The following is a 63,524-nucleotide window of genomic DNA, read 5'->3' as shown; positions in this document are numbered from 1 at the left end:
TCACTGAATTTACGTTTTTTTTTTGTTTTTTGTTTTTTTTTAAACCCCTCTAAAATATGATGTTCTTTTTTTTAAAGTAACTTGTTTTTGTTTTGTACACCCCCTATTTTTAGTTCTGGTACTATATTTACACCATACCAGTGTTGTATTTAACACAACCAGAACTACAACACTTTTGGTCTCAGTGTTTGTTTGTGATCTTTAAACTCTGATATCAGATATAAAAAGTGAAGAAACTGATTACTTTCTCATAAAATAAGTAACTGTTCTGTCTTAAGCTGCCTCACCTTCGGGGTGAGCTGTTATAGTAGGTAGGGTACATTGTAACAGTAAGAGAAAACAGCCAAAGCAACAAAAGAAAAGAGTGATCCTTTGCTTCCTTTACTTTCATTAAATTTAAAGCACGAAACAAACAAGAAAAATACTGGAATCATTCAACTTATTCTAAATATTTAACACATGACACTGTAAGCGTATGTATAAAATAAATAAGAGAAAAGGCAGCTGCGGGTGATGTTAAAGTTCCTTACTTTACCTTTTTTAAAGTGAATTAACAGTAATAATGTGAATATTAGCTTTGCTCTATTGTTCTTTGGTCTCCCTATATTAGGCTGTGTCCAACTTTCTCTGTTGTTTACACTAATATGCACTACACAATCACACCTATCACTGTTCAAATACTGTTTTAAAGTTAATACTTTTGTTTATTACAGATGTTGATCCTTTTTTTGCCCCACTGGGTATTAGCATTGTGGTATTGTAAGCTTCCTTGTATTGAAGACATGTAAAACTGCCAATTAATAATAACAGCAGCAACATAAACAGTAACAATAAACACAATAGTACAAAATAATAACATTTATTTTTTCATTGGGAACCTTTATCAGTCTCACTTAGCAATTTTATCCCATCAACACACAAATGAGCACAAAGAATCCTTTATAGTTATTTTGATTATTACATTTACATTTACAGCATTTAGCAGACGCTCTTATCCAGAGCGACTTACAAAAAGTGCTTTGTCTATCCAGAGGAAGTATCTTTGCTAGTTACCAATAGGTTAGAGAGAAAGTCAGTCCTGAGCTCAGATACTTCTAGAATCAGAAAGTCATTATTGACACCTAGAGAAAAAGGAACAGAGTTAAACACAGAGCAGTGCAATACAATACAATACATAAGTGCAGTAGAATACTTTACAATCAATACTTAATTCAGTGCTCATTTAAGAGCTGTATAAAGAGATGTGTCTTCAGTCTGCGATTGAAGACAGCGAGAGACTCTGCTGTACGGACAGCCAGTGTGAGTTCGTTCCACCAACTGGGTGCCAGCACAGAGAACAGTCTTGATGCTTGCCTTCCGCGCGCCTTGAAGGATGGCGGGTCAAGCCGAGCTGTGCTCGAAGCTCGAAGGGCTCCTGCTACAGTTCGAAATTTCACCATTGCCATCAAGTAGGGAGGGGCTGGTCCATTTCTGGCTTTGTAAGCAAGCATAAGGGTTTTAAATCTGATGCGTGCAGCTACAGGAAGCCAGTGAAGGGAGCGCAGCAGTGGGGTGACGTGGCTGAACTTGGGGAGATTGAAGACGAGCCGTGCTGCTGCATTCTGGATGAGTTGCAGAGGCTTGATGGCCTGCATTGGAAGACCAGCCAAGAGCGAGTTGCAGTAGTCAAGCCTTGAGATGGCAAGAGACTGCACTAGCACCTGGGTGGCCTCTCGAGTGAGAAAGGGTCGGATCCTCCAGATGTTGTACAGGAGAAATCTGCATGACCGAGTTAGGTTCGCGATGTGGGTCGAGAACGATAACTGGCCATCCAGAACCACACCAAGACTTCTTGCCTCTACAGATGGGACAATCAGAGAGTTTTTGAATGAGATGGCAAGATCATGATGAGGACCTGTAGTTGCATTGATGAATAGCAGCTCAGTCTTGCTAGGATTGAGTTTCAGGTGATGAGATGTCATCCATTAAGAGATGTTAGACAGACTTGCCAAGATCCGACTGGGAACCTGTGTGTCAGAGGGTGAGAAAGAAAGCATTAGATGAGTCTCATCGGCATAACAGTGATAAGAGAAGCCATGAGATGATATTACCTTGCCAAGAGAGCTAGTGTAAAGAGAAAAGAGAAGAGGACCTAGCACCAAGCCTTGTGGGACACCAGTGGAGAGCCTGCATGGAGAGGATATGGACCCCTCTCCATGTTACCTGATAAGAGCGATCTTCCAGATAGGACTTGAACCACTTCCACACAGAGGCAGTGATTCCAAGGTTGGTGAGGACATCCAGAAGGACTGTGTGATTGACCGTGTCAAAAGCTGCCGAGAGGTCAAGAAGAATCAGAACAGATGACAGACAGGCTGATCTTGCTGACTGGAGGTTCTCAGTCACTGCTATAAGAGCAGTTTCTGTTGAGTGCACTGGTTTGAAGCCAGACTGGTTGGGGTCCTGGAGCTGGTTTTGTGTGAGAAAGAGAGACAGTTGATTATAGACTGCACGTTCAAGAATTTTTGAAAGGAAAGAAAGGAGTGATACCGGTCTGTAGTTGTTGATATCAGAGCTGTCAAGCGTGGGCTTCTTCAGGATGGGAAGTACTCTTGCAGTCTTCATAGTTGATGGAACTTCACCTGATGACAAGGACTTGTTAATGAGAAAAGTGATAAGGGCAGTAGATCCTTGGAGATTGACTGGAGCAATGCAGATGGAATGGGATCCAGCGGGTTGGGTTACTGGATTTGATCAGTTGAAGGACAGCATCTGTGGAAAGAGAAGAAAAACAGTTTAAGGGATTAAAAACGAGAGGAGAAGGACTAGTGGAAAGAAGTGGGGACAGAGGGAAAAGACTGGTGGATTTTATCAACCTTCTCCTCAAAGAAGGTGACAAAATCCTCAGGAGTGAGAGAAGAGGGTGGAGGGGGAGGAGGAGAGTTGAGGAGAGAGGAGAAAATGCTGAAGAGCTTGCGTCGATCAGATGCTGATGCTTCCAGTTTCCCTCTGTAGAAAGATGACTTTGCAGCAGTAACTTCGAGTGAGAACTTGGAAAGGAGAGATTGGTAGGAGTGAAGATCCGAGTCAAGCTGGGATTTCCTCCACCTTCTCTCAGCCTTCCTTAGTTCTTGCCGGTTGCTGCGCAGGGCACCTGTCATCCAGGGGGCAGGTGGAGAAGATCTTGCTGGCCTGGAGGACACAGAAAGTTAATTGCAGATGAGAGTGAAGAAAGGAAAGCATCTGTAGCTGTGTCCAGTGAGAGAGAAGAAAATGAATCAGGATGGGGAAGAGTGGTCAGGATAGTTGAAGCATATGAGGAGGAAGGAGTGGAGTGCAGGTTGCGTCGAGAGGTGGAGCGTGAAGGGGTGGAATGGACAGGAGCAGCAGGTAGGAAGAGTGAGAAAGATAGGAAGTGGTGATCAGAGTGGTGAAGGGGAGTTACTGTGACATCCAGTGCGGAGGTAGGTCTGGTGAATATCAGGTCCAAAGCGCTGCCTGCTTTGTGCGTCGGAGGAGTCTGGTTGAGGGTGAGGTCGAAGGATGATAGCAGTGGTAACAGGCAGGATGACTGCAGCTTGTCCGATGGCAGGTTGAAGTCACCCAGAAGTATAAGTGGGGTTCCATCAACAGGGAAGAGACTCAGAAGAGTGTCTAACTCATCAATGAAGTAGCCTAGAGGAGTAGGAGGACGATAAAGGACAATGATGTGAAGTTTAGTGGGGAAAGATACAGTGATAGCATGGCACTCAAAGGAGGAAATTGAAAGATGAGAAAAAGCAAATGGAGTGAAACGCCACTTTCTGGACAAAAGCAAACCGGTGCCACCACCCCTGCCAGACTGTCTCGGAGAATGGGAGAAGTGAAAGGCAGAGGACAGGGCTGCTGGAGTTGCCGAATTCATGGGAGTGATCTAGGTCTCCGTCAACGCCAGAAAGTGCAGTGAATGGAAGGATGCAAGGTGCCTTCTGCACAGCGGATTGGCAATTCCAAAGCCCACCTGCCACCCTGGTCTGAGATTCTGACGACCGTGGGGGGTAGGTGAGGTTAATGGAATTACGGGTCCTGCGACGATGGATGGTTCTACGCAATCTGTGGGAAGAGTAAACAGGGATTATAAAGCACATGATGGACACAACACTAGAGTAATCAGGACAATAAGAGGTAGTGAAGAATAACAGTGATACTTAGCCAAAGTTAAGCAGTCACATCTCTGTTGATGATGGATGGGCGCTGCTACAGACCACTACAGACACACCTCCTCAATTTAACAGCCTTGTGACATCAATAGTTATGATATTAAACCAACCTTCTTATCCAGTCTCCTGTTAAATTTACACATACATATATGGTGTAGCATGTTTGAGGAACATGTGTGGGGTTATTTGGGGTTTGTTATGCTGGGGGACTCCAATTGTGAAGAGCGACAGCGGGCATGTTTGGGGCTGTTTGTTTCTACTGGGGTTGAACACTAGAGCGGCATGGATGTGCTGCATGCTCTTTCCCCACACCAGACTGGACCCACCCCCCCACCCCCCTTCGTTAAGTTCTGACCACAATGGCACAAAATGGTGAATTAAGTTTAAATAGAAAAGCAGGACCTTATGTTGGTTGTATTATAGATTGTATCAGCTCTGATTTGAGCCCCTCTGCTTGAGTCTGAATGTGGTCTTATTCACTTCTCTCAGCAGCAGAGGGGGCTGTAGAGTCAGAAGTATCTCAGATAGTTTAATGCTAATAAACTGAAACTTTAATTAGAGATTAGAGAAATTAGAAATTAGGACAACACTATCAGTCTTTACACAGTTTATTGGGTTTATTACACTTACAGCAGTAGGATGTTTTATGCAACACATTAGACTGACTTAAAGACCCAGATAAGAAGCACCTGAAGATAAAGTCTGAATGTACAGCAAACATGTTAATCAGTAAACTGGACAGCAGTGGAGATGCAGACATTTAAAATCTCTACTAAAACTGCTGTATTTGTTTCAGTATTTCCTGAAAAGGGCTTGAAATAGTCCAGAGGAAGTTCAGAGGAAGAGGATGGAGGTCAGCAGAGACCCCAGCATGATGAGGAGACCCAGATTAATACTGATAGCAGTGTTACACAGGTTCCCCTCACAGCACTTAATATCCGCAGTGATGTTGAGTTCTTGTGTAATGGGCACGAGCCCATCACAGATGCTCTTGCTTGCACATCCTTTCAAAGATGCCTTACTAAATAATGGAATACCTGAAGGAACTGAGAGAGAGAGAGAGAGAGAGAGAGAGAGAGAATTCAGACTGACTAGTCAAACCTTCCCCTCTGCTTTCCTGCCTTTCAGTTCCTCCACCTTAAATCCTCTCCACACTAACTTTGTTGAGGTTTCAATTACGTGCAGAGCCCCTTCCTGATTTCTCCTGTAAGGGCTTTAGGGGAGGGTCTGATGGGTACTGTAATTTTAAAGTGAGATCAGTGGTTATGGAAAAAAGCACTTTGGGAACTTTTGGGAAAAAGGACTTTGAGAACAAGATTAACCTAATTAGAAAAAACAAAAAAAACAAAAAAAAACAAAAACAGATTTAGGTTCCTGGGGCCTTTGAAGGCTGAAGGCCCAGCCCTAACAAAGCCCATACTGAGAAATAAAATATTGTAAATGGCATGAGATACATAAACTTATGTCTCCTTTACTTAGAGCTGACAAATATAACTTACAAGCTCATACAGTGGGGCTATAATATCATACGTCTATCAATAACAATCTATACCCTCAATGACGAGTAAATTCTGTGTGTGTTTATAGGTATAAGCAGGTTAGTGAGTCATACTGCACTCTGCACGCTGGGGCTGACTTCTTTGGCATGGACAGTATGACGTGTTATGATCAATACATTTAAAGTATTAACAATTCATAATGCATGGTAAACATGGAATTCCTTTTTATGAATATTACAAGTCATGTTTATAATGTCTTATGAATGCATTAAAACATGTTATGATTGTGTTTAAAGATGCTTATAGACCTGGCGTTCATAGAAGGTGTTACCACTTATTCCATTGACGTTACTGAAGAAGAAAGGCATAATTCTGTCGATTCAATTCACAGTTACAGTAAAAAAGGGTATTTTCCTCACCTGATCCTTTAATGCAGCGATCCTCATCTCCCTCACACTTCACAGTTTCTGAGCAGTCATTATTGGCACAACACTTCTTTCCATTGGGAGCCTGTTTTGGTAAAACTTAAAGCAAATAAACAACTAAATTAAACAAGCCAGCGAGGATAAGTTTGCAAAACGTTTGTGGTAACCTGGGTCTAAAGTACCCAGTACAGACCACTGTAGACTTTTTGCAATCATTTACTATATTATTTTTTAAGCAATGTACAAATTCAGGCAGTACAATAAAGAATAAAATAAACAAAAAAAATGAATCAGTGCTAAAAAAAATTATATAAAAAAAGAAGACCCATTACACACACACACACACACACACACACACAGTCGCTTATCCTTCTGGGCCACGGGAAGAGCTGGAGCCTATCCCAGCAATCAAAGGGTGGAAGGCAGGAAATACACTGGACACATCGCCAGTCCATCGCAGGACAAGACCCATTACAGTAAATTCATAAAGCTTTAACAAATACAGCCTTTCTGGCTTTAATATGTCTACAGTGTTCCTGAGTGTTGTTGTTGTTATGATGTAAGATACGCAATAAACACTGTACGGTTTGATCTTTGATTGCCAAACAGGCTTGAATGAATATGACATTTTGATGATAATAATAGAAGATTGACGATGCACGTTTTATTAGAACTTACGTTATAATGTTTAGATATTCCAAATTAAATATACTAATTTTTTTTGATTAATGACAATTTCGGTAAGTTATGATATTATTTTAGTCATTCCCAAATCCAGAAGAGTATCCACAATCCCAAAGTAAGCGGACAATAAATAATTTTATTATCTGTGTTTGTTTGTTTATTTGTTTGTTATCCTTAGCAAGATTGCATGAGGATAACATCCATACAAAATTCTCAATGAAACTTTCCATATCTTGTTCAAAAACTATCTTAAAAAAAATAAATAAATAAAAAAAAACCCCGGAATGGTTTATTTTTATTGTATCAGAATAAAAAAATCTAGCGAATAAACAAAAACAAAAATTGAAGTCATGTGTTCAGTAAATGCTTCGTTTTTCTGATCTGCTTCGTTTGACCAGATGTTCTCATCCACATCACACATCTCACCTAATGTCCTCTCTGGCTTATACGCAGTTTCTGATTGTGTGCTGGGCCCATAATGGGTGGTCAAACCGTGAACAAAATGACGTCAGAAGTGACCCCCTTTTATGGATTGACAACACCTGGTAGAACTTCAGCTCAGCTGGGAATCAGTTGTGATCAGCCTATTTAAATACATCAATTCAGCAGTTTGAACTTTTACTTTGACTGTTGTTTGATTCGGTGTTTGTTATTTAGTAAATTCATATGAAGTTTATTGTTTTCTTGCTCATTTCTGGATTTCATTGTAACAGGTTTTGAACAGTGTATGTGAGCATTTGCAAAGTGAGCTTTAGAAGTACACAGTTCTGTTGAAGGCCGAGACGGAGTGAGAAGAGAATTACAGAACTTTGGAAAATGTCACTGAGCGCATTCTGTATTTAAACAAAGAAAAAACTGTTGATAGTTTGGCCCAAAAAGGCTGTTACTGTATAAAATGAGAAGAGCTTTGTAAATGCTTGTTAGCAGTTGTAAAAATATGACGCAGCAGAAGATGATCCTTTATGTGGCCGCTGCACAAAAAAGTCACAGGACTGTAACAGAAGAATAGTGTGGTGGGTAACACCTCAGCCCTTCACACTGCAGACTCAGTACCCTGGCCTAGCGAGCACTTTATGCTACACCAGTCATGAGAAAAACTCCTAACACTACCTTCACCTTCCTCTGTGAAATGGTCAAACTGTAAGTCGCTCTGGATAAAGGAGCTTCTGATTGTACCTGGCAGTGCTTTGTCATTGCAGAGATCAGTCTTGCAGCATTTGGAGTTGATGGTCGCTCTCAGAAACCCTGTGTTTATTCCCCCTGTGACACAGAAGACTGACGGCAGGCAAGTCCTCACACTGTGTTCCACCTGTACGCCACCTGCAGAGGAACACATGACTTAGTGGACATCAGTTTTGCATCTGTTAGGAGTTTTAATCTGAGTTAAAAGTCACTCTTACCCAGGCTAAAGGTGGCAGCGACGTTGCTACAGTCATGTGGACATACCTCACTTTCAGTACAAGTCTGAGGAAACCCATGTGTGCATTGGTAACATTGCAGTGCTAGTCCTAGAGGACAACGAGAATTCAGTGTGAAAAATAAAGACCTGACCACCCAGAGAAACGGTCAGAATGATTTACATTTAAATTAAAGTCCTCACCAAAACAACAGTAAAGAGGAATTTCAAAGAATTCTAAAAATATCTGTATAAATATCTGTGGTTAATGTTTAATGGCATTCAGAGTGGTTTGATGTCAAATAAGCTGTTCCAGAGAAAACAACTCAGAATTGTTCATAATATTGGTGAAAGGAACCAGACGTCTGAACTTTAATGCTTTAAAGCTCCATCACTGAATGTTATCGCGCACATATATGTTGCCTGATGTCTGAAACATTGCTTTACGATAGTCGTGAGATACAGTTTTGGTTTGAAATGTATTTTTGAATCACATTAATGGCAGAGAGGAATATGCAGGACATTGTAAGGCAAATTCGTCCCCAAATGACCCTTTTTTCAGGTGTACCACTGTTTTATCATCATCAAAATTACATGTAAAAACTAAAGACGTGTAGGTTCACTGGTGGGTTTAGATAGTAAATAAAATGGCTATGTTTGTGTTGTAGACATGGTGACCCCTGGTTCTCATCACCACCACTGCAAAGACAATTGAGTAACTTTTTCTACAATTAATTATTTCTCATCAGACCACTCTGAATGAAATCATCTAACAGGTTGACTGAAATGACAGTACTGAGTGTAATATGAGGGTATAAATTTGGTTCTCTGTACCTTTAGTGAAGAACACACTGACGAGCACCAGAACCACTTTCATTTCTACGACTGGATGATCTGAGACGTTGGTGTAAAAACAAGGAAGAACACAGTCTCATATAAGACTGGAAAAGGGGCTGGGCTTCCTGGAAACTGGAAACCCACCCCCACCACCTGATGAACATTTAGTACAGTGGTCTAATGGCAGGAGAACAATAATAAAACTATAACTACTTTCAGCTACATCAAACCATTCTATACAGTGTATAGTTTACAAGCTCGAAACACAAAAGGTGATATTAGTTGGTATTCAGTTCTGTACAAATGTCAGAGACAACCCCCTCAATTATTTAATTTCAAGTTAAAACCATGATGCACACATTATTTACTTTTCAGAGAAATCTAACAGAGAAATTCTAAGAAATCTGCAGGGATGTTTCAATTTTTCAGTCTCAGAAGTTGGTTTGGATTTTCTGCTTCTCAGGAGTCCTTAACCTCTAACTCTTAAACCAACCACTTTTATGGTTTCCTGTTCAGTTCAGATGCAGTGCACTCTTACGTCAATAAAGTGTCCAAATAGAGTTTGTGCAAGTAGACGCAACTGGTTCAGACCGGTTGTGTGGTTAGGTGGTGTGGAGACCTTCTTTCAGTGTTTTCTGAAGGCTTACTTGACCTACTGAAAGAATTAATGTAGACAAATGTACCATCTTCTGCTATTTAACCAGCAGTAATATAAAATCACTACAGTCATTATGCAGTGGTGTCTGTATTGCTTGCCACAGTGCAGACTATGTGCTTGTGTTTGTTATTGTTGTCTATAATATTTGTCAGCAGGTCACTGAGTATATATGAATATAATTGAGTGGAATTATTGCAGATTAGAGAAGAATCACAAGCTGCTCTGGCCTCACACAGCATCTCAACCAAAGAAGAACGGTTTCCTTTCTAGACAATGGGCCTAAATGAAGTTCTCCCTTTTCTTTGTCTTCTCCATCTTCTTCTTCTTCCTTTTATTATTAAGTAATTAACAATCAATTATTGTTCTGGTAGGAAAGTCTGTCACACTCTCAGAAAAAAGGAGTCACACTTTATATGAAGGCCTCTAATAACTGTGTAATTACACATTAACAATACATGCAACAACAATGTAACTGCTGGTGATGTATTTAAGCAGTATACAAATACAGACCGTACAGTAATAAATAATAAAATACACAAAAAATTAATGAGTACTATCTGGCTCCAATATTTTTACAGTATTACTGAGTGTCCATATAAGGTGTTAGATTTGCCATAAATACAGTAACATCTGAGATTTGATTGCCAAACATTCTTGAATGAGTATGAAATTTTGATTCTATCAAGAGAAATTTGACAATATATGTTTTAGTTGAACTTTATGATTTTTAGAAATTCCAAATATGCTTTTACTTAATAACACTATCAGTATTTTGGTTTATGAAATTGTTTAATGATGATGGTAAAGGTAATCGCTATAATATATCTGTGCCATGTCTTGGTGAGGAGAGGGGCAACACTACAAGTTTGATGCCAACCAATCATCGTTCGTTGTTGCGTAAGTTCATAGGTCTTTGAGGAGGATGGTCAATGAAGTGTCAATCAGAAGTCCTCTGTATGATGCTGGTGGTTTTGTGTTTTGAAAAGAAAATAAAAAGAAAGAAAAAATGATTGTAGACCTGTTTCTGTGTGTCATGAACAGAACAGTATGGGCTGTCTTGAACCTGAGGTAATGAATGTATTAACATATCAAGAACATTACATAAATGTAGGTAGCTAGCTCAGCAACATTTATCTGTTTGGAGTCTGACGTGGTTCTCTTTGAGGAAGCATTAAAAAGCCAGGGGTATTGTTGCCATATCTCAACTAATGGTTCCTCTATTTCCTCACAGCAGCATCCCTTTTTCTCTTCACCCTGTTTATGTATGTGCGCTGGTAACCTATTGGTTAATGTCAAGGTATGTGTCATAGAAGATGCTACTTGCTAGACCTTTCATGTCAAATTTGGTCAAAATCAGGCTGAATTCATGTAAGCTGATCCTGGAATAACTCAAACTCCACAACAGTATCATCCGGGAGTGTCCAAGTGGACATTAGATTCTTTAAAGGTATTACAAAACAAGCAAACAATGTTTATTTATTTATTTTTTTTTATTATTATTATTTAGCAAGATTCTTAACAGTGTATGTTAGTAAAAAGATCCAGAAAAATACTGCGACTGGTTTAGAAACAGACCTTCTATGCGTAATGTTCTTATGCAGACAAAAGTCTTTATGGACAAAATTATTGGGACACACCTCTTAATCACTGAATTTCAAGTCTTTCATTCAGTTCTATTGTCACAGGTGTAGAAAATCAAGCACCTAGCCATGCAGCCTGCCTTTACACACATTTGTGAAAGAAAAAGTTGCTCTAAAGAGCTCACTGAATCTAAACCTCTCACCATAATAGGATGCCACTGTTGCAACAAGTCAGTTTGCAAAATCTTTTCCTGCCTAGATATTTCACACTTCTGAGTAGTATTACTGAAAAGAGGAAGGGTTTAGGAACCACACCAACTCAGCCATGAAATATCAGACCATGTAAAGTTGCAGAGCGGGCCGCCTAATGCTGAGGAGCATAGTGCATAAAAGCCACCAATGCTCTGCTGACTCAGTAACTGCAGAGTTCTGAACCTCCACTGAATTAACATCAGCACAAAAACTGTGCCGGGAGTTTTGTGGCATGAGTTTCCATGGCTGAGCAGCCGCATGAGTCCCTGAGTCGGCTGCTATGTGGCTATTGATTTAAAACTAGACCAAGACAATTTACCACCAGCCTACAACCTCCCATCATGACTGGCCTATGTATTCAAAAGTACAATAATGGATTTCTTCAAAATGTTTTAATCACTGTAACTAAGTCAGGCATTTCCCTTTATTTTCAACATAAAATCATAATCAAAATTCATAAATGATATGACATTTATTTTTATTAAATCAAGTTTCCTTAAAAAGTGGATGAAAGTCAAACATTTTTGCAGAAAAATTAAATGGAAAAAAAAATTAAACATATCAAACCAACAAGACTGCAAAGAAGACATTAATGGCAATCCAGCATATGCAGTGTAAAGTTCTTTTACCACCTTGACCATCCTTATTGGTCATACTTGTGGTGTACACTTATAGATTACCTTTATTTTCCCATTAGCTCCAACCCTGGTCCAACACACCTGGTCCAAGCAATGAAGTCTAAATATTAGAGCCAGACGTGTTGAAACCAAACTCTCCAGTAGATCACAAAGACCAAGTGGTAGGTCTCTAACCTTTCTTCAGTGGTCAGTTTGTGACCACAGAGATGCTCTTGGCTGGTTATTTTTGGGCAGTGGTCCACGCTCAACCTAGCAGTGACACTGACGTGTGTAAAAAAAATCCCCATCAGCATGATTGTGTCTGATATACTCGCTTCAACATTACTCACACCATCATCTCAGTGTCACTGCTGAGAATAATCAAAAAGAAAATAGACGCAATACATTTCTTGTTTAAACGGCCCATGTACTGACCTCAGAACTAACTCCAGTGGCAATGCTGCATCTCTTAAGAAATACATGCAAATAGTTCAGTTCCTAGGTAATTAGGTTCACCTTCTTTGTACACTCACTGTCCATTTCATCACGTAAACCCACCATAGGCATACTCTGTTACAAGATATAGCTGTACAATGTAGCAGTCACCCCCCGCCCCATCCATCAGTGGAAAAGACCACCATACGTTTATATTGTTGTGGTCAGGACAAAACCTTCTCCAAAACAGTAACTTCACAGGAAAGGAAAAAAAAAAATCTTAAATTTAAGTAGAAATTAATGGAAGAAGATATTTTTTCCCCAATAAGTTTGGAACATTTCTACTGCTCCATTAACCGTAATAGTCTGCCTCAATGTAAAGGCATCAAATTCTACGTAATAATTTTAAAAAATGAAACAAAAAAAATTGAATTAAAATGGAAATACAAGGCTGTGTCCTGGCAGTAACGATACATTTGATGGACCTACTAAAATAGAAAAAAACTGTGTAAATATAAACTAAATACAAACACTTTAACGCTGTGATTGGCACGCAGACCGTTGGTCACTTTAACAACACAGACAACAGTCTCGGACAGCTAACAAGAAGACAAGATAAAGAGAAAGATTTAAGACGAACATTGATAATTTGGAGATGAATGGACTTTTTTGCATTAATTACTCCATCTGGTTTCCTGATACGTTTAATCTGCAATGAGAAAGTGTCAAACTCCAAAACGTCATGAAGCTGAAGTTCCAATTTTCCCGTTCCACCTTAAATAGTGCTGGAGTTACATTCTGGTGCATCAGGCACCGTTTCAGCTGGAACAGAAAAAATTCTGGCAAACAAGAAGCTGACGTCATCAAATACTGGGAGACATTTTACAAGATACTATTCTACTTTTGCAGAAATGTATCTGCCAGAGATGTGAGAAAAACATCTATATCTCAGCTAAAGCTTAAACAGAGCATCGTAACTCTGCATTTTCACCCATATAATATTATTGTACCCTGTTCTGGGACGTCAGCACATACTGAGACATATTTACAGCCAAGATGGTAAAATGGTACTTCAATAAAATGGACAGGTCATATGTTACTTTAAATACAAAACAAGGTTTGGGTGCATAAAGCTTGTCGTTATTTGCCAAAGCGTCAGCAGAGTGATACAGTTTTGTTGTAAAAAGCCAGGCTGTTATCACAAATATTAACACGGTTAGACGCTTCTCAACCAATCAGACTGTAAGGTTGGGACTAACTGTTGTATAAGACATAATAAAGAAAACACATCAAAATAGTTATAAAACATACTACTTTCTTTTGATGGGTAGCACTTCTGTGTTGTCATCAAAGTCTTGGCCAATGCTGGACAGCTGCTGTTTTTTATTGTAAATTTTATTGGAAATTCATATTAATATTGATCGTGTTCATAAGGGTTTGTTAAAGCAATAGTATTTTCATTTTAGTTTTCCAAGCATTTTGCATCATAGAAAAGCAATATTTAAGACTTTAGTATACAGCAAAGTTAGCTAGTCAGATCCAGTAAGACTGCAAATGTTTTGTGAGAAAACACAAAACACCTCAGCTTAATAACTACACCACTGAAACACAGACCCTATCCCTGAGCTAATGCGCTAACCACGAGCTAATGCACTAATCCCAAAGTACGGCGCTAAGCCCGTACTAACGTGCTAACAAACAAACTGCGAACTTACACGCTAGATTAGTGCTAAAAAACTAACAAGAAACTATTCCGCTAGCTAAAGTGCTAACATGCAAAACGCGAACCTATCTGCTAGCTAAAGTGCTAACATGCCACCCGCGAACCAACCGGCTAGCTAAAGTACTAACACGCTAACTGCGAACCTACCCGCTAGCTAACATGCTAACACGCTAACTGCGAACCAACCAGCTAGCTAAAGTGCTAACACGCTAACTGCGAACTAACCCACTAGCTAACGTGCTAACACACTAGCAGCTAACTAATCTTACAACACGAACACTGTACTGTAAGGTGTAACTTAATAAACGAACACTGTACTGTAAGATGTAATTTAATAACGAACACTGTACTGTAAGATGTAACTTAATAAACAAACACTGTACTGTAAGATGTAATTTAATAACGAACACTGTACTGTAAGGTGTAACTTAATAAACAAACACTGTACTGTAAGATGTAACTTAATAAACAAACACTGTACTGTAAGATGTAACTTAATAAACGAACACTGTACTGTAAGATGTAACTTATTAAACAAACACTGTACTCTGAGATGTAATTTAATAACGAACACTGTACTGTAAGATGTAACTTATTAAACACTGTACTCTGAGATGTAATTTAATAACGAACACTGTACTGTAAGATGTAACTTAATAAACGAACACTGTACTGTAAGATGTAATTTAATAACGAACACTGTACTGTAAGATGTAACTTAATAAACGAACACTGTACTGTAAGATGTAATTTAATAACGAACACTGTACTGTAAGATGTAACTTAATAAACGAACACTGTACTGTAAGATGTAACTTAATAAACGAACACTGTACTGTAAGATGTAATTTAATAAACGAACACTGTACTCTGAGATGTAATTTAATAACGAACACTGTACTGTAAGATGTAACTTAATAAACACTGGACTTTAAGATGTAACTTAATAAACAAACACTGTACTGTAAGATGTAATTTAATAAACGAACACTGTACTGTAAGATGTAACTTAATAAACACTGGACTTTAAGATGTAACTTAATAAACAAACACTGTACTCTGAGATGTAATTTAATAACGAACACTGTACTGTAAGATGTAATTTAATAAACGAACACTGTACTGTAAGATGTAATTTAATAAACGAACACTGTACTCTGAGATGTAATTTAATAAACGAACACTGTACTCTGAGATGTAATTTAATAACGAACACTGTACTGTAAGATGTAACTTAATAAACAAACACTGTACTGTAAGAAGTAATTTAATAACGAACACTGTACTGTAAGAAGTAATTTAATAACGAACACTGTACTGTAAGATGTAATTTGCTGCAGAGACAGTTACCTGTTCAGCTCCTGACAGCAGGGAGGGGAAGAAAGGTCCACCAACTCTATGCCTCTGGCGTAGTGATGTACGGTCAGAGCTGGTTTATGAGGAGCCTGGCCACTTCCTATTCCCCCCGTTATATCAAAAACAGGACAGCTAAACAGCAGAGGGCGCCCGCGAGGAGTAAATGGCGCTCAACGGCTAAAAACGAAAAGTTAAAATTGTTTCTAATCACTTCAGAACTTTCCTTTAGACAGTAGAATGATGTATTTCACTAAAAAAGCAACAAAATCTTACCGATATGTTTCCTTTTTTCTACAGCAAATGGGTTTTGGGCAGCAGAAAGCAGGCATTACTGCTACTGAGTGCTGATTGATTGGCGAGCGGAGCAGCTCATTGGCTGTTCGCGCTCACTGACATCACGGATGTAGATGAAGCGCCTTTTTAAACTCCTATAACCCGAGTTTAAAATGTTTTATGATATTCAGTGTTCAGCACACTAGCAGACAGAAATATGTAATGATAAAGAATGTACAGGATACTGTTAAGCAGAACCATATGTTTATATATATATATGTATATATATATATATATATATATATATATATATTTCTTACAGGTTACACACATACAGTATATGTACATAGTAACTCCTTTGGAATTTATCCTCTCTGAGTATGCCAAATTATTGTACTTTTAAGAGAATTTAAATCAAAATGCAAATAAGTTTAATTCCTATAGCAGTTAGAGGATACAGGCCTGGCAAAGCTCAACAGTTTTTAACAAGACAATATTAGTCAGGCCTGTTGTTGCTGTTCTTGTTGTTGCAGTTCTTCCTTTTTTTTTCTTCTTCTATTTGTTACTATGCTAAATTGTTAGCCTATGAGAAAGGAGTCATTTAAAGCCTTATTTGAGTTGGATTAGTCGGTAACACTTTACATGGTAACACTTTACATTAAGGGTCGCTAATCAATGATTAAATATATAATAATTAACTATTAGTTTCTCATTATTTAGTTATTAGTTAACTCTTCATTAAGCATTAGCTATTAATTAGTAATTGATTAAGCACTTATCAGTTAGTAATTAAGTACACTGTTAGTTGATAAGTTAGTTTGTCGTTAGTTTGTGGCTTACTTACTCATTATCTGTGTGCTAATTGCTGCTTATTACATTGTTAATTAACTAATAAGTATTTTTCTTCATATAAAGAAGTAACGCGATAACTTACTAGCATCTATGTGTTAATCCCGCTAATTATCTGTTAATTAACTTTCCATCACCTCCATATATTCAGTTGCTTCACTTTTCTCACTTTGGTTCTTGTTCATTAAAGATGCTTATGGTCACATCTGACCGTAAGATGAGTGCACACAAGTTCATGGACGGTTTTTTATTCATCACGTTCATCTTGGCATATCTGTACTCATGTCTGGTAGGAGTGCATGTAAATTTGGGCATAAATGCTGGATTTGTGGCTAATTAACCAAAACTATTATCAACATAATCTGTAATTGCAAAAATAAGAACAATAGAAAATTTCAATAATACTAATTTGTGTGCATGACAGTCCAGTACAGAAGTGGATGTACTTACTTTACATGCGCATTGATATAAACAAGTGCTGCAACTATTTCATGTTCCATTTAAAGACACATTACACTGTGCTTTTGTTTCATACTACTGACTCACAAACACAGCTTCGGTCATACACTGCAATAATACAGCGTTTATTTTAGGGAATTAACTACACTAAACAATCACTCTACTATGTTAACAACACTGAGAGTATTTAGTTTTATTTCACATTTTATTTTTTCCAGTTGTTTTCATTTTAATACTATTAAGTTTGGTCAGCAGGGGAGGAGTGCACTCACTGCTGGACATCAAACTCCACCCACGAGCACAGCCATTAGCTGTCATGCCAAACACTGCCGTTTTATTGGCTGGCTACTGAAACATCTGCATGAATTAGTGAGTTCTTCATGTAAATGATATGTAAATGAGGTGCTGGTCGGCTGGTTTCATGCACTGAAGCTGATTTATCATTTATGCTCAAATCTCCACTTGTTTCCACATCGTACAAAATTGTTATGAATCAGACGCAGAGCAGTTCATACCTTATAAAAGGCAAGAAAAAGGTGTTCTTTTTTACGCGACTTTGATGATTAATGGCCATTAGATCTTTACATTTTGACCATTAATTACTTCTTAAATTCCACTTAATCAACCATTCATTGCTTCTTAAATTCCTCTTACTTAACCATTAATTACTGCTTTTGTGTCCCTCCAAGTAAAGTGACAACACAAAATCAGTAATTAATGGTTAAGTAAGAGGAATTTAAGAAGTAATTAATGGTGAAAATGTAAAGATCTAATGGCCATGGGCCCTTTTCACACAGAGTCGCGATTACGTCCGGATTAAGCATTAGCAGTGAACTATAATGCTCAAATACTGAGCTACAACAGACATATGTTAGTTTTCGTGCACTATCATGACAAAAGGAAGTGAATGGAAGCACTGATTTAACTGTAAACACAGCTAAAATGCTGTGTGTGGTGCAGCCCTGCTTACTGCTGCTGCAGCTGCTCACAGCAAGCAGTGTCTCTGCAGTTGTACACATGCCAGCGATTTCTGTAATATTTCTGTTTTCAAAAGAAATTAAAGTTCTTCTGTGTAGTATGAATTTCGGTAGACGTTGTTTAGCTGTAGCTAGGTTAGCTAGCAACGCTAGAAGCCATTTCTACCTGTAGCTGTGTTCACAAAATAAGGAAGCTAGCTAGCTTTCATCAGCTGCTGCCACCAGCCGGCTAACGTGGAGCAGGTTCTGTGACACATTTAGCTACAGGATGCAGAGACTTCTGACATAAACACAAACAAAAACTTTTATATGTAAAGTCTATTTGACAGACCTCGTTTAAACTGTATTAGCTTATGCTAGGCTAGCAGGCTACAGTCGCTAATTAGCTAGCCTACCATTAGCAGTTTGAGCTCCAGCCTCGAATGAGTATCAAACTTTAAAGCTAAGTTAGCTCTAACGCTAGCTATGTTAGCGATCTGCCAAACAGCATTATTCTTATAGTTTCATGGCGATTTTTGAAGCAGCACTTCAGAAAACATCCACCTTTCACTGCTCAGTCAAAAACGAGACTTACAAATTAAAAAGCTGCTTCATGTTTGCCGGGCTAGTTTGGTTAGCAGTAGCTTCTAGCCAGTATAGCCAGCTTAACATAAACAGAGTCTATAACATTAATGCTACATATAAAAGCTCTTCTTTCTTTTGAAAACAGAGGATTACAGAATCGCTGGCGTGTTGTACAAAGACACAGAACTGCAGTAAAAACAACATGACTTACAGCATCTCAGCTCTCTTTACAGTTAAATCAGCGCCTCCGTCCACTTCTTACTCTCACTGTCACAACCGTGCAGGAACACTACAGTACAGCTGCTGGAGCTCCGTGTTTGAGCGTTACAGTTCACTACTAAACATTTTGACGTCGCGTCTGCAGTAGCCATATGGAGAGGAAGTGACTTACTGCTGCTGCAGCTGCTCACAGCAAGCAGTGTCTCTGTAGTTGTACAACATGCCAGCGATTTCTGTAATATTTCTGTTTTCAAAAGAAATTAAAGAGGAAGTGAGTTTTACCCTGCTAATGCTTAAACCGGAAGTAATCACGAATCGTGTTAAAAGGGCCCATTAATCATCAAAGTTACGTAAAAGAACACGTTTTTTTTTACCTTTTATAAGGTATGAACTGCTCTGCATCTGATTCATAACAATTTTGTACGATGTGGAAACAAGTGGAGATTTGAGCATAAATGATAAATCAGCTTCAGTGCATGAAACCAGCCGACCAGCACCTCATTTACATATCATTTACATGAAGAACTCACTAATTCATGCAGATGTTTCAGTAGCCAGCCAATAAAACGGCAGTGTTTGGCATGACAGCTAATGGCTGTGCTCGTGGGTGGAGTTTGATGTCCAGCAGTGAGTGCACTCCTCCCCTGCTGACCAAACTTAATAGTATTAAAATGAAAACAACTGGAAAAAATAAAATGTGAAATAAAACTGAATACTCTGAGTGTTGTTAACATAGTAGAGTGATTGTTTAGTGTAGTTAATTCCCTAAAATAACGCTGTATTATTGCAGTGTATGACCGAAGCTGTGTTTGTGAGTCAGTAGTATGAAACAAAAGCACAGTGTAATGTGTCTTTAAATGGAACATGAAATAGTTGCCGCACTTGTTTATATCAATGTGCATGTAAAGTAAGTACATCCACTTTTGTACTGGACTGTCCTGCACACAAATTAGTATTATTGAAATTTTCTATTGTTGTTCTTATTTTTGCAACTACAGATTATGTTGATAATAGTTTTGGTTAATTAGCCACAAATCCAGCATTTATGCCCAAATTTACATGCACTCCTACCAGACATGAGTACAGATATGCCAAGATGAACGTGATGAATAACAAAACCGTCCATGAATTTGTGTGCACTCATCTTACGGTCAGATGTGACCATAAGCATCTTTAATGAACCAAAGTGAGAAAAGTGAAGCAACTGAATATATGGAGGTGATGGAAAGTTAATTAACAGATAATTAGCGGGATTAACACATAAGTGCTAGTACATTATCACGTTACTTCTTTATATGAAGAAAAATACTTATTAGTTAATTAACAATGTAATAAGCAGCAATTAGCACACAGATAATGAGTAAGTAAGCCACAAACTAATGACAAACTAACTTATCAACTAACAGTGTACTTAATTACTAATTAATAAGTGCTTAATCAATTACTAAGTAATAATGCTTAATGAAGAGTTAACTAATAACTAAATAATGGGAAACTAATAGTTGATTATTATATATTTAATGATTGATTAGCGACCCTTAATGTAAAGTGTTACCTATTAGTTTTACCAGAGGTGGTATTGTAATGTGTTCAGTAATGTAATTAGCTTTGCAAAAAGCTTTGCCAACACAACCTCTGAATGTGCTACAAAAAACATGTATTAACACAAAAATTGAACAGGAAGTGTGAGCCGTGATGGGACTGAAGACCACTGCATTAGTGCCACAGGTGAAAACTGCATACTCGATATTCTAGAACAAGTATATTTATGCATGTATTTTAGCACAGTTACTTTACACCTTTGGGAGTTTTTGTTGCAGGTTTTATTAGTTTTTGTAAGATTTGATACATTGTTTCTGAATTTGAGTGATATGCTATTGTTCATTTACCATACTGAGAATCCAAAGCAGGACTATTTAACTCCAACCATAGTCTCTTGGAGAAAAGGCCAGTGTGTGAACAGGACCTACATAAACTCACTCTTACCTTTAAGCCCTTAAAATCACAGGCTTATTACACACTAATGCTTATTATTCAGTAACTACAGGGACCTCAATGCAAACTGGTTGAGCTTTTAAGGGGTTAACTGTATTTCCTCTGCCACCTTCTGGTTCCTCTTTAGCATCACTCATCTAACTTTGCTATGCGGCTGCGGTAAAGAACAGGAACAACAACACAAACAGAAATGTGTTTGGTTGGGGTGTGAATCTTTCAACTCATTATATTTCATTGTTGATGATTGTCTGTTAAATATTACTATGTTCTGCTTTTTGTCTGATGCTGAAAAATGAATAACTTGCACTTAAAGGCTGTTTTGACTGGAAATAAATGAAGGGTGGTCTCTGACTTTTGGGTGGTAATACATGTCTGTGCCTCATTGTAGAGTAAGGACTACTGAGATGAGGGAGTAGTGACTGAGGTAGCATGAGCTTTGATCTAAGCTGGTATTTCCATATTTTACTCTGTAACACGCCTGAATCATATCATTATCAATTCATCAACCTCTTTGTGAGATGAATCATGCTGCAATTTTATATTGGCACTGTTGTACGTGACCCAAGATAGTGTGCAGCAGTGTAAATGTTTCCCATAATGTGGGATCTGTGTTATTTAGTGTTCTGTCGTATGAAGCGCTTGAACACATGGCAATGAATCATCGGCATCTAATAGTGATTCGTTCCTTTGCTGCGACCTGACTTCAAAAGTTAGGAAATGTAACCTCTTGATGGAACCGTCTACTGTGTGCTAATGTGTGAGGTCAGCAGTGCCATTGTTTTCTGTCGCTGCTCCTTTACAAAACATGGAACATCTTCCTTCTGGAGATGGAACTTATAATTTGACTGGGATACAATGAAACATAAGGGCTAAGCACGTCTTCAGTGAGTCAGAACATGAAAGGCCAGGTCTACTTTCAATAATGCACCAATTTAACAATTCATGTGGGGACATTTGTACCATTTTCAGGTTTTCATCAATTGAAAGCAGAAAAACTGGGTTTGCATTATCTCTGGTATCCAGCAGAACAACCTCATTTTGAATGAGGCCTGAAAGAAGAAAAAAAAAATCTGAATGTTAATGTAGAGACACTCATGAAAAAAGAGAGGAGAGAAAATGAGTCAGTACATTGGCAGATTTATAAGGACAGGTAAGTGGGTAAGTGAAAGTGACAGTGGAAAGAGAAGTATATGAAGCATATGGAGAAATATAAAGAGTTATTACTGTAGTGAGGGCTCCCCCTGCTGTAGCCCCCTGACTTATTTAGTCCAAGTGCTCCATTTCAGTTCCCATTTGCTCAAATTCCAATTAGACTATTGCCTGTTAAGCCATTTAGCTTAATAAGGCTTGATTTCTTGCAACTTTGTCTCTTCATCTATCAAAGTATACCAAAATATATGTACAGTAGATCATTGTCTAGAGTAGTATTTGAATTCCTAACTGTGCCCTTAAAGCTGCAGAGCTGAGATGCTGCAAAAATCAGTAGCAATATCACAATTAAGTTTTGTTGTATTTATGCATCTAAACTGGAAAAATGATGGCTTTGGTATAGGAGAGAAACAGCACAGCTGTTGGAGTTTCAGTAAGATATAATAACATTCAATGTGGTTATTAATAATAATACACTAAAATTGAACTTCTTGACCAAAAACACAAACCAAAACAAAAAAGAAGGTGTTTTGTATATATAATTTTCCATCTTATTTCTGCTCTTAAATTTACATAATAATGCTGATGATTCTTCAAAGGCTCTAATCACCATGTGGGGAAAGAGAACTGACAGAGAACTAGCAGCCTAATTTAATTTCATGTGGCCTATCAAATAATATTAAATATTACACTTAAAAATATGTAGAATCATGAAAATGTAATACATCATGGATTCCCAAAGTCATGTAAATCTGAATTCCAGAGGTCCTTGGCTGAATTGATGGAAAACATCTAATTTCTCAAATCAACTGGACATGCCTTAGAAATCTTGCTTTGCAGTCTGCAGTTTCTCCAGCAAGGGGCGCTATTAAGGAGTAAGTTGCCTTAGAGAAGAAACAGCCATGAACCTCAGCAGGATCTAACTGCTCTAGGATGCCTGTGTTTGCAGTAACACCTTTCAAAACCAGATATAAAAAAGAAGTTTATAAACAAAAGACATTGAGTTGCTGAGTATTGTTTATTTCATTTCCATTAAACTTAAATTTCCACCTTTGGCACAAAGTTCATGAAATTTCTGCCCTCTAGACGTCTCTCAAAAAAGCTGTAAACATTTTTGAAAAGGCAGTAAAAAAAAACAAAACAAAAAAAAACAATGATAATTTCCTGTCAATTTTTTTGTAAACAGATCATTAAAGTATATAATTTATCATGTAAAATTGGAATTTAGAATAGGAAACCCAGTGATACATTTTGTTATCTACTTTTTAATACTGAAACCTACACTGTATAAGTTGTTATTGTATATAAAAGTTGCATAGTCAGCTTATAAAACACACAATTAAAAATATCACCATGTTTTTAAGGTACTGTTTAAGGCAATTTCAATGTGTGGTCCAAGGCATTATTGCATCCAGGAGAGTTATTTCTATGGACTGTTCTAACCTGAAAGCATAAGTCCTCTTTATTTACATATACATGTCTACTAGAGTACATAGTGCTTTTGTTATGCAGTTTGTTTCCTGTGGTTTCAGTCTTATTCTGGTTTTAGGTAAATGTGTTCAGGCACCTTTTCATTGCAGTGCCATCACGCAACACTGCAGCCCCCTTAGATGGAAACAACTGGACTCTGTTTCCTCCTGCATCTGTTAAATATTTGAAAGTGGTGCAGAAACTACATGTATACACTGTTTTCCATGGGTTTATTTTTGCATGGTATTGTATGGTAGTGGCAATCAGTGGAAACTTAGACTTAAGTGTAATAGCTTATATATAAAGTCCCAGTCTGATCACCTGCTCAAACAAAAATGTCTGAAACATCATCAGTAACAGTAATATAATATGGAAAAAATGCATAACATATACAGTTAGCAAACTTGCACTAGTGTGCAGGTATGTGGGTGTTTCACTGCACGGATGGGTTAAATGTGGAGGTCTAATTCCTCTGTGTGCAAACACAGTAGGCTAATGGTTCTGAATTCTGTTCTATCAACATTTGTTCATTCAAAATTCACCCATTTCTAAGTTATTGGCATTTTATGATAGTATAATTAGTGTGAATTCTGGCCCCTCATTCACATACGCCCATTCTGAGCCAAAACAAGAGACAGTTTTCCATCACTCATGTATTTTCAGAAGAAAACAGTCTTGAATCATCTAAAGTACTTCTATAGTAACTTAATAAGAAGAGTCAGTATTTTTTCCGTTCAGCATTGATGGCTTCAAACAGTCAAAGGTCAAACATAAAAGTCATGTCAATTACAAAAAAGGTCATACAACATAAAAGTAATGGTCACATCTGCCAGTAGAAGCTAGCAGCTATTTTGTGTATTTGTGTAACTGTATATTTTATATATTTCTTCTATATTTTGTTACTGTTACTACCTGTAAATATGAAGCTCTCCCTTTTCTTTGTCTTCAACTCCTTCTTCTTCTTCTTCTTCTTCTTCTTCTTCTTCTTATTATTATTATTATTATTATTATTGTTATGCTGGTCGAAAAGTCTCTTATACTGTCAGAAAACACTGTCATGTCATATTAAATGCCTCAAATGTGTGTAATTACATATTTGTAATACATGCAACAATAATGAAACAGCTTGTGATGTGTTCTTTGATGCTTGTATCACATTTTAAATGTTAGTTTTACATATTTCTATTTACTATTTTTTTGTTGTTGTGTGATGTAAAGACCTATTGCTTATATCAAGATATATCACTGAGGAAATTGTAATGCATAGTCACATTGTTCTTGTTTTATGTACAGCCATGTGCAAAATTTTGAACACTTTTGAATCTTGGTCAAATAATATATTTTGTTTGGCTTAGTTTCTAAATGAAAATCAGCAAAATGAAAATTAACTCCTCCTCTGCATGAAACACACCTAAATATGGCATTCCCTGCTAACTTTAGCTCACAGTATTCTTTATTTGCTTAACAGCATAAAGAAAACACAACATATTAAAAATGCCATGACGTTTGCACAGGGCATATGTTATGTTTTATGGGTGTGTAATCTGAACAGCGGCACCCAAACTTTATAGTATATATCGCTGTTGTCGGAAGAAAACCTCGTATCTCCAAAATGGTAACTTTACAGGAGAAGGAAAAAACCTTCTTTGCTTTAATGGAAGTCAATGGAACCAGACTTTTTCCAAGTCATTTTGGGCTGTTTCTTTTAGTCCCTTCATCATGAAATTTACATGCAATATAAAGGGCAGCAGGCATTTCCAAATTATGTGAAAGACTGAAAAATGACAAAAATGGAGATACGAGGTTTTGTTCCGACAGCAGCGATACGTTTATGTTTTAAACAATCCCATAAACCATTAAACTAACTCAATTTGCAGTCTTTAAGGCCTTAGGGTTTGGAGTACAGTGGCACAATAGCTCTGTTGGGAATGTCTCTGATTGAGCCCCTCTACTTGAGTCTGAATGTGGTCTTATTCACTTCTCTCAACAGCAGAGGGGGCTGTAGAGTCTGAAGTATCTCACACAGTTTAATGCTAATAAACTGGGATTTAGATTAGAAATGAGAGAAATTAGAAATTAGGATTACAACAGTCTTTATGCAGTTTATTGGGTTTATTACACTTACAGGTGTAGGTTCTTTTATGCAACACATTAAACTGATCACTTCAAGGCCCAGATAAGAATTTCTGAAGAAGAACCTGAAGTTAAAGTCTGAAGTTACAGCAAACATGTTAATCAGTAAACTGGACAGCAGTGGAGATGATGGCAATTTAAATTTTCTATTAAAAGCTGATGTTTTAGTTTCAGTATTTCCTGAAAAGGGCTTGAAATAGTTCAGAGGAAGAGGATGGAGGCCAGTAGAGACCCCAGCATGAAGAGGAGACTCAGATTAATGCTGATAGCAGTGTTACACAGGTTCCCCTTACAGCACTTAACATCCGCAGTCACATTAAAGTGCCGTGTGATGGACACGAGCCCATCACAGATGCTCTTGCTGGCACATCCTTTCAGAGACACCTTAACATATGGAATAACTGAGAGAGAGAGAGAGAGAGAGAGAGAGAGAGAGAGAGAGAGAGGCATATTTAAAATTGTTTAAAATAGTGATTCCTCAGATGTCACATGTCCGAATCCCCTGTTAACTGACATTATATATCATGATGTAGAAATGCTAGATTTAATCTGTAGCGTCTTTCTGCAGACCAAACTAGTGGTTTGAATTGAATTGGCGTATTTTTATATTCAATAAGTCAAATGAAATATGTTTTTTTTTCCCTTGCACTGCCATCAGATTAACTTGGACACTGTTGGCTCTCTGTATGTGAAATATTGCAACTTTGGGTTGAGCTGCTAGAGAGCAATGAGGGATAAAACAAGAGGGATGAGAACCTTCTTCAGTTCCACCATGAAAAAAAAGAATTACCTAAAAAAATAATGAATGATTCAAACTTTACATATTTATAAGAATTATGTAACAATCTATTTAAATCCAAAGCATCAATAGAGATGGTAATAAGCTAAATATATAGAAAATCATCATTTATATGATACTTTTTCATCGGGAGTTGTCTGTCCCAAACCCTAATCCCTAACTTAACTCCTTAACTTATGAAACTAACGTTTATATTTGTTTTATACTTTTTTTTTTCAATATAGTTTTGAAATTGTTTTTTTAGTCCATAGAGGGAACCTTATTTTAGCCAGGAAGTGAGAAGTAAATGTATCCCAAATTCTTAAAACCAGAGTGTAACATTAAGAACTGTCACTACCAGAACTTACATTTTCTGCAATTAAGTAATGTTTTAGTGTTTCAGTGGAAACTATTATGATTTTTTGTGTGTGCAACTGTTAAAGCTGATTCATGTTAGAACCAGTGAGGGAGCAAATAGTGATGATGGCTCTCACTCTCCACAGTCACTTCATGCTGAGTGTGATGTCAGAGGGGGCTTCAGGGGAGGGACTGATGGGTACTTGGGTTGCTGTGATGTAATTTTTAAACTGAGAGCAGTGGTTATGGAAAAAAAGCACATTCTATTAACAAATCTGTGCTGGACAAGTTATTCTGGGCTGGCATCAAAATCTTCAGGGCTTAAATTTCCAAGAAACACATTAAAATATTGAGTAAAATATTCAAAATGTTTGTATGATACTAAACTTCACGGTTATATTAAACATCCAGCAAAGCTTGAATGACAAAAAGATACAATATAAATCTGATAAAACACGGCTTAAAACCCACTGATTAGACCTGTCTGAGAACTGTGTGGGCGTGGTTAATGAGCAGCTTGATTGACAGCTCTCTGTCCAACACTCCTAGCTTGCTCTGCTACTCATACAGAACTAAAATCATTATCCAGCTTTTAAATGACAGTAACTGGATTCGTCACAGACGAATAGACGTGCAGATGGACGGATGGATGAACGAACAAACGGTGAAGCAACACGCGAAGGAATGGATGAACAGATGTGCAGATGGACAGATGGATGAACAAACAGACAGATAAAGCAATTAAAGAATGGAAGAAGGAACAATGGTGGTTATAGATAAATGAATGAAAGGGTGACATGCAGGTGGTCTAGCTTGCTAGCTTTTGGTTATGTGGGGTTAGCCTTAGCTATATAGGTTTCTCTGACTCTGAAACTGTTTTGTGTAGGCGGGGCAAAGGACTTCAACATTATGATTGGTCAGGGGAATGCTTACGGAATCGTTCCCCAAAATTAGGCCCAGTTTGCGTAGAGAGGAAATATGGTGAGATATATCAGTCATTTATTGGTCATTAGAACATTATTCAGAAGGTTTACCTAGTACATGTTTACTGTTATGTTTACAACCTGCAAGAACAAGATTAACGTAAAGAAAACACAGATTTAGGTTCCCTGAGGCCTTTAAAGGCTGAAGGTCCAGGCCTAAGACTGCCTATGCAACAAATACAACTTATATAAGAAGCTCATACAAAGGGGTTATGATATCATACACTATATTTCCAAAAGTATTCGCTCGTCTGCCTTCACACGAATATGAACTTGAGTGACATCCCATTCTTAATCCATAGGGCTTAATATGATGTCGGCTCACGCTTTGCAGCTATAACAGCTTCAACTTATCTGGGAAGGCTTTCCACAAAGGGGTAGGAGTGTGTTTATGGGAATTTTTGACCATTCTTCCAGAAGCCCATTTGTGAGATCAGGCCCATTGGTGTTGGACGAGAAGGCCTGGCTTGCAGTCTCCGCTCTAATTCATCCCAAAGGTGCTCTATCGGGCTGAGGTCAAGACTCTGTGCAGGCCAGTCAAGTTCTTCCACACCGACCTTGCTTTGTGCACTGGTGCGCAGTCATGTTGGAACAGGAAGGGGCCGTCCCCAAACTGTTCCCACAAAGTTGGGAGCATGAAATTGTTCAAAATCTCTTGGTCTGCTGAATCATTAAGAGTTCCTTTCACTGGAACTAAGGGGCCGAGCCCAACTCCTGAAGAACAACCCCACACCATAATCCCCCTCCACCAAACTTTACACTTGACACAATGCAGTCAGACAAGAACCGTTCTCCTGGCAACCGCCAAACCCAGACTTGTCCATTGGATTGCCAGAAGGAGAAGTGTGATTGGTCACTCCAGAGAACACGTCTCCACTGCTCTAGAGTCCAGTGGCGGCGCTTTACACCACTGCATTTGATGCTTTGCATTGCGCTTGGTGATGTAAGGCTTGGATGCAGCTGCTCGGCCATGGAACCCATTCCATGAAGATCTCTACGCTGTTCTTGAGCTGATCTGAAGGCCATATGAAGTTTGGAGGTCTGTAGCGATTGATTCTGAAAGTTGTCGACCTCTGCACACTATGCGCCTCAGCATCCGCTGACCCTGCTCTGTCATTTTACGTGGCCGACCACTTCGTGGCTGAGTTGCTGTCGTTCCCAATCACTTCCACTTTGTTATTATACCACTGACAGTTGACTGTGGAATATTTAGTAGTGAGGAAATTTCATGACTGGACTTGTTGCACAGGTGGCATCCTATCACGGCACCATGCTTGAATTCACTGAGCTCCTGAGAGCGACCCATTCTTTCACAAATGTGTGTAGAAGCAGTCTGCATGGCTAGGTGCTTGGTTTTATACAGCTGTGGCCATGGAGGTGAGCACCTGAATTCAATGATTTGGATGGGTGAGTGAATACTTTTGGAAATATAGTGTATGTCTGTCAGTAACAATCTATACCCATAATGGCGAGTAAATTCTGTGTGTGTTTATAATTAGAAGCAGGTTAGTTGGTCATACTGCACTCTGCAAGCTGGGACTGACTTCATTGGCACTCTATACTTACACTACTTATAATGCATTATGTTAACAGTTCATAATGCATAATAAACATGCTAATAAAATGTAATTTTTATATTATATTAATAGCCATGTTTATAATGCCTTATGGATACATTACACCGTGTTAGAAAAGCTCATAAGCATGGTATTCATAGAAAGTGTTACCATTTATTCCATCAGTGTTATTGAAGAAGAAAGGCATAATTCAGTCGAGCGGATAAAGCAGTTCACGGTTACAGTGAAAAAGGGTATTTTCTTTACCTGATCCGTTAATGCAGCGATCCTCATCTCCCTCGCAGTTCACAGTTTTTGAGCAGTCATGATTGGCACAACACTTCTTCCCATTGGGAAACTGTTTCGGTAAAGCTTAAAGCAAATAAATAAATTAAACAAGCCAGTGACGCTTAGTTTACAAAAACGTTTATGTGATAAGTTTGTTCTAAAGTTATTAGAACCTACTGTAGACCTTTTGCAATCATTTACTATACGAATTTTAATCAATGTACACATTCAGGCAGTACAGTACAATAAACAATAAAATACACACCAAAAACGAATCAGTGCTAAAAAATTTAATAAAAATGTAAGACGCATTACAGCAAATAAATGAAGCTTTAACAAATACAGTCTTTCTGGATTTAATGTCTACAGTGTTCCTGAGTGTTCGAATATATATGAACACAGTACACCTATAAGCTCTAAACACAGTAAAGTTTGATCATTTATTACCAGACAGGCTTGAATGAATATGAACTTTTGATAATATTAAGAGAAGGATAACAATGTGAGTTTTACTAGAACTTGATCATTGTTAGATATCCCAAAGCAAATGTGCTCAGTGCTTTTTACTTTATAACAATGTCAATATTTCTGTTTATGAAATTCTTTAACTCAATCCAAAATTCAAAACAGTATCTACATCACTAAAGTAAGTGGACAATAGACACTTTACAGGTTTAGCAAAATGAGCAAGCAATGTGTATTTATTTATTTATTTATTTAGCATGATTTGAGTTGGCTGGATAGCATCTATGCAAAATTCTGATAGAAACTTCCTGTATCTTGTATGCAATGAGGAACAGTGTATATTATTAAAGAGACTGCTCCAGGAAAATACTGCAGCTGCTTCAGAAACAAAGGTTAAATGAACAAGGTTCCTAATGGATTGATGAGTGGCTTTTTTTTTTTTTATTTAGCAATGGACAGTGTTACCAGTGTAAAGGGCTTCCCCTTTGGAGCCACATACAATAATATTATAGCAGCAGTTTGAGTAGCATCAAAGACAACAGAGTTTTTTTTGTTTTTTTTTTTGTTTTTTTAGGAAAAAACAAAAAACGTTGGGACGTTGTTCATAATATGCATAAAAGCAAAAGGCAATGACTTCCAAATAATTCACACCTTATATGTAAGGGTCCAGCCTACGCCGCCAGCTGCCAGCAGAGGGCGACGGCAGCAAGGTGCCCAGGCTGCAACCGCTGGCTGTCAGTAGAGCGCGATGGCGACGAAGTGCCATAACTTCAGGGAACTCCAATTCCCAGAAGCCCTCGGGCTGATTAGACCCAACCTAGCACACCTGCAGACTCCTCTACTTGAGGCTGTGGCAAACAGCAGCCCTTTGTTACACCTTTGTAGAGGAGTGACCGGTACGGTACGCAGCCCAGGTGGGTATTTAAACAAAAAGAAAAGAAAAGAGGGCTGGAAAAAACAAAAGAGAGCAATCGCCCCAAAACTACTCAAAAGACAAAAGACGGCTTGAGCTACAAACGGCTCCAAGCCATACAAAAGGTGTTTGATCCACTAAGAGCAAACGAGTGAAACATAAAGTCTGCCTTCCCCTCTTAATTACAGTCTAAGTGTTTTTTGTTTTCTCATTATCTTTTATTTCAATTTTCTAGTTCAGCCTTTTGTTTAAGCTGCTTTCAGCGTTTCCTTTTTCCTGCCTTTTTACTTCCCGTTCCTTGAGGTGTTTTACCAATTGTCGTCTGTGCTTCCCAGCGGCGCAGTGGTAATGATGTGACCATCATTCAGGAAAAGGAATGTCTGTATTACTTTCTCACAGCCGCTCAGCAAAACACCAAAAATAACCACTCTCTGGCTTAATTCCTGCTCTGTGTTTACTGTGAATATATGGTGTTTGGTGAAGCTACTTCACAGTGAACCTGATGGCCATGACGGCTGTGTTATTTCAGCAGAGAATAATGTATTTGTGAATATACTGTGTCGGGGGGGAATTATTATTTTTATTTATTTATTTTTGCCAAACTTTTCCCTGGAAACAAATGAATATCATACCATAAAAATAGGATGCAAATTTTAATATTAATGATCTCTCTTATTTTAGAAGCTACTGATTATACCTGGTACTACTTGGTCATTGCAGAGGTCAGTCTGGCAGCATTTGGAGTTGACGGTCGCTTTCAGAAACCCTGCATTGATTCTCCCCGTGACACACAAGACTGATGGTTGGCAAGACCACATACTCTGGGCCAGCTGTACGCCACCTGCAGAAGAAAATAAGACTTGGTGGATATCAGTTTTGCATCTGTTAGGAGTTTTAATCTGTGGTAAAAGTCACTCTTACCCAGGGTTAAGGTGGCAGTGTTGCTGGTACACTCATTTGGACATTCCTGACTTCTTTCGCAAGTCTGAGGCGAGTCCTCGACACATTCATAACACTGCAGTGCTAGTGCTAGAAGACATTGACAATCCAGTGTGAGAAATGAAGATCTGACCACACAGAGAAATCCAACTGGTGTGCACTGAATAAGATTCAGTAGAAATGCAAGTCCTCACCAGCAGAACATTAAGAGGTCATTCTTAGGATTTTTCAAATCTTATGCATGATTCAGTGATTAATAGTTAATAGCTTAATGTAAAGTCAGCTAAATTCAGATTTATATATATATATTAAAGGACAGATTCCAATCAAATTATTACAGATGTGTCTCAGTCTGGATGCTCTGGCCACTCAAACCAGATTTCAAGTGTCTTTTATGTCACTCTGAACATGACAACAGCGCCCAATCCAGAATGACGGAAGCGCAGATATTTAAGAAGCGCCAAAGATTCCTGCTTATGCCAGAGAATTTTGCAAAGTTCGGAGGGCAAGATGATGCACCTCCATCTCTCCTGCATCCACGTCTGAAATCCGTGTCACCAGCACAGCTACATAGTTGCTGACCACTGTTGTGGTTAATTCATGTGACTTTATTGATAAGGATGTGCACATGTGGGTCGTTTCAGGACGCAGGTTCGTTCACATTAATGACAGATTTAAGTCACTTTCATATGCGAATGTGAACCATCATTTTAAAGAGATCAGATCTGGGCAAAAAATCAGATTTGAGCAATAAGGCTTGTAATGTGAATGTAGCCTTAATGTTGGGCTATTGCTTAAGTTAGGCTGGCTGTGTTGATGTTTTAACAGCGGTTTGATTCTACAACAGTGACAAACAATCCAGAGACTTAGGGCAAACACTGTCCTTACCTGGCTGTCACCAATGAACGCAGGTCAAAGAAACATGGATGATGCTCTGCAATGCGTGCGTTAACTGTGGTGCTGTGACAAAGCAAGTCAGAGAGGGGGGGCGGGGCTTGTGCAGTCTCGCAGAATTCAAACTCAGAATTCAAACTCAAAGTTGTCGGGCATTACAGCATGCTTGTGATTGAGAAATGATGCCATGGACCAACTTTAAAAACTAAAATATAAATTTAGAAAAAAGGTAAAATGTCTTGAGAAAAGGGCGCTTTTATTTAGTCAGAGGCCAAAAGGGTACCTGGGGTCTATCTGTGCACATGCCTGATATGTTGCCTGAAATCATCTGAAACATTGTTTACAGCAGACAAGAAATCAAATATATGCCATTGTCACTCAGTACTTGGTTAACAATAACATATTATAGTCAACCCACCTCCTAATATAAAAAAAAAGATTAAATATATTTTTTTTTTTTTTCAGATTTATCATTATTTTACCATCAACATTACATGTAAAAAGTCAGAAGACATGTGTAGGTTCGCTGGTGGTTTGGAATAGTAAATAAAATGGCTATATTTGTCTTGTAGTCATGGTGACCCTGGTTCCTATCACCACCACTGTAAAGACAATTGAGTTTTAAGTTTTTCTACAATTAATCATTGCTTATCAGACCTCTCTGAAAGACTTCCCAACCACTGAATTATGAATGACATTGTGAACCACTGAATTATGCAGAAATTCTGAAAAATCATTGCGCTTTAATCTAACAAGTTGACTGAAATGACAGTACTGAGTGTAATGTGAGGGTATAAATTTGGTTCTCTGTACCTTTAGTGAAGAACACACTGACGAGCACCAGAACCACTTTCATTTCTACCACTGGATGGATCTGAGATGTTGGTGTTAAAACAAGGAAGAACACAGTCTCATATAAGACTCTAAAAGGGGCTGGACTTCCAGGAAGCTCTTCCTTCTTCAAGTCTCAACATTTTGAAACAGTCGTCACTTTTTATTGGCAGGAAAACAACATATTACAATGTGTTAACAATAATGATAACTAATTTCATATGAATTTAGTCTCTCACCTAAAAGCTTTTTATTATTTCATGTAAAGTTTAACATTTTTTATGAGCTAGAACCATTTAGAACCATATCCCAAATATGTTCTTCTCCTGCTCGATCACTTCCATGGTCTTCACTGTTCTGAATACTGATAAAAAGCACATCTCACAGCTTTCATTCCATTCATAGTTCAAGTCCCTCTTCAAATCAGAAACTGATCTGAAGTGATTTAGAGGTTTGAATTATTTGAAATACTGTTTAAACACATTCATTTTGCTTTGCATTGTTTAATTCAAAGTATACATTTTACAAATTAAATTGCTAGGCTAAACTTACAAACCGTTCTTTACAGTGTATAGTTTACAAGCTAGAAAGAAACACAAGTAGTGGTAAAAGGTAAAGTGGTTCAAGGTAAAAAAACCCATTAAGTACATGTATTTCATTATCAGAGAAATTCAAAGAAAATATTTCACACCACCAAAGTTTCAGTCTCAGATGTTGGTTGCATATTTGCTTCTCCTGATCCAACATTTGTAAAAGTCAGTTCAGCCTGAAAACTTGTGGTAACAAGCAATTGAACTAGATTTTTTCCAACTCAAAAACTTACATCGAAAAAACGGCTCATTCAAAGTAGTTATTTAGATTGAATAAAAGTAGTTCAATTGTTTTGTAACCACATTAAGCATTTTTTTAGTTTGAACTGGCAGTGCATTTATAGTAGTACAGTGAAATAATCCTGATTGCACTTTGAAGCACATCAGTCCATAACATCTGACTCTCAAACAGCCGTTTTCTTGATTTCCTGTTCTGATGAGCTGTAGTAACACTCTTACCGTTATAAAGTGTCCAAACAGAGTTTGTGCAAGTAAATAAAACTGCCCTTCCATTGCAGTAAGAGGGGTTGTGTTGCTCTGCATTGTGAAAGTGTCAAGGGTACCATGAAATGCCACATTTATTGGACCAATCTGCTGATTTACTTCAAACTGCATTTAAAAAAACAACAACACAACAAATAGTGTTGGCCACACTATTTGACCAAAAGCATGTAGACACCTATATAACACACCCATATGAGCAAATGACAGTCCGGTTCATCCCAAAGGTGTTCAGTGGGGTTGTGGTCAGGGTTCTGTGCAGGCCACTGGAGCTCCTCCACACCAAACTCATCAAACCATGTCTTTATGGAGCTCACTTTGTGCACAGTGGTACATTCAGGCTGGAACAGGAAAGGCTCTTCCCCAAATTGTAGCCACAAAGATGGAAGCATATGATTGTCTACTATGTCTTTGTGTGCTGTAGCATTAACATCACCCTTCACTGGAACTAAGGGGTCTGAAAAATAGTCCCCAGACCATCATCCCTCCTCCACCAACTGTTGACTTTATGCATTCTAATAGGTAGCATTCTTCTGGCATCTGCCAAATCCAGATCCATCAGACTGCCAGATAGTGAAGCATGATTTAAGACTCCAGAGAACATGTTTCACTGCTCTAGAGTCCAGTGGTGCCATGCTTTATGCCACTCCAGCCAATACTTGTGTACAGCTGCTCGGCCGTGGAAACTGATCCCCTGACATGCAGTTCTTTTGCTGATGTTGCTTCCAGAGGCAGTTTGGAACTCTTTAGTGAGTGATTTCAACAGAGGATATGGCCCCGCTCTGTGAGTTTGTGTGGTTTACTGCTGTGTGGTTGAGCTGTTGTTGCTCCTAGATACATCCATATCACAGTAATTGCACTTACAGTTGACTGGGGCAGATCTGGCAGGACAGAAATTTCACAAACTGACTAGTGGCAAAGGTGACATCCTGTGCCATGTTTAATGCCCTGAGCTCTTCAGTATGACCCATTCTACTGCCAGTGTTTGTCTATAGAGACTGCAAGGCTATTTGCTTAATTTTATACACTTATCAGCCATGAATGTGGCTGAAACACCTGAACTCAATAGTTAGGAGAGTTGTCCTCATTCTTTTGGCTATGTAGTGTATTTACAAGAATTAACTCATGATCCATTTGAACTCAAGGCATTAATTGAGACATTAATAAGCTAAATATTTAGAAAATCACTTTTAGCCACACCCTTTCATTTTAGAGCAGGAAGTGAGACTGCACCCCTGTCCCTCACGGCCATATGATAACTAGTTAGATGCAACTGTTTTGAAATACATGTGTGCAAAATCAGTGTGGAACGTTAATAATTGTCATTACAGATACACTTATTATTATTATTATTATTATTATTATTATTATTATTGCAATTAAGTAAACATTTTTGTGTTTTCAGAATGAGCCACAAGTGTGTGTGAGTGTGAGTAGACAGAGCAGGGCAGGCCTGGAGCTGAACTGGGCCGGTACCGGGTGTGAAAGTCAATGTGGTGTCTTCATCTCTGAATGTTTGCCCTACACTGAAAAAAATGGCGCTTTGAATTTACATGACTAAAATGTGTCAAGTAGTTGCATATAAATGAAATCTGCTTCCTCAGCACAACTCTTGCCAAAAAAGCAAACTTAATGGCAGCAATCACACTGAGGTGACGTGTTGAATACTTTGAATACTTGTAACTACAGCCCATTTTCCCCTGAGCATAATCTAATAAGAAAACTCCTGATTGGATGCTCCTGCAATTTACACAACCATGATGTTTCCTTTTTTGCTTTAGGGTAATGCTGATAGGGTGATAGCTTGGTACAGTGTCAGATTGCAATGGATGCGGAAAACATTTTCTTCATCCACAGGAAAGTTTTGGGAACATGCCGTCATCATTTTGCTTGGAGCACATGCCAGCTTTGATAGCAATGATAGAAATCTGTAAAATATATAGAAGAATGCTCTGGTTCTGAAATACAATGCTGTGTTATGGAAAACTACATAACAGGAGAAGCAGCACATTAAGCCTATTGAAGCCGATGTCTCAAGAATGGCAAGAAATTCTGATGGCCCCTTAAACTCATTTAAATCTGCCACCAGAGGACTTAGTGTGCGCATGTGCACTTTGGCCAGAGCAAAATTTATTGTTGGAAACAATGTGAAGTTTTCAGGTGAGTGCACAGGCTCACTCGGAGTGCAACTGAGATTGGTAAGCACTTAGAATCGGCACGCCCTCAATTTCCTTTCCTACCATGAAAGGCTATATAAAGCAGAAGTTCTGCAAGCTCTTCCCAGACTTAGTCACATCTCCATCTGCGCTGACTTCAGAGGCGACACCATGAGCAAGATTATTGTTTACGAGCATGCCAACTTTGAGGGCATGAGCAGAGAGTTCACCTCTTCTGTTTCTGATTTAGTAAATGAGAACCTTAATGACTGCATCTCCTCTCTGAAGGTGATCGGGGATCCATGGGTGGCGTACTCAGACAGCAATTTCAGCGGGTCTCAGTTTGTCTATGAGGAGGGCGATTATGCCACCGTGGAGTGCAATGACGGCTTTTCTTCACTAGAGGTGGTGACGGAGGACCTGATGAACCCTCAGATCACACTTTATGAAGATGATAACTACAGAGGAAGGTCCATCGTTCTCACCACTGAGACCAACCTGGCGTTTGGCTCTTTCCACGACATGGCATCTTCTCACAAGGTGCAGAGAGGAGCGTGGGTCCTTTATGAAGACAGTGACAGAGGTGGAGCTCAGATGGTGGCCAGGGCTTCTCGTGATGTTCCTGTATATGACTGGTTCAATGACAAAGTGTCTCATGTGCGCCCTCTGAAGCCTGGCAGATCCATCATAAAATCAGAGGTCCTCTGGGACAAGAAAGAAGAACGTGTCAAATCAGTTATGATCGACTCCATATGCGGTCTGAACTATGGAGAACACGAGCAAAGCTTCTCCACTGAGCTGTACAGAGAGTACACAGGCTCCATCACTGACACCTTCAGCTTTAGCAGTTCTACACAGATCACCTGGGGAACATCCTTTAGTGTAGATGTAGGATTCATAAAGGCACAGCAGAATTTCTCCTTCAGTAATACCCTCAATGTGCAGAGAGGCAGCAGCAACACCAGAACCGAGAGGAAGAGTATCCGAATCTCCCTGCCCACCAAAATAGCTCCCCACACCAAGCTCACTGTGAATGTGTTGAGGAAAGAAGTGGATGTAAAGGTTCCGGTCAAGCTGACCATCAGGACAGGTTCTCACCTCAGCGTGGAGTTTGGAGAGTACAGGTGCGAATCTGGCCACTCCATCACCGCCGAGTACAAGGAGGAAAAAATCTAGTACACAGGTTGGTAAGATACAGTGATTCCTTCAAACATACAAACAAAAAGGGGTGCAAATTTGATCTGACAAGTGAAGGGGGGGGCTATATTTAGCAGTGCAAATGTTGCCTCCCCTAATTTTGCACCACTGCAATTAGCATATGTGACATTTGTCTGGTCAGTGCTCTGAACCTGGTTACATTCTATCCAGGTTACTTGTTATGAATCATTGTTTAATGACCAGTGAGTAATTTTTTTTTTTTTTCATCCAAATGTGGAGCTCAAAACTAACGGCTTACTTTTTCTTATTCCCAGTGAAATATTATTGGTGCTGGACCCTTTACACTGTCGCAGTGGATCTCAAGAGTATCAAGACATCCAGCTGAGGACCAGTGTGGTTCCCCATCTCTTCTCAAAGTATCCTCCAGACTTTAATGTCCCTAAATGGTCTCAGCAGAGCAATCATATTTCTCATGTGAATTGTGTTTTACAGCAAAAATCAAATTAAATAAAAAATGAAATATTAGTTTAATCGTCTCCTGTCTTTTTTGAGTTATGCACTCTACAAGATCTCAGTCTAACAGTAAATGGAAAAGGTCTTGAGATGCTTTTAAGAAAGTCCAATATGATACTGTATGATTGCATTTGAACAAGAAACAACTTGTATGGTGTTGCTCAGGGCCCACAGTTGTATTTCACAGAATACAATTATACAAAATGTACTGACATCTATATGCACAACATTTATCATAGCCACACAATTAACCATAGGGGTACAGCAAATATGTAGAGACCCCTGGTGTTCTCATTAAAACAATTATGAGTCCATTGGAAGCATGATTTTACTATGCATTTGTGGTGTTAAAAGCAAGGTGTGAATACAGGGGGTCCTGTATTTAACCTCTTGGATCCCCTGAATGTCTCAATCAGTTCTCAGGAGTCCCTGAAAATCAACTTATGACATTTTGCTGTCTGTTAGGTAAAAATAGACACTTAAATACAAATATAGGGAAACTCATTATTTAGCTGTTTCAATCATGAACAAGGAACTTGTCTTTAATATTCTTAACTGACTGGAGGTGCAGCACTGCTTTGCCTCAGGGTCGTGCTGTGGCAAACTGGATCACTGTTAGTCTTTCATAGTCTAGCAACTGTAACTATGCCTGGGATGCCTCTGAAAAACTCTACAAAATGTTACTAGGTATTTATAAATCTGAAATCTTGTCCAATTTCCCAGGAGATTGGTGGACATAGTGAACCATTACTTATTTCTCAAACTGAAGACACTTATATACACTGAACAAAGTGTCCAATCATGTCTCTCAATATCATTGATAAAGGACTGAAACACAGGAGTGTTGGCCAGGTCAAAAGGCATTACTGTGTACTCATAGTGCCCCCAGCAGTGACGAAGGCAGTCATCTACTAGTCCCCTCTTTAACTCTGACCAAGTTATAGGGACTTCAGAGATCTAATTTTGTGAGAATGTTGGCCCCATGTAATTGTTATAGAGCTACGGGTATGAGTGGGAAAGGGTAAGGGCACTTCTTCGTGATATCATTAAGACCCCTGTAGTAAATGGAAGGTCATAACTCTCTATTCTCTCTTTCTTATTAAAGAAAAGGCCAGAAGTAGCAGGAGAAGCTGAAGGCCGAATAAAGCCCTGTTCTAAAGCCTCAGTAATATAGCTCTCCATGGCCTTTTCTTCCTCCTGAGAGAGTGGCTATACTCGGGATTTAGGAAGGGTTGTGCCCTCTACCAGATCAATGGTGCAATCATATTCACGATGAGGGTGTAACTGGGTAGCCTTAGCCTTACTGAAAACCTCTAATAGATTAGAATACACTTCAGGAACATTAAGCTCAGCATGAACTTCAGGACTCTCAACAGAAGTAGAACTGATATTACTAGATGGGAACTTCAGACACAGGTGAGAGTAGCAATAATCTGACCATGAGAGAATGGTTTTTTATCGGACCATTTTCGATAACTTCCCCACATGCTCTACCCTCGTGGGTGATAAACAGTTCTAAAGTCTTTAATAAACTGTGCATAATTCAGCTGCCGTGGGCTATTCCAGTGGGCAGTGGCCCATTCTAAAGCTTTATTAGTCAATCTAGAAACAATAAAGGTGATCTTGGCTTGATCAGAGCTGGGGAGTGGATTACTAAAGGAAACAGAGCACTGGAGTAAAAATCCACTTCATTTGTTGGGTTTACTGACCAGAAAATGAGCAGAAGGGGCTACAGTCACAGGAGCAGTGGCAGTAAGTTGTGGCTTGGGTTGGTGCAGGCCGAGCGATTGCAGCCGGGTGGACAAATCCCTCACGACAGTTTAAAGTTGTGAAAGCTGGTCTTGCCGCTCAGTTGAACCAAATCATCTGCTGATTGGTTAAAACCAGCTAACAGCTGCTGATGTTGTCTTAGGAACTGACCTTTATTGACGAGCACCTTTTGAACAGAGTAGGCTGTTGTGTAAAAGGTTTAATGAGGGAACAAACCAGAGGCGGAATGTAACCAGCATTTAAGCAGTATTTTAACAAACACTTGAACTTTATAAAGCTGTATTCCTCATCTAGCCAATATGAAGGTACACATTAGTGAATGTGACTCTTAATCATGAATGAATTCAATATCCCTACACTGAACACTGAGTTACAGCAAATGCTGTACACTCACAGAAAAAAAGGTACTAGACAGTTACTGAGGTGGTACTCTTAAAGGTACATCTTCATAACTGTACCCGATTCAATTGCAGTTATATGTTTTAAGTTGCATTGACTCCATGCACCCCGGCTCATGTCCAGCCTTTTCATTGTATTGTTTCTATTTTAAAACTTTAGATTATGAAAAGGTACAATTATATAACTTTTCCATGGGAAAAACTCACTTAAGGTACACAGTTAGACCTTAAAAGCACTGTTTTGCTTTTGTGGGTACATTTACATTGTTTGTACCTTAATGAATTAAAAATGTACTTTTCATAGCTGTTTCACTCTCTTCAAATCCTCTATGATTTATGTTATCAACACATATAGAATAGTGCCACAGTTACCTGAAAGGAGCATTCTGGTCTCATTTAATATGTTGTTATGTAATGTAGGATTCTGTAGCAAATCACTGCATCCCTCAGCCTCATCCTTTTAAAAGAAGTCACAATTCTGTAAATTGTGCATTTTTTTTTGTCCTCTCACTACAATACCCAGCATGCATTGTATCATACGACTGTTGTGACAGTCAAAAAGTGAAAACAATAAAATGAACAAAAGAATGTAGTGAAATTGCACCAATTTTAAACATTTGAAACATGTAACACTGTATGCTTATGCAGCTGCAGGTGATGTTAAAGTCCCTGTTTACCTTAGATAAGCGCTTTCACAGTAATAATATGAATAACTCTACTGTTCTTTGGTCAGTCTCCCTATATTATGTTGTGGCCAGCTTTCTGTGTGTGCACATACATACTACACAGGCACACCTATCACTGTCCAAACACTAGGCATTCCAGCTGTTATTTTCTTTGGGGATTAGCATGATGCCACACTTCTCAGATAGCATGTAGATGTTGGCCACTTCTGGCAAAGATATGGTACTGACCCCCCTCATGCCCTGTGGGCACTGGCAAAAGTGGTCCAAATGAAAAATGCTCATCTGGCCAACATGTCCTAACACAGATCTGGACCACCTGTGGCAAGGCTGCCAGTGCCTTCCTGAGCTCAGTCACGAAACACAGAAGTGAAACCGTAGTAGCAGGAAATCCAGGGTTGTGCAACCTGTTGAACATTGCCCTGTAATCAGGTGACTGTCAGTTCAAATCCCCTCAATGCCAAGGGTCCCCAGCTACAGGTGGCCAAAAGGAGGAAACACATGCCCTCCCAGTAGCCTGACCCTGGTGGCACTGTGCAGGCCATGGTCTTTTGGGAAGCTGAGCCAAAAGAACACCCTGTATTGTTTAAGACTGCATTTATGTAAGATAAAGATATGAAATATGAATATGAAATATGACTTAATTTTTCAGTGTAATGCCTCTGTTTTTGTACCTGTAGTTGGGTGGAGATGTGGTCTCCTAATGACAGTTATAAATAGGCTGGGTTCTGGCAACCACTTTTGGCAATTCCATGATGAGTTTAATCACGTTACTCGATCATAAACATGGCATTGCGGAACATAAACAAAACAAATTTATATACACCTGAACTGTATGAGGAACTACAGGTGTAGGGGAGTTTTTCACAACAGTTCTTTTGTTACAAGTTAAACTGAACCAAGCAAAAGTTCAGCATTAATTTGAAATAAAGTTAAGTTGTATGTAAATCATGAATTCTCAGCTTTTTCATTTTCCATTCTTAACAAAATATGGGAAAATACGATGGACAAAATACGAACTGGGCCTTTTTAAAACTCGTTTCATCAACACACGCAAAGGTCACCAGCATTGGGAAAGATGAGGACCAAAACAGAGAGAACTTCAGATGAATCATTACAGCTGTAACAGGAGATAAACATTTTTATGTTTAATGATGATATGACTCTAAGTACGCAATATGGCTGCCGCTTTACATTTTTTCATTTGTTTTGCTTTGTATTGTTTTGTACTGTACTGTGTAGGCTTTGATGCTTCCCTGCTGACTGAGGAGTTTGCCATCATTCCACCCAGATAGCAGCCGACAGTGATTTTCTACCCGTGGCTCAGAGTCTTCTTAGCTGGCTGTTTGGGTGACACCACAGTACAGCTATGATGCGGCTATTAAAGGTTGTTTCTATTACGAATGAAAAATGGGAAATAGAAAATAAAAAAGCTGAGAATTCATGATTTAAATACGTTTTACAAGAAACAATCCATTTTTGTTCTGAGAGATTAAAATGGAAAAAAAAATAGTGTTTTTTTTTCTGTTCTTTATCTGACTTTGATTTCAAAACAGAAGTGGACAGACACACAGACACAGATTCTTTTTATTTATTTGTTTATTTTGGAAGACAGGAAGCCTCTCACACAGTTTAATGCAGTTAAACTGAACTTTATAGACCAGGATTACAGCACCAGTGTTTACACGGTTTACTGGTTTTATTACTGTACAACACTTTAGACTGACTGCTTAACAAGATTGAAATGAATTTAGAGAAAAAAAACTGACAGCAGTGATGTTGGCTTTTAAAAAAATCTCTATTAAAGCTGATCTTCCAGTTTCAGTGTTTCCTGAAAGGAGCACAAACTAAGAGGAAGAGGATGGAGGACAGTAGAGATCCCAGCATGATGAGACTCAGATTAACGCTCAAAGCAGCCGGTTACACAGGCTCCCCTTACAGCACTTAATATGTGCCTCCATGTTAAAGTGTTGTAGAATAGACTTGAAATCCTGACAGATGCTCTTGCTTGCACATCCTTTCAGAGATGCCCTAAAGATAAATGGAACAGCTGAGAGAGAGAGAGAGAGAGAGAGAGAGAGAGAGAGAGAGAGAATGTTTAAATTCAGTAACATTTCAATAAACAATATTAAAGTATATACCAGGGGTCCTCAGATGTCACATGTTGAAATATTATATATCATAATGCTGAGCTGGTTCTTGATTTGTTTCACTTGGCTAAAAACCATAATACTTATTGTTTCATTAGTCTGTCCTTATTTCTTTATTTGTTTATTTACTAGGACGTGTCACATGTAACAGGAACAAAAACATTTCGATAAATTTGATAAGAAATACTAGTATTTGTCTGTAGCCTCTTTTCTGCTGACCCACTAGTTGCTTAGATTGTCCTGGACATTTTTAATCAATTTAATCAAATTCAATATTATTTTCCTCTTACTTCACCAGATTAACTCGGACTGTCACACCTCTCTGTGGCTTTGAAGCCTCCAAAGACTCCCCAGGATATTCCGTGTTTTTGACTTTGCCTTATGCCTGATCCCCTTTGGACATGTTTGCCTAGTGTTATGTTTGTTTTTCTGTGCCTCCTGTCTGTTTTGGATTTGACCTGTGCCTGTTTTTTGATGACGACTCACGATTTAACTAGTAAATCTTCTTGGCGTCATTCTGACTCTTTACATGGACACTGTTAGCTCTCTGTGAGTGAAACATTTTGACTCCTTTTTTGAACTGCACTAGGTAGTCAGAAGCTAAATATAAACAAAATTGTCATTTAGAGGGGACTTTATTTTGGGAGGTAATTGTCTTAAATCTTAACTCCTAAACTGAATTTAAAAGATTTTCTGTTAAATATTTAAAGTTGAAATATTAATATTAATTTTGAACAAGTCTGAATACAGAAGAAAGGCATAATCCACCCAAGCCCCCCACACAGGCGGAACAGCAACTCAAGGCTAATGTGAAGAAAGGGTTGGACCTGCTGTCTGTATTTCTTCACCTGTTCCTTTAATGCAGTGATCTTCATCTCCCTCACAGTTCACGGTTTCTGAGCAGTTGTCATTGGCACAACACTTCTTCCCATTGGGAGGCTGTTTCGGTAAAGCTTAAAGCAAATAAACAAGTCAATAAAACGAGGCTGGTCCCATGATGGATTGTCCATTGTGAACAGAATAACTTCATAAGTGACCTTTTTATGGATAGTCAACACCTGGGAAGTGGCCTATTCACATACATTCAATCAGCTCTGCGTCTCTATCTCTTTTTGGCTATGGCAGTTGTTTGATATAAGTCACATGACTGGTACAGACCAATAGTGTAGTGGGTAACATCTTTGCTCTCCACGCTGCACATAACATAGCAGCCTATATTATACCAACAAGAGTCCTACCTTTTAGTGTAGGATGTTAACATTAATGATCTCTCATATTGTAGAAGCTACTGATTGTACCTGGCACTGCTTTGTCATTGCAGAGGTCAGTCTTGCAGCATTTGGAGTTGAAGGTCGCTTTCAGAAACCCCGTGTTTATTCTCCCTTTGGCACAAAAGACTGCCGGCAGGCAAGACCTCACACTGTGTTCCACCTGTACGCCACCTGCAGATGAACACATGACTTAGCGGACATCAGTTTTGCATCTGTTAAGAGTTTTAATCTGAGTTAAGTCTTTCTTACCCAGGCTAAAGGTGGCAGCGACGCTGTTACAGACATCGGCTGGACATTCCCAAGTTCTATTACAAGTCTCAGGAAAATGCGCTATGCATTCGTAACACTGCAGTGCTAGTGCTAGAGGACAAGGAGAATCCAGTGTGAAAAACAAAGACCTGACCACACGGAGAAACGGTCAAAATGGTTTACATTAAAAATGCCAGTTCTCACCAAAACAACAGTAAAGGGGAATTTCAGTAAAGTGCATAATTCAGTGGTTGATGAAAATCAAAAGTCATTCAGAGTGAATTGGTATGAAATGCTCTGTTCTAGAAAAACTGAGTCAGAATCAGAGTTACTTATATGTTACCTGATGTCTGAAACATTGTTTACAATATGATATGATAAACATGTAGAACATTATAAGGCAAAACAGTCCCCAAATGACACTTTCTGTGATCATCAGCATCATCACATGTAAAAGCTAAAAATACATATATAGGTTCACTGGTGGTTTTAGACAGTACATAAAATGGCTATATTTGTGTTATAGACATGGTGACCTCTGGTTTCTATCACCACCACTGTGTCTCTACAATTCATAATTTCTCATGAGACCATTCTGAACAACTTTGTTTACATCTCAACCACTGAATTATGCAGAAATTCTGCTAAATCATTTCCATTTAATTTACCAAGTTGACTGAAATGACAGTACTGAGTGTAATGTGAGGGTATAAATTTGGTTCTCTGTACCTTTAGTGAAGAACACACTGACGAGCACCAGAACCACTTTCATTTCTACCACTGGATGATCTGAGACGTTGGTGTAAAAACAAGGAAGAACGTGGCCTCATATAGGACTCTAAAAGGGGGTGGGCTTCCAGGAAGCTCTTCCTTCTTCAAGTCTCAGCCACTGTTAAACCCACTCAGACCCCCTGATGAAAACTAAATCTAACATTTTGAAACAGTCATCACTTTTTATTGGCAGAAGAATAATAATAAACTATAACTAACTACTTTCATCTGCATTTAGTCTTTCACTGATATACTTAAAATCCTTTATCATTCTTTGATGTGAAGTTCTGCAGTTTAATTTTCTTTTTTAAGCTAGAAACAATTACATGAACAGTCTTCACCACAGAAATTCTCAGTACTGATAAAAACATCCCACAGCTTTCATTTTGTAGACTTCCATAGTTCAAGCCCCATCTTGTTCAAAGAAATTGACCTGAAGTGATTTAGAGGTTTGAATTTTATAAAATACTGTTTGAACACATTCATTTTACTTTGAATTTTTGATTGAAAGCGTACATTTGACAAACTAAATTGCCAGGCTGAACTGACCAAGCAAACCAAAACAAATTTCAGGCTGAAACAGCTGTTAAGTACACTTCATTCATTTTTCTGAGAAATCTATCAGAGAAATCCAAAGAAATCTGCAGGGCTGTTTATTTTTTTCACAGCTCTAAAGTTTCAGTCTCAGAAGTTGGTTGCATTTTCTCCTTCTCATAATCCAACACTGGAGAAATGGTTTGGCCGTTCAACCTAAAAACACTTCTTGTATTAAACAAGCAATTAAACTAGTTTTCAACAAAAAATGACTTGGATCTAAAGAATCACTCATTCAAAGCATTTAACATTCTAATAATTTAGATTTTAGTAAATAAAACTGGTTCAATTGCTTGTTACCACATGATTTTTATTTATTTATTTTATGCAAAGCATTTTTAACAGTAAAATTATCCCAATTACAAATACAAAAACAGCCGTTTTCTTGATTTCCTGTTCTGTTGAGATGTAGTAACACTCTTACTGTTATAAAGTGTCCAAACAGAGTTTGTGCAAGTAAATAAAACTGCCCTTCTATTGCAGTAAGACAGGCTGTGTAGTCATGTGTTATGGGGGGCAGGTGGCAAGATTAGAGCAATTGAGCAATTAAGCCCTGTGGGGGAAAAATATATTTATGAATATTTAAACTTTAGTTCAGTGTTTTCAGAAGGCTTACTTGACTTACTGTAATAATAAACAAATACTAAAGACAAATGTAATGTTTTCTACAATTCATGCAACCACAATGAAAAATAGTACAATTACAATACAACAGTAAATATAATACAGTTTCCAGCAGCAGAAAAAAAGTGTATACTCTCCTTTGACAAACTGGCAAATTAGTATAAATTTGAAAAGATTAACGAGCGAGTTATTAATAACATCATATTTTGCTGAAATGTATTCTAACATTGGAAGCATGAATTTACTACACGTTTGTAGTGTTAAAAGTACTGTCAGATATAACACACATGGGACCATCCTACCAAACTGCATTCTCATAGTGAAATAAGAAAGAGGGCTTTACATTATTTTGCCCTGTTGTTTGATTTTCATTCTGGGTTTCTGAATGTTTATTAGAAAAGAAATGTGCTTGTTGTTTACAGATCTTGCAGTTGTGCAGTTCTGGCTTCATTATTCAGTTTCTATTCCAGACAAGCTGATACTGGATTTGGGTGACTGCTTACATTGGAACAACTTTCCACATTCACATTCAGTCTGCAGAGGGATCTGCAGGAAATACTGACTGTGCTGTTATAGACCACTGTAGTCGTGCCTCATTCTGTAGTCTGCGTTATGCCCATATTAGGAGCTCCGGGTCTAAGCTCAATTTCTCTATCACACCCTGTGCTAAATGAAAATATTCAGAGCCCGATACGTTTTGTTCTGTGTACATTTTCTCCCAAATATCACTGCATTCTCTGAATTATGAGGTCGTTAAAGAGTCTTAATAATATTATTGCGACATGCAAGCTAAAGCTACTGCGCATCACTTTGATGTTACCTAGCTACAAAAAAGCAAGGTGGGCTGTGGTGGTGTTCTTGCGAGTTGTGTGCACTTTTATAGGTGTGCCCATAAATAAAACCTCTAGGTAGGACATTTCAAAACTACCAGTGTTAAAAGTGCGACACTGAATTTAGCCTCTTTTTTGTCTTGTCCACCAGCTGCTTGTTCGAATTTTCCTGTTCCACCTTAAATGGCACAGCAATGCTGGGTCCTGACCATTGAAGAACAGGGTAACAAAGTATGCAGAGAAACAGATGGACTACAGTCTGTAATGGTGTCTACACTCTCTGTCCAGTTTATCAGGTTCATTTACCATATAGGAGCACTTTGTACATCTACTTCTAATTGAAGGGTTTCATTTCCAAAATGCATTATAGACCATTTCAAACATGTTTCTCATATGTGTTGTTGTGAGCTTTTCAAATAGCAGCTCCCTCTGCTTTTGGGTTTATCAAGCCCAAAGTGAGCAATGCGAAGAGTGTCTATGAATTCCTCTTCTATTAGATATGCTTTCTTTGACACAGATTTTTCCAGAAATCCACTTGGCTTCATCCGGGATCTCGTCCTTTTTTTGCCCTTTTGGTCGAATTAACTGCAACTGTACTGTTGCTGAAATACATGCAGTATGCTCAGATATATTGATTTGAGCCAACCAGATTCCCTGCAGTAAATTCCACAATATAGTACATTCTGTAGAAAAGAGAATGTCAACCAGTTACTTAACACACATACAATTATTATAAGGCTTGCACAGTTATCACAAAATTAACATCAGGGTTAAGAATCATCACTACCGAAGCACATACTTTCTGTATTTAAGTAAATGTATTTGTGTTTTAATAAAAATATTATGATTTTGTGGGTGTACAGTTCGCTGAAATTGTCACTACAATAACAGTCACTACTGAAACATTTAGCCAAGGTTCAGTAGTGTTATGATTGTTTTGCTAGTGACAGAATGCACCCTAACCCATGTCCCTAACTTCATGATTAACTGGACTATGGGGTTCATTTATTCATGAACATGCACCAGCCATTCATTTTCATCGCAGTGTTTAACATAAAAAGGTAAGTTCATAAGTAGCCTTAATTTTATCTGATATTATAATGCTAATAGCTGTTATTTTAGCGCCAAGCTAATCATGTGTTCACTGGATTTCACATTGCTTTTTGCATTTGACCTCCAAAGCATTTATGATCGGTTTCAAATTCAATCATATCATAAAATAAGGGAATTGGGGGAGCCAGAGGTGAATAAAGCAGAAAGCAACAGGTAACTTTCCCAACAGTCTCTCTCTCCCAATGGCGTAGGGTTGGTCTCAACATTGGTAAAGACACAACAACCCACCTCCTAGCTCCCATCCCCTCAAGGGATATATATACATTGCAACACATCTAATGCAAATCCATTAGATGCAATTCCTGTTCCAACATGACTGCGCACCAGTGCACAAAGCAAGGTCCAAAAAGACATGGATGAGAGAGTTTGGTGTGGAAGAACTTGACTGGCCTGCACAGAGTCCTGACCTCAACCCGATAGAACACCTTTGGGATGAATTAGAGCGGAGACTGCAAGCCAGGTCTTCTTGCCCAACATCAGTGTCTGACCTCACAAATGGGCTTCTGGAAGAATGGTCAAAAATTCCCATAAACACACTCCTAAACCTTGCAGAAAGCCTTCCCAGAAGCGTTGAAGCTGTTATAGCTGCAAAGGGTGAGCCGACATCATATTAAACCCTATGGATTAAGAAAGGGATGTCACTCAAGTTCATATGCATGTGAAGGCAGACGAGCAAATACTTTTTTGCAATATAGTGTATATGAGGAACTACAGGTGTAGGGGAGTTTTTGACAACAGTTCTTTCGTTGAAAGTTAAACTGAACCAAGCAACAGGTCAGCATTAGGTTGAAATAAAGTTAATTTGTATGTAAATCATGAATTCTCAGCTTTTTCATTTTCCATTCTTAACAAAATATGAGAAAATATGATGGACAAAATACAAACTGGGTCTTTTTTAAAACTCATTTCATCAACACACGCAAAGGTCACCAGCATTGGGAAAGATGAGGACCAAAACAGAGAGAACTTCAGATGAATCATTACAGCTGTAACAGGAGATAAAAATGTTAAAACGTTTAATGATAATATGACAAAAGACATATGTAAGCTGTAAGTACGCAATATGGCTGCCGCTTTTACATTGGTTTTTCATTTGTTTTGCTTTGTATTGTTTTGTACTGTACTGTGTAGGCTTTGATGTTTCCCTGCTGGCTGAGGAGTTTGCCATCATTCCACCCAGATAGCAGACGAGAGTGATTTTCCACCCGTGGCTCAGAGTCTTCTTAGCTGGCTGTTTGGGTGACACTACAGTACAGCTATGATGCGCCCTGGACCGGCTGCTTGATGCTGTGTTGGGGCTATGAGGCTGCATGGACCGGGAATCAACACTACATCACAGATACGTGGCTGCTGAACTGGAGGTGTTTGGCTACAGGGAAATGCTCCCCCTTCATAGCTAAGCACATTTTCGGTGTTTGAGGCTTCCTAGGCTGGCTGCCTGCATGACTATTCATAGTTCCCCCACAGCTCTTTTCGGGCTAGTGACTCTATACTGTGGTAACCCACTAGTTGTTGCAACTGTGTTTTTGCAAAGCATCCTTGGGTTTGAGAAAGGCGCTATATAAATTCAACTTATTATTACCATATAATAATAAATGAATACGTCATATATCAGACTATTAAAATCATGGCAACCTGAATTCATCCATCATCTAAACCGCTTATCCTTCTGGGTCGCGGTGGGGTGCTGGAGCCTATCCCAGTTGTCATTGGGCGGAAGGCAGGATACACCCTGTACAGGTCACCAGTCCATCGCAGGGCAGACAGACAGGCATACACAGTCACACACACACACACCTAGGACCGTGGGAGGAAACCCACACAGACACGGGGAGAACAGGCAAACTCCACACACCCTGGTCACCCGGCCGGGAATCAAACCCAGGCCATTCTTGCTGTGAGGCGACAGCGCTACCCACTGTGCCACCGTGCCGCCCGGCAACCTGAATTATTATTATTATTATTATTATTATTATAGGTTGTTTCTATGATGATTTCAATATGTGTTACAAGAAACAATCCATTTTTGTTTTGAGAGATTAAAATGAAAAAAAAACTGTTTTTTGTCACAAATACGTTATTTTTTTTCTGTTCTTTATCTGACTTTGATTTCAAAACAGAAGTGGACAGACACACAGATTCTTTGTAGTTATTTATTTTGGAAGGCAGGAAGCCTCTCACACAGTTTAATGCAGTTAAACTGAACTTTAGAGACCAGGATTACAGCACCAGTCTTTACACGGTTTACTGGTTTTATTACTGTATAAGCAGCATTTTATACAACACTTTAGACTGACTGCTTAACAAGATTGAAATGAATTTAGAGAAAAAAAAACTGACAGCAGTGATGTTGGCTTTTAAAAAAATCTCTATCAAAGCTGATCTTCCAGTTTCAGTGTTCTGAGGAAGTTCAGAGGGAGAGGATGGAGGACAGTAGAGATCCCAGCATGATGAGCAGACTCAGATTAACGCTTAAAGCAGCCGGTTACACAGGCTCCCCCTACAGCACTTAATATGTGCCTTCATGTTAAAGTTTTGTACAATAGACACGAGATCCTGACAGAGGCTCTTGCTTGCACATCCTTTCAGAGACGCCCTAAAAGAAAATGGAACAACTGAGAGAGAGAGAGAGAGAGAGAGAGAGAGAGAGAATGTTTAACATTTACAGTAACATTTCAATAAACAATATTTAAGTACAGATCGGGGTCCTCAGATGTCACATGTTGAAATATTATATATCATAATGCTGAGCTGGTTCTTGATTTGTTTCACTTGGCTAAAAACCATAATACTTATTGTTTCATTAGTCTGTCCTAATTTTTTGTTTGTTTATTTATTTATTTATTTATTTAACATTTTGTAGACGACTAGTCAAATGTAAATACAAAAACCAAAACATTTTGATTAATATGATAAGAAATACTAGTATTAGTCTGCAGCCTCTTTCCTTTGACCTATTAGTGGCTTAGACTGTCTTGGATATTTTTAATCAATTAAATTAAATATTATTTTCCTCTTACTTATCAGATTAACTAGGACACTCTTGGCTTGGTGAAACGTTTTGACTTTTTTTTTGAGCTGCTAGCAAACAATAAGGGGTGAAATGGAAGGAGTTATAATATATTTAGTAATATATGTATCTCCTATATTGAATTTAAAAGATTTTCTGTTAAATATTTACAGTTGAAATATTAACATTTACCATGAGTTTAATTTTCCAATATAAAAATCTTCAAAAAATGCTGTCGTATGTTTTCATGTCATTACTGAAACATGTTTAACATGAAATTCTGATTTTGAACAAATCTGAATACAGAAGAAAGAAAGGCATAATCCACCCAAGCTCCTCCCCCCAAAACAGGTGGAACAGCAGCTCAAGGCTACTGTGAAGAAAGGGTTGGACCTGCTGTCTGTATTTCTTCACCTGTTCCTTTAATGCAGTGATCTTCATCTCCCTCACAGTTCACGGTTTCTGAGCAGTTGTCATTGGCACAACACTTCTTCCCATTGGGAGGCTGTTTCGGTAAAGCTTAAAGCAAATAAACAAGTCAATAAAACGAGGCTAAGATTCCACAAAACATTTGCCCATTATGGTTATGTGGTAACTTGGTAATGATGGCAGGAGAAACTACTGTAGACTTTTTTTACTAACTAATTAAACAAATAGTTCAGTGAAAAATGTACACTTTAGAATCAGACTGGGTTTAAAATGAGTTTATTAATGTTATCAATTAGTTAATATGAGAAAAAGCTGACAAGTTAAACACTGACTGAAAAAGACAAAGTAACATCAGAAACCAGCAACATCTGAGCTTTTCACAGCATAGATGAATGTGTGTTTACTGTTAGGCAAACAACAAGTCAGTGCTTCCCTTTGTATTTATGTGTTGTAACTGCTTCTTAATGATTTTTTAAGGTGTGTATAAATTGATTAATAACTATTAATTAACTAATTTAAACCATTAAACTGTTTATAAGGGTAGTCGTATTATAAAGGGGTACCTTTTTTCATATATACAGATAATGTAATATATCAGAAAAAGATCAAATGAATATGCTAAAAAAGTTAAAATAGATGACCCATTACAGTAAATTCATTTAACTTTAACATGTTCAATCTTTCTTGCTTTAAAGGAAAAAAAAAATGTTTATTCTGTGCTGGTCCTATGATGGATTGTCCGTTGTGAACAAAATAACTTCATAACTTTTTTTTATGGATGGTCAACACCTGCGAGGTGAGAATCAGTTGTGATTGGCCTATTTACATACATTCAATCAGCTGTGTCTCTTTTTGGCTATGGCTTTTGTTTATAAGTCACATGACTGGTATAGACCAATAGTGGGTAACATCTTTGCTCTCCACGCTGCACATAACATAGCAGCCTATATTATACCAACAAGAGTCCTACCTTTGTCAGAGTGTAGGATGTTAACATTAATGATCTCTCATATTGTAGAAGCTACTGATTGTACCTGGCAGTGCTTTGTCATTGCAGAGGTCAGTCTTGCAGCATTTGGAGTTGAAGGACGCTTTCAGAAACCCCGTGTTTATTCTCCCTTTAGCACAAAAGGCTGAAGGCAGGCAAGCCCTCACCCTGTGTTCGAACTGTATGCCACCTGCAGATGAACACATGACTTAGCGGACATCAGTTTTGCATCTTTTAAGAGTTTTAATCTGAGTTAAGTCATTCTTACCCAGGCTAAAGGTGGCAGCGACGCTGTTACAGACATCGGCTGGACATTCCAAAGTTCTATTACAAGTCTCAGGAAAATGCGCCATGCAGTCGTAACACTGCAGTGCTAGTGCTAGAGGACAAGGAGAATCCAGTGTGAAAAATAAAGACCTGACCACACAGAGAAACGGTCAAAATGGTTTACATTAAAAATGCCAGTTCTCACCAAAACAACAGTAAAGGGGAATTTCAGTAAAGTGCATAATTCAGTGGTTGATGAAAATCAAAAGTCATTCAGAGTGAATTGGTATGAAATGCTCTGCTCTAGAAAAACTGAGTCAGAATCAGAGTTACTTATATGTTACCTGATGTCTGAAACATTGTTTACAATATGATATGATAAACATGTAGAACATTATAAGGCAAAACAGTCCCCAAATGAAACTTTCTGTGATCATCAACATAATTACATGTTGTATAGGTTCAGTGGTGGTTTTAGACAGTACATAAAATGGCTATATTTGTGTTATAGACATGGTGACCTCTGGTTCCTATCACCACCACTGTGTCTCTACAATTCATAATTTCTCATGAGACCATTCTGAACAACTTTGTTTACATCTCAACCACTGAATTATGCAGAAATTCTGCTAAATCATTTCATTTAATCTACCAAGTTGACTGAAATGACAGTACTGAGTGTAATGTGAGGGTATAAATTTGGTTCTCTGTACCTTTAGTGAAGAACACACTGACGAGCACCAGAACCACTTTCATTTCTACCACTGGATGATCTGAGACGTTGGTGTAAAAACAAGGAAGAACGTGGCCTCATATAGGACTCTAAAAGGGGGTGGGCTTCCAGGAAGCTCTTCCTTCTTCAAGTCTCAGCCACTGTTAAACCCACCCAGACCCCCTGATGAAAACTAAATCTAACATTTTGAAACAGTTGTCACTTTTTATTGGCAGAAGAATAATAATAAACTATAACTACTTTCATCTGCATTTAGTCTTTCACTGTTATGCTTAAAATAATTTAACATTCTAATTTTCTTTTTTAAGCTAGAACCAATTAGTTTTCCTCTCCTGTTTGATCATTTTCCTGGTAAAATGAACAGTCTTCACTGCAGAAGTTCTCAGTACATCAGTAAAAACATCTGTAAAACATCTTACAGCTTTCATCCCATAGACTTCCATTCATAGTTCAAGCCCATCTTGTTCAAAGAAATTGACCTTAAGTGATTTACAGGTTTGAATTTTATAAAATACTGTTTGAACACATTCATTTTGCTTTGAATTTTTGATTGAAAGCATACATTTGACAAACTAAATTGCCAGGCTGAACTGACCAAGCAAACCAAAACAAATTTCAGGCTGAAACAGCCGTTAAGTACACTTCATTCATTTTTCTGAGAAATCTATCAGAGAAATCCAAAGAAATCTGCAGGGATGTTTATTTTTTTCACAGCTCTAAAGTTTCAGTCTCAGAAGTTGGTTGCATTTTCTCCTTCTCATAATCCAACACTGGAGAAATGGTTTGGCTGTTCAACCTAAAAAACACTTCTTGTACTAAACAAGCTATTGAACTGGTTTTATTCAATACAAAGAATCACTCATTCAAAGCATTTAACAATCTAATCATTTAGATTTTAGTAAATAAAACTAGTTCAGTTGTTTGTTACCACATGAAGTATTTTTTTTTTATGTTAAACTGGGAAAGCATTTTACACAATTAAATAATCCCATTTACACATTAAAGCACCAGCCCATAAAATCTGGCTCCTAAAACAGCCGTTTTCTTGATTTCCTGTTCTGTTGAGATGTAGTAACACTCTTACTGTTATAAAGTGTCCAAACAGAGTTTGTGCAAGTAAATAAAACGGCCCTTCTATTGCAGAAAGACAGGTTGTGTAGTCATGTGTTATGAGGGGGCAGGTGGCAAGATTAGAGTGAGCAATGTAGCTCTGTGGGGGGAAAATATATTTGTTATATTAATATTTTAACAGTGTTTTCAGAAGACTTACTTGACTTACTGTAAGGAGTAATAAAGACAAATGTAATGTTTTCTACAATTTATGCAACAACAATATAAAATAGTACAATTATTATACAATTATAATACAACATATAAAAAAAAAAATCCAGCAGCAGAAAAAGTGTATACTCTTAACTACTATGCTATACCTTTTTAGGAGATGTTTGGCAAATTACTATAAAAATAATGTATTTGTTAGTTGTTTAGAAATTATTCATGAGCAAGTTATTAATAACATAATATAATATATTGCTGAAATGTATTGCACAATTGGAAGCATGAATTCTCTACACATTTGTCGTGTTAAAAGTACCATGAAATATAACAAATATGAGCCCATTCTACCAAACTGCAGTCTCAGGCACTGTTAAGAAGTCTCTGTGCAGGTACATTATTCGTTCTTCAAGGTGCAAACAATGTAAATGTGCCCTCAAAGGTACAACAGCGTTTTCCAGGTGAAAAGTACATATTTGTATCTTTTCATAACCTACTGTTCTAAAACAGAACAGTAAAATAAAAGCCTGAAGACAAGACGGGGTGTGTGGAGTCAGTACAATTTAGGAAATATAATTTCAATGGAATATGGTACAAATATGTTCCCTGAATAAAGGTACTGAGATACGTCCTTGAGGGTACCACCCCAGTGAGAAGAGGGGTCCTGCCCCAGCGACAGTTTACTACCCTTTATTAATGAGAGTGTGAATATGTCTGATTAGGGCACACCTGCTTCACTTTAAATGAGTTTACATTCACTTCTCTCAACAGTAGAGGGCACTGTGGAGTCAGAGGGCTTAAAAGGCATTTTATTTATGTATTTACGGGACATAGAAAGCATCTCACACAGTTTACTATATTGAACTAAAACTTAATGACCAGGATAACAAAACTACCAGTCTTTACAAAATGTACATGTTTTATTATAATAGCATTTTAGATTGATTGCTTAACAAGATTGAAGGTCTAAATTTAGAAATAAAGAACAAAACAAAGCAAAACAAAAAAAGTGAAACATACTGGACAGCGGTGGTGATGTTGACTTCTCTACTAAAAGCTGATGTCTTAGTTTTGGTATTTCCTAAAAGGAGCTTAAACTAGTTCCGATGAAGTTCAGAGGAAGAGGATGGAGAAGAGTAGAGACCCCAACATGATGAGGAGACCCAGATTCATGCTGATAGCAGTGTTGCACAGGTTCCCCTCACAGCACTTAATATCCGCAGTCAAATTAGAGTGTCGTAGAATGGATGCGAGCCCATCACAGATACTCTTGCTGGCACATCCTTTCACAGATGCCTTAACAACAAAGGAAACAACTGAGAGAGAGAGAGGGGGGGGGGCATGTTTAAATTCAGTAACATTTCAATAAACAGTATTAAAGTATTTGTGTGTGTTATTATGTATGTATGTTATTTATTCATTCATTTATTTATTCCGTTTAACCATTGTGTGAAAAGTTTTTTAGGCGACTAGTCAAATGTAAACATTTTGATGAATTTGATAAGAAATACTAGTATTAGTCTGTAGCCTCTTTCTGCTGACCCACTAGTGGCTTAGATTGTCCTGGATATTTTTAATCAATTTAATCAAAATAAATATTGTTTCCCCTCTTACTTTGTTGTCAGGTAATCTAGGACACTGTTGGCTCTCTGTGTCTGAAATACTGTGACTTTGTGTTGAGGCGTGAGCAAAAAATGAGGGGTGAAAGTGGAGGAGCCCCCACAGACCCTCACTGTAATAAATAAATAAATAAATAAATAAATACTAATAATAATAATAATAGGATTGTGTAATGATCCAATGAAAATCCAAGGCATTAATTGAGGTGGAAAGAAGCTAAATATATACAAAATTGTCATTTATAGGGGACTTTGTATTGGGAGGTGCCTGTTTTTTGTCTTTTTTGCTTACTTTTTTTGGGGGGGGTTCTTTTTCACATCTCGTTTATTTCTCTTTTCTAAGTGAAGTTGAAAAATTAAGATTATTATGTGTTTAATTAAAAAAAAATAAGCACCTCTAAAAATGCTGTCTGACAATTTCACTACTGACACACACAAAGAATTTCAGGTAGTGTTTTAGCCACACCCTGCATGTTAGAGCAGGAATTGAGTCTGCATCCCTGTCCCTCATTGCCACATGGTGAGCAGTTAGATACCACTGACTTGAAGTAAATGTGTGCTGAAGTCTGAAAATCAATGTGTAATGTTGGGAATTGTCACTACTTAAACACACATTTTGTTTATGAGTAAACTTTTGTTGTATTTTAAGAAAAATATTTTGTGAAAAATATTCACTAGCATTTTTTAGAGTTTTGCTCAAAATGAGTTAAAATTGTCACTACCAAAACACTCACAACCAAAACATTTGGTAAAATTTGGGAGTGTTAAGATTATTTAAGAACATAATTAAGGCATATGTTTACTGTATGTGCTTTCAACTTTTATATACATCAATTATTTTTGTAAATCACAGATTTCCATCATCTAAATCTATTCTATCATCACTATTTAAGAAAAAAAGGCACAGTTCGACTGAGTGATCTCCTCCAAAACAGGTAGAAAAAACTATTTAAGGCTACTGTGAAGAAAGGGTTGAACGTGCTGTCTGTATTTCTTCACCTGTTCCTTTAATACAGTGATCCTCATCTCCCTCGCAGGTCACGGTTTCTGAGCAGTCATCATTGGCACAACACTTCTTCCCATTGGGAGGCTGTTTTGGTAAAGCTTAAAGCAAATAAACAAGTCAATAAAACGAGGTGGTAACTTGGTTATGATGGCAGTAGAACTACTGTAGACTTTTTTGCCAACTGCTTCATCAAACAGTTTGGTGAAAAATTAAACGTACACAATTTTCCTTCCCAAGTTTAGTTGATCGGCCAAGATACATTTGGTGTTTGATTTTTGATAATACAGTATATTCAAATGATCAAATGAATAATGCTAAAAAAACAGATGACCCAGTACAGTAAATACATTAAGCTTTAACATGTATAGTCTTTCTAGTGTTAATATTTTACAGTAATTTGCAGTTACAGCAGTAAATTACAGCAGTTGCTTATTGTATGCTGGTCCCATAATGGATTGTCCATTGTGAAAACCTTTAGAAGTGACCCTGTAATGACGTGGAGGAGTCAGAGAACCGGGACGAGCTGATTGAGCCTGATCAGGTGCAGCTGTGCACGCTCTACTTAAGCTCACCGCTCAGTCTTGAGTTCATGTTTCCATGTGCATATGTCTCTGCTGAGCTGGTAAACTCTTTTAAATTTGAATGTACATCCATCATTTAGCATTTTTAACTTGATAGAAATGTTCAGGCAAGCCAACTCAAAATTTCTTTACAAACTTTACTTTCTAGATATTACTGTTGCTCTTATTTTCCATTCTTAATGTATAAATTCACATTTCTGAAGTGGTCTCATTATGAAAATATAATAAAATAATAATTATGATCATATTTATAAGGTAAAATGTTTAAGTTGAAATTTTCAACAATGATTTTATAAGTATTTTATTAAACTTTTTTGAACCATGTAACATTTGAATGTTGTTTCTACATTTTTTCAACATTAAAACTAACAGTATTTTAACCACATTTCAATGCTGAAGGTCGGTCAGGTGCCAAGTGAGATGTTGCAGGTCAGGTATGTACCAAAAGAGTGCCAGAGGAATTCACGAGTTTGTTCGTGCTGAGTGCCAGCTCATGACATTTGGCCCATGTCTGGCCCATACAACATGTGCCGAAACCCAAGTCTAGCCAGGCTCATAACATTTGGCCCACGTCTGGCTCACACAATGGATACCTTTACCCAAGTCAAGCCTGGGTCATGATACTGGCCCACATCTGGCCCACACAACAAGTGCCAAAACCCAAGTCTAGCCCGACTCATGACATTTTGGGCCATGTCTGGCCCACACAACAGATGCTGCAACCCAAGTCAAGCCCGGCTCATGACATTTGGCCCATGTTGTGTTTTGGCCACACAATGCTTGCCAGTGCCATAACTGAGCCGTAAGTTCCCAAAGTGGCACGGATTAGGCCCAAATGTGCCTGCTATCTGGGATGTCTTGACTGATTGACTGCTTTTGAGTTAAGGGGGACAACTGCGTGTGTAAGATTTTGTTTTTTTGTTGTTGCAAAATTAATATTAATGATCTCTTTTATTTTAGAAGCTACTGATTGTACCTGGCACTGCTTTGTCATTGCAGAGATCAGTCTTGCAGCATTTGGAGTTGATGGTTGCTTTCAGAAACCCTGTGTTTATTCTCCCTGTGACACAAAAGACTGACGGCAGGCAAGTCCTCACACTCTGTTCCATCTGTACGCCACCTGCAGAGGAACACATGACTTAGTGGATATCAGTTTTGTTTCAGTTTGGTATTATATTCTATGTTAAAAGTCACTCTTACCCAGGCTTAAGGTGGAGCTGACGCTGTTACACTCACTTGAACATTCCACACTATTGCAAATCTGAGGTAAATGTGTTACGCATTGGTGACATTGCAGTGCTAGTGCTAGAGGACAATGAGAATTCAATGTGAAAATAAAGATCTGATCACACAGGAAAATTCATTAGAAATGCAAGCCTTGACCCAAACAATATTAAAGGGAAATTCCCAGAATTTTTCAAAATGTCTGCATAATTCAGTGGTTAAGATGTAAGCAAAGTCATTCAGAGTGGTTTGGTGTGAAATGTTCTGTTCTAGAGAAACCGAGACAGAATTGTTTACAGTGGTGGTGATAGGAACCAGACGTCTGAAGTTTAATTCCTCAAAACTCCTTAACAGAAATTTATTGCACATATATATTTTGCCTGATGTCTGAAACATTGTTTACAATAGTCTTGAGATAGAATTTTGGTCTAAAATGTTCTTTTGAAACATATTCATGGCGGAGAGGCACATGCAGGAAGTTCTAAGGCAAAATAGTCCTTAAGTTAAACTTTTTTTTTTTTTTTCAGACTTACCATTTTCTACAATCATCAACATTACATATAAAACTCAGACATGTGTAGATTCACTGGTGGTTTTGGATAGTAAATAAAATGGCTAAATTGGTGTTGTAGTCATGGTGACCCCGGGTTCCTATCACCACCACTGTGAAGAACTGAGTCAGTAAGCGATTTCTCATCAGACCACTCGGAACGACTTCTCAACCACTGAATTTTGAAACAATTCTGAAAAACAATTTCCTTTTAATCTAAGTTTAACTGAAATGAATGACAGTACTGAGTGTAATGTGAGGGTGTAAATTTCTCTGTACCTTTAGTGAAGAACACACTGACGAGCACCAGAGCAACTTTCATTTTCTACCACTGGATGGATCTGAGACGTTGGTGTAAAAACAAGGAAGAACAAAATCTCATATAAGACTCTAAAAGGGGGTGGGCGTCCAGGAAAGTCTTACTTCTTTAAGCCTAAGACATTGTGAAACACCCCCCACATGAACTACTATCATCTGCATTCAGTCTTTCATTGATCTGCTTAAAATCCTCTATGTTTATGTAGATTCTACAGGGACCATAGCCTTCCATTCATAATTCATGCCCCTCTTGCTCAAAGAAATTTATGTGAAGTAATTTAGAAGTTTGAATTATTGAAAATACTGCTTTAAACACATCTAATTTTATACTAAAGTATAAAATTGACTAATTAAATTCCTTACTCCCACGTCATGTATTTTCTAGGTTGAACTGACAAACCATTCTTTACAGTGTAAAGTTTATAAGCTGGGAAAAAAAGTGTTAATAAATAGTGTTTTTTAAATAGTGTCTTAAAATAGTGTTTTCTGTAATGCAGCCCCTGGATGTATGTATCATGTATGATATTGGCCCGTCGCATTCTTTACATTATGTCGAAGTTTATTTATATAATGCTTTTTTTACAGCAGGCAATGTCACAATGCAGCTTTACAGAAAATCAGAGCCCAAGCCTCCATGAACGTCACCAATGGCAACAGTGAAAAGAAAAACTCCCTAAGAGCAAGAGGAAGAAACCTTGAGAGGAACCAAGACTCAAAGGGGAACCTATCCTCCTCTGCTGGACACCAGATGGCAAATAAATAAATAAAAAATTAAATAATTGAATAAATATAGATAGATAGATAGATGGATAGACAGAGAGAGGGGAACGTGGGGAACAATCTAACGTGGGTCACAAAACTGGCCACATTACCACATTTCTTAGCCACAGTGTCCTGCCAAAATGCAGAACTGTGCTGAAGCCTTTGATAGTTTCACTTCTGGTTTTAATTTTGCCGGCCTCTCATTCACCAGCCCCACCATCATGCCTTGCCACGTTGACCCTGCTGCTGAGCCTCCTCACGTCAACTCCGTCATTGGGCCCTATGGCGTCTGCTCTGGCCTCCAGTCTTGGAGCCTCCCCGAGTCGTCCTTATCATTAGGTCTCTCACCAGGTTCTGCTCTTTTCGCCATCTGCTTTTGAGTTTGGAGTAGCGCCATTCTCCTCCAGGCCACTGGGTGGTGCTTTCTTACTTCTGACACCACTGTAATGTTGGCATAGGAAAAGAGGATGCAGGAAACGTATCACTTTGAGTGTCCTTTTATTTACAAGAAGCCTTTTTATTTACATGCAGCAGTGCTCCTGAATGGCTGTGAAGCAGGGCAGTTCACCTCCAGCTACACACATCCAGTTGGTGATAACCAAGCATACCCAACCAGCCCCATAGTCCGGCACCGAACATCAGAAACAACACATCTACATCCAACCCAAGCCCGCAGCAACAAAGATTTACATGGTTTAAGTCTCTCACTGCTGCTACGGCGGTACCTTCATGCTCACTGCTCCACATGCCCATGCCTTCTGTACATCCCTGGCCGAACAAGGCGGTAGCGGGATGCTACAGTATTGCACTGAAAGATGCTTATTAACAGCGCACATAAAGAGCATAAACATACATAATGCAAAAAAAATAAAAATAAATAAATAAAATAAACATGACATACACTCTGAAGAAAATAAAGTTCTTTAAGGGTACTTTAGTAAAGACGATGGTTCTACATAGAGCCATGCACACTTTTGATTAAAGGAGAACTTTTTGACTAGACTGAGCTTAGAAGATGACTGATCTGACTGTTAAGTCAACAGTGCAGTAGATGTTCAATGTTTTCTTATATATATATATATATATATATATATATATATATATATATATATATATATATATATATATTAGGTAGTTTGTCATGCATAACATCTCTACTCTCATTTTGGCTAAGGGCTGTAGTCACCTAAGCAGCTCTGCCCTCTGCTGCTAGCTTTACTGTTCTTGTGTGTGCATGTGGTCTAAGACATGCACTGTGTCAAAAAGGTTTGTAGATGCCTGATCATCCACTGTTTCTTCTGAAATCAAGGGTGAGTTTGTTTCTTTGCTGCAATAACAGTATCTACTCTTTAAGCAGTCAGCAACAGGTAACTTTCCCAAGAGTCTTCTTCACTCTCTCTCTCTCTCTCTCTCTCTCTCTCTCTCTCTCTCTCTCTCTCTTGCTCTTTTTCTCAGCAGTATCATGAAAAATGAGCACCTTCACACTTCTTAAAGGCATATGGAGCCTATCGCCACACAAAACATTCAACATTATAGCCCCACACAACAAACAGAACATTTTACCTTTATTGACCATATTTCTTAAAACGAGCTGCTTCTACCACTGACTGGATGAGTTATCCATCCAATGGCGTAGGTGTGGTCTCAGCATTGGTAGGG

The 63,524-nt window shown here is 38.2% G+C and overlaps 6 protein-coding genes across 7 annotated transcripts; 1 reads left to right on the top strand and 5 right to left on the bottom strand.

Annotated features, from left to right (window-relative positions):
- Positions 1–4,770: 4,770 nt before the first annotated feature.
- Positions 4,771–9,110, bottom strand: LOC118822501 (phospholipase A2 inhibitor CNF-like). The gene is made up of 5 exons (XM_036591588.1): positions 9,017–9,110; positions 8,187–8,294; positions 7,963–8,106; positions 6,097–6,201; positions 4,771–5,224 (listed from the first exon to the last, which is right to left on the bottom strand). The coding sequence occupies exons 1-5, from the start codon at positions 9,057–9,059 to the stop codon at positions 5,013–5,015; spliced, it is 612 nt and encodes a 203-aa protein (XP_036447481.1). The 5' UTR covers positions 9,060–9,110; the 3' UTR covers positions 4,771–5,012.
- Positions 9,111–25,725: 16,615 nt separating this feature from the next.
- LOC118822630 (phospholipase A2 inhibitor LNF2-like) lies at positions 25,726–33,775 on the bottom strand. The gene is made up of 5 exons (XM_036591807.1): positions 33,715–33,775; positions 31,990–32,097; positions 31,766–31,909; positions 29,670–29,774; positions 25,726–26,129 (listed from the first exon to the last, which is right to left on the bottom strand). Exons 1-5 carry the CDS (start codon positions 33,755–33,757, stop codon positions 25,930–25,932), a joined length of 600 nt encoding a protein of 199 aa, XP_036447700.1. The 5' UTR covers positions 33,758–33,775; the 3' UTR covers positions 25,726–25,929.
- A 3,343-nt stretch (positions 33,776–37,118) lies between these two features.
- On the top strand, positions 37,119–38,666 carry LOC118822519 (epidermal differentiation-specific protein-like). The gene is made up of 2 exons (XM_036591614.1): positions 37,119–38,162; positions 38,452–38,666. The coding sequence occupies exon 1, from the start codon at positions 37,151–37,153 to the stop codon at positions 38,153–38,155; it is 1,005 nt and encodes a 334-aa protein (XP_036447507.1). The 5' UTR covers positions 37,119–37,150; the 3' UTR covers positions 38,156–38,162; positions 38,452–38,666.
- Positions 38,667–43,091: 4,425 nt separating this feature from the next.
- On the bottom strand, positions 43,092–46,008 carry LOC118822995 (lymphocyte antigen 6D-like). The gene is made up of 5 exons (XM_036592347.1): positions 45,901–46,008; positions 45,172–45,282; positions 44,950–45,093; positions 44,500–44,604; positions 43,092–43,551 (listed from the first exon to the last, which is right to left on the bottom strand). Exons 1-5 carry the CDS (start codon positions 45,941–45,943, stop codon positions 43,409–43,411), a joined length of 546 nt encoding a protein of 181 aa, XP_036448240.1. The 5' UTR covers positions 45,944–46,008; the 3' UTR covers positions 43,092–43,408.
- A 5,242-nt stretch (positions 46,009–51,250) lies between these two features.
- LOC118822996 (phospholipase A2 inhibitor CNF-like) lies at positions 51,251–54,618 on the bottom strand. Its single transcript, XM_036592349.1, has 5 exons — positions 54,511–54,618; positions 53,799–53,909; positions 53,577–53,720; positions 52,528–52,632; positions 51,251–51,718 (listed from the first exon to the last, which is right to left on the bottom strand). Exons 1-5 carry the CDS (start codon positions 54,551–54,553, stop codon positions 51,576–51,578), a joined length of 546 nt encoding a protein of 181 aa, XP_036448242.1. The 5' UTR covers positions 54,554–54,618; the 3' UTR covers positions 51,251–51,575.
- Positions 54,619–56,593: 1,975 nt separating this feature from the next.
- LOC118822994 (lymphocyte antigen 6D-like) lies at positions 56,594–61,141 on the bottom strand. Of its 2 annotated transcripts, none has more exons than XM_036592345.1 (5): positions 61,065–61,141; positions 60,212–60,316; positions 59,988–60,131; positions 58,424–58,528; positions 56,594–57,121 (listed from the first exon to the last, which is right to left on the bottom strand). In XM_036592345.1, the coding sequence occupies exons 1-5, from the start codon at positions 61,105–61,107 to the stop codon at positions 56,919–56,921; spliced, it is 600 nt and encodes a 199-aa protein (XP_036448238.1). In that variant the 5' UTR covers positions 61,108–61,141; the 3' UTR covers positions 56,594–56,918. The 2 variants fall into 2 exon arrangements, with proteins under 2 accessions (XP_036448238.1, XP_036448239.1); XM_036592346.1 differs by having other exon boundaries at positions 56,594–57,101.
- Positions 61,142–63,524: the final 2,383 nt, after the last annotated feature.

The sequence above is a fragment of the Colossoma macropomum genome, unplaced genomic scaffold (genome assembly GCF_904425465.1).
Source record: "Colossoma macropomum unplaced genomic scaffold, Colossoma_macropomum, whole genome shotgun sequence".
NCBI classification, from domain to species: Eukaryota; Metazoa; Chordata; class Actinopteri; order Characiformes; family Serrasalmidae; genus Colossoma; species Colossoma macropomum.
The sequence above is the reverse complement of the archived record's forward strand: the minus strand, read 5'-3'. Positions and strand labels throughout refer to the sequence as shown.

Bases quoted from the DNA above. Each gene is read 5' to 3' on its own strand.
- LOC118822501 (XM_036591588.1), bottom strand. From the start codon at position 9,059: ATGAAAGTGGTTCTGGTGCTCGTCAGTGTGTTCTTCACTAAAG. The intron at 8,107-8,186 runs GTAAGAGTGACT...GTTCCTCTGCAG, and splicing joins CGCTGCCACCTTTAGCCTGG to GTGGCGTACAGGTGGAACAC. The intron at 5,225-6,096 runs GTGAGGAAAATA...TCTCTCTCTCAG, and splicing joins TCGCTGCATTAAAGGATCAG to TTCCTTCAGGTATTCCATTA.
- LOC118822630 (XM_036591807.1), bottom strand. From the start codon at position 33,757: ATGAAAGTGGTTCTGGTGCTCGTCAGTGTGTTCTTCACTAAAG. The intron at 32,098-33,714 runs GTACAGAGAACC...AATGTCTTCTAG, and splicing joins CAGTGTGTTCTTCACTAAAG to CACTAGCACTGCAGTGTTAT. The intron at 31,910-31,989 runs GTAAGAGTGACT...TTTCTTCTGCAG, and splicing joins CACTGCCACCTTAACCCTGG to GTGGCGTACAGCTGGCCCAG.
- LOC118822519 (XM_036591614.1), top strand. From the start codon at position 37,151: ATGAGCAAGATTATTGTTTACGAGCATGCCAACTTTGAGGGCATGAGC.
- LOC118822995 (XM_036592347.1), bottom strand. From the start codon at position 45,943: ATGAAAGTGGTTCTGGTGCTCGTCAGTGTGTTCTTCACTAAAG. The intron at 45,283-45,900 runs GTACAGAGAACC...CTTGTCCTCTAG, and splicing joins CAGTGTGTTCTTCACTAAAG to CACTAGCACTGCAGTGTTAC. The intron at 45,094-45,171 runs GTAAGAAAGACT...GTTCATCTGCAG, and splicing joins CGCTGCCACCTTTAGCCTGG to GTGGCGTACAGGTGGAACAC.
- LOC118822996 (XM_036592349.1), bottom strand. From the start codon at position 54,553: ATGAAAGTGGTTCTGGTGCTCGTCAGTGTGTTCTTCACTAAAG. The intron at 53,721-53,798 runs GTAAGAATGACT...GTTCATCTGCAG, and splicing joins CGCTGCCACCTTTAGCCTGG to GTGGCATACAGTTCGAACAC. The intron at 51,719-52,527 runs GTGAAGAAATAC...TCTCTCTCTCAG, and splicing joins TCACTGCATTAAAGGAACAG to TTGTTCCATTTTCTTTTAGG.
- LOC118822994 (XM_036592345.1), bottom strand. From the start codon at position 61,107: ATGAAAGTTGCTCTGGTGCTCGTCAGTGTGTTCTTCACTAAAG. The intron at 60,132-60,211 runs GTAAGAGTGACT...GTTCCTCTGCAG, and splicing joins CAGCTCCACCTTAAGCCTGG to GTGGCGTACAGATGGAACAG. The intron at 58,529-59,987 runs GTACAATCAGTA...ATTTGCTTTAAG, and splicing joins CAATGACAAAGCAGTGCCAG to CTTTACCAAAACAGCCTCCC.